This window comes from Acipenser ruthenus, unplaced genomic scaffold, assembly GCF_902713425.1.
Source record: "Acipenser ruthenus unplaced genomic scaffold, fAciRut3.2 maternal haplotype, whole genome shotgun sequence".
Classification (NCBI taxonomy): Eukaryota; Metazoa; Chordata; class Actinopteri; order Acipenseriformes; family Acipenseridae; genus Acipenser; species Acipenser ruthenus.
Genome location: NW_026708258.1, coordinates 1 through 68,358, shown reverse-complemented (window position 1 = coordinate 68,358; position 68,358 = coordinate 1). Strand labels below are relative to the sequence as shown.

Genomic DNA, 68,358 nt, shown 5'->3' with positions numbered 1-68,358 from the left:
CCACTTTGAAAAAACACCTTTTTAAGAACTAAATATGCCTTCAAAAACCAATCAATAAATCAATCAATCAATCAATCAATCAATCAATCAATCAATTAATTAATAAAAAGTGCCCACATATTGAGTTTGTTGTCGACGTTCACCCTGTGTGGAGTTGTGTCTGACTGGAGCTTTGTAAAGCAGATTTAACACATTGAAATGTGACATGAATACGGATCCCCGAATCCCCCCCGCATCGCGGCGGCTCGCTGCTCTCCTTGGCGGGGGTAGTTTGTTTTCCACGGGGTTCATTTATTCGTCTCAGCTTTTTCTGTTGTGAAGAAGAATGTTTTTTAGAAGCTGCTGTTGAGATGAGCTCAGCGGGTCCTGAGGGCGTCGATAAATCATTACGCAATCACCACTTCATACACAGAACGTATTTCACACTGTCTTCAAAAAGAGATTAAAAGATAAATCACAGACGAGCAGGTAAACTAACTCAAGCACCGAGGAGAAGCAGACTGAAGCAACGACACTGACCGGGAATATACACGAACTGACTCGATGAATAAAGCCTTTCTCTTGTAGTCGAAACGTTTGTCTTGAATTCATTAACCTTGTTTTGGCCTTTTTAAATGTATTCATGTTTAATAGTTTAATAGTCGACTTTACAAAAGGCAGCCGGTGAAAGTAAAGCAGACAGTATTTTGTCGGTAATATGATGCTTTTATGAAGTGTTAACTCTCTCACACGCACACTCTTTCACACGCACACTCTCTCACTCTGACACACACACGCTTACTCTCTCACACACACTGTCTCACACACACAGTCTCTCCGTCACACTCTCTCACTCTCTCACACTGACACACACATGCACAGTGTCCCTCACACACACTGTCTCACACGCACAGTCTCTCCGTCACACACACTCTCTCTCTCAAACACACACTGTCTCACACGCACAGTCTCTCCGTCACACACACTCTCTCTCACACACACGCACACTCTCTCTCTCACACACACTCTCTCTCACACGCACACACACACACTGTCTCACACGCACAGTCTCTCCGTCACACACACTCTCTCTCTCAAACACACACTGTCTCACACGCACAGTCTCTCCGTCACACACACTCTCTCTCACACACACGCACACTCTCTCTCTCACACACACTCTCTCTCACACGCACACACACACACTGTCTCACACGCACAGTCTCTCTCACGCACACTCTCTCTCTCACACGCACACACACACACACTGTCTCACACGCACACACTGTCTCACACACACACACTGTCTCACACGCACACTCTCTCTCACACGCACACTCTCCCTCACACACTCTCTCTCTCTCAAACACACACTGTCTCACACGCACAGTCTCTCCGTCACACACACTCTCTCTCACACACACGCACACTCTCTCTCTCACACACACTCTCTCTCACACGCACACACACACACTGTCTCACACGCACACTCTCTCTCTCACACGCACACACACACACTGTCTCACACGCACACACTGTCTCACACACACACACTGTCTCACACGCACACTCTCTCTCACACGCACACTCTCCCTCACACACTCTCTCTCTCTCAAACACACACTGTCTCACACGCACAGTCTCTCTCACACGCACACTTTCTCTCTCACACACGTACAGTCTCTCACACGCACACACGCACACTCTCCCTCACACACTCTCTCTCTCTCAAACACACACTGTCTCACACGCACAGTCTCTCACACGCACACTCTCTCTCTCACACACACGTACAGTCTCTCACACGCACACACACACACACACTGTCTCACAGCACAGTCTCCCTCACACACACACTCTCTCTCTCACACACACACACACACACTCTCTCTCTCACACGCACACACTCTCCTCCCGAGCAGTGAAGCAGCCTGCTCGTCTCTTCACTTCAGCGGATCCCGCAGCGCAGAGCAGAGAGCCGGCGAGCGGAGCTCCTCTTCAGCTGCTAGACCAACTCGCCGAGCCGACCGGAGCATCTGCAAAACAACCGGGGAAGAGACAGCGAGAGAGAGAGAGGGATTCTAGTGTCCATTCTAAAACATCAAATACAAACTAAATAAGCGTGTTTTAATAATAATAATAATAATAATAATAATAATATTTATTTGGAGACAAAACTAGGCAGAAGAAGAAGATACGAGATTTGTGGCAACACTGCGCTGACAGAACCGACCCGGACCGGACGGGACCGCACTATCCGAACCAGCTTCAGTGCGAAGTGGCGGTGCCAGGTGAGTGACTTCTAGCGCGGTTGTAACCTCTTCCTCAGGCACGGCGATGGGAAGCGCCCCGATAGCAGCTCGCTGTATTTCTGCTCTCTCGGAAGTCACTGCAGTGGGAGATTGGAAACAGTCCGATGAAATGGATTGATCTGCCGGGACAGCAGCCGGCGAGTCGCCGAGGAGACGAGCAGCGTGGATATCGATGTGCGCGGATCGTGTGGAGGGGAAATGCAGGGTGAACACGATCGAGACGCGGCTGCAGCCTCGGGAGACAGCATTCACTCGTGGGCTGTTTTTATTGTGTATCGTGTTCATTTAAAACGTTTTTATATTAAAACAAACAAACAAACAAACAAACAACAGGTGAGTAATTATAATATACTTCAATGAAAGAGTCAAACTCGATTATTCATGTCCTTGTGTGCAAAAACAAACCCATCGCTGTGAAGTGAAGAATGAACCGGACATCCATTCAGATCCGCAGCGTCTCAATGCTGTGCACAGTGTAATAACACAGGCTTGTAATATTTCATGTGTTCCTGTGCTCCTCCTCCTCGCCTCTCAGCACACAGCGAGGAGGAGTCAGATCCGCAGCGTCTCAATGCTGTGCACAGTGTAATAACACAGGCTTGTAATATTTCATGTGTTCCTGTGCTCCTCCTCCTCGCCTCTCAGCACACAGCGAGGAGGAGTCAGATCCGCAGCGTCTCAATGCTGTGCACAGTGTAATAACACAGGCTTGTAATATTTCATGTGTTCCTGCGCTCCTCCTCCTCGCCTCTCAGCACACAGCGAGGAGGAGTCAGATCCGCAGCGTCTCAATGCTGTGCACAGTGTAATAACACAGGCTTGTAATATTTCATGTGTTCCAGTGCTTCATTCATGTAACACCGTCACTGTGTGGAATCCTGTGGCACAGCTTTTGCTGCAGCACTGTGATTGTATTTATCGTACCTCTCTCTGACAGCAGTGAATCGTGGGAATGTCCGAGTCGAATCTGGAGGAGCTGGGCGGGTCGGACACGGCCCTGATGATCGTGCGGCCCCCCGATTACTGCGTAGAGGGGCCCAGCCTGCCCCTGGAGCACAGGGGGCCCCTGTCCTGCCTGGGCTGGTCCGCGCTGGTGGGGCTCCTCAACGCCGCTCTGCTCCTGCTGCACGTCGTGCTCGTGGGGGTCGTGTTCGGAGTCGTGCTGCTGCCCACCATCGTGGTCGTGTACTTCGGCTTCCAGTGCCACTCCAGGGTGAGTACCCAGCATGCATCAGAGAGTCAGCACACTGACCCTGTCTCTAATACCAGCACGCTGACCCTGTCTCTAATATCAGCACGCTGACCCTGTCTCTAATACCAGCACGCTGACCCTGTCTCTAATATCAGCACGCTGACCCTGTCTCTAATATCAGCACGCTGACCCTGTCTCTAATACCAGCACGCTGACCCTGTCTCTAATATCAGCACGCTGACCCTGTCTCTAATATCAGCACACTGACCCTGTCTCTAATACCAGCACGCTGACCCTGTCTCTAATATCAGCACGCTGACCCTGTCTCTAATATCAGCACGCTGACCCTGTCTCTAATATCAGCACGCTGACCCTGTCTCTAATATCAGCACGCTGACCCTGTCTCTAATATCAGCACGCTGACCCTGTCTCTAATATCAGCACGCTGACCCTGTCTCTAATATCAGCACGCTGACCCTGTCTCTAATATCAGCACGCTGACCCTGTCTCTAATATCAGCACGCTGACCCTGTCTCTAATATCAGCACGCTGACCCTGTCTCTAATATCAGCACGCTGACCCTGTCTCTAATATCAGCACGCTGACCCTGTCAAACACACAGTGTGTCCACGACAACTAGAACACACACACACACAGAGCGTGTCCACGACATGCCACTGGAGCAGACGTGCAGCTCCTGAGCTCAGGTGAGCGCGTCCCAACGCACAAACCATATCGAAAGAGAAAATGTCATTTAGAGAAAGTGACCCTTCAAAACAAAAAGGACAAGCTGGAGCAAGGATGAGCTGTCTGAATCAAAGAGAGAACGAACGAAAACACTCTTTATTCAAGATCTCTCTCTCTCTCTCCCTCTCCCTCTCCCTCTCCCTCTCTGTCTCAGTCTCTCTCTCTCCCCTCTCCCTCTCCCTCTCCCTCCCTCTCCCTCTCTCTCTCTCTCCCCTCCCTCTCCCTCTCCCTCCCCCTCTCTGTCTCCGTCTCTCTCCCTCTCTCTCTCTCTCTCTCCCTCCCCCTCCCCCCTCTCCCCTCTCCCTTCTCCCTCCCCCTCTCCCTCTCCCTCTCCCTCTCTCTCCCTCCCTCTCTCTCTCTTCCCTCTCCCTCTCCCTCTCCCTCTCTGTCTCAGTCTCTCTCTCTCCCCTCTCCCTCTCCCTCTCCCTCTCCCTCTCCCTCTCTCTTCCTCTCCCTCAGAGCTTGAAACCAGGTGCTACGCATTCAAACCAGCTCCGCTCAGAAGCATCACAATAAAAAATAAATAAAAAAGCCATTAACAAAAAAGAAACTCATTAGATGTTGATCGAGCTCCAGTAACAGCACAGTGTAATCAGCGAATAAGGACTGTGCTTTACCACACTGTGCTGTCACTGGGGGCCACGTTAACACTTTCTAAGAGCGCACACACACACTCTGTCTCTCACACACACGCACGCGCACGCACGCACGCACGCACGCACACACACTCTGTCTCTCACACACACGCACGCACACACACACACACGCACGCACACACACGCACGCACGCACACACACTCTGTCTCACACACACGCACACATGCACACACACACACGCACGCACACACACACACACACACACACACACACACACTCTGTCTCTCACACACACACACACGCACACACTGACACACACTCTGTCTCTCACGCACACACACACACACACACACACACACACACACACACACTCTGTCTCTCACGCACACACACTGACACACACTGACTCTCTAAATCGATTTTCCCTCCCTTTGTTCAGAACGGTGTGTGAAAGAAAACCACACACTATGCAGTGAAAGGAGATTAGAGAGATTACTGCATGAAAACAGAGTGATCTCGGCTGAGTGGCCACATGTGTGTGCCAATCTGAAAAACATTCAAATATTCACAGCTCTGAACACTCCCTTAGAAAAGGGGCAGTATCTTTGCTGTTTTCCCATGGCTGTGCTTCGCTTTCACCACAGTTTACCCTTAAACCTTCCTGTGCTTTAATCACACTTCACTTTGATCAGGGTGTGCTTTATAAGGGCTTCGGGCAGAGGCAGGGGCAGGGGCAGGGGCAGGGGCAGAGGCAGGGGCAGGGGCAGGGGCAGGGGCAGGGGCAGAGGCAGAGGCAGAGGCAGAGACAGAGGCAGGGGCAGAGGCAGCTCTTCAGAAAGCACTCACACACTCCTCAAAGTGCCTTCATGTTTTCTGCTGCCTATTTCAGTTTCCCTCAGTAAAACCACAGCAAAGTGTGATAAAGCAACATGAAAGCCTGGGAAAGCACAGGGAAGCATTGTAAAGCACAGAGAGGTCTGGTAAAGCATAGGGAAGCATTGTAAAGCACAGAGAGGTCTGGTAAAGCATAGGGAAGCATTGTAAAGCACAGAGAGGTCTGGTAAAGCATAGGGAAGCATTGTAAAGCACAGAGAGGTCTGGTAAAGCATAGGGAAGCATTGTAAAGCACAGAGAGGTCTGGTAAAGCATAGGGAAGCATTGTAAAGCACAGAGAGGTCTGGTAAAGCATAGGGAAGCATTGTAAAGCACAGAGAGGTCTGGTAAAGCATAGGGAAGCATTGTAAAGCACAGAGAGGTCTGGTAAAGCAGATTAAAAAAACAAACCATGGGAAACTATGGGAAATGCGCACAGGAAGCTGCTGAAGTAGCGTGGTAAACCTTTATAAGGAATATAATGAGAAAATGGGATTTATTTGAAGTCAGGACTCTCAAGAGACACATAAGAAGAGATTCGAGGGGGATGTTTATTAATCCATCAAGCCCTTTGGTACAAATGTGCATTCATGTGACAATGTGTTTTTATACTGACAGACCCTCTATAATAAATGCACTCAGTATAATATCTGCACTGCAAACTCTAGCAGCAGCTGCAGGCAGTGCAGACCTGGCACTGGGAATATCAATGGCAAAGCATTCAGAGTGTTTAACTCATTCTCTAGCAGCAGATCACATGCATTCACATCAGCTTTAAATGTACGTTTACAGGGGTGTGTTTCACAAGGTTCATTCGCAGTCATTGTGCAGTTTTCCTCAATGCAATCCCATAGCTTGCCGTGTTTCTTCATGTCTGTTGCGTGCCTCTCTGTGCCTCTCTGTGCCTCTCTGTGCTTCTCTGTGTCTCTCTGTGCCTCTCTATGTCTCTCTGTGCTTCTCTATGCCTCTCTGTGCCTCTCTGTGCTTCACTGTGCCTCTCTGTGCTTCTCTGTGCTTCTCTGTGCCTCTCTGTGCTTCACTGTGCCCTCTCTATGTCTCTCTGTGCTTCTCTGTGCCTCTCTGTGCTTCTCTGTGCTTCACTGTGCCTCTCTGTGCTTCTCTGTGCCTCTCTGTGCTTCTCTGTGCCTCTCTGTGCTTCTCTGTGCTTCACTGTGCCTCTCTATGTCTCTCTGTGCTTCTCTGTGCTTCTCTGTGCCTCTCTGTGCCTCTCTGTGCTTCACTGTGCCTCTCTGTCTCTCTGTGCTTCTCTGTGCCTCTCTGTGCTTCTCTGTGCTTCTCTGTGCCTCTCTGTGCCTCTCTGTGCTTCACTGTGTCTCTCTGTGCTTCTCTGTGCTTCTCTGTGCCTCTCTGTGACTCTCTGTGCGTCTCTGTGCCTCACGATGTCTCTCTGTGCCTCTCTGTGTCTCTCTGTGCTTCTCTGTGCCTCTCTGTGCTTCACTGTGCTTCTCTGTGCTTCACTGTGCCTCTCTGTGCTTCACTGTGCCTCTCTGTGTCTCTCTGTGCCTCTCTGTGACTCTCTGTGCGTCTCTGTGCTCACGATGTCTCTCTGTGCCTCTCTGTGTCTCTCTGTGCCTCTCTGTGCTTGCCTGTGCCTCTCTGTGCCTCTCTGTGCCTCTCTGTGCTTCACTGTGCCTCTCTGTGCCTCTCTGTGCCTCTCTGTGCCTCTCTGTGCTTCTCTGTGCCTCTCTGTGCGTCTCTGTGCTTCACTGTGCTGTTACTGTGGGCAGCGTTGAACTGCGCAGACTCTCCTTTGTTCATTTTCTCCAGGCAGCCATGATTCCTCGCCATGGTTCACTACTTCAATACAAACTGACTTTCATTTAGTTCCTCCCCAAACAGAGCTGCTGGTTCATTTGAATTCAGTCAATTAACTGAGCCCGTTGAGCTGGAACCAAAACTGTTTTCGTGTTTCTGTGTTTTCTTGTGGATATTAAACCGGTCCCTGAGCAAAGCTCTCTCCCCCTCCCTCTCCCTCCCCTCCCTCCCCCTCCCTCTCCCTCTCCCTCTCCCCCCTCTCCCTCTCCCTCTCCCTCTCCCCCCCTCTCCCTCTCCCTCTCCTCTCTCTCTCTCTCTCTCCCCCTCCCTCTCCCCCTCCCCCTCCCCCCCTCCCTCTCCCTCTCCCTCCCTCTCTCGTCCAATTGAATGTGTCTCTCTCTCTACCACTCTCCCTCTCCCCTCTATAACAATATTAATAATGTCCTTGCAATGACAGTAACCAAACACCGGGTGGCGGTGTGCTCTCAGTATAAAATCAGCTGTTTGTTATTGATGTTCTTTTATTGGACGCTTTCTTTATACATCAGTGTCTGGTTCTCCAGTGCTCTCCCTCTCCTCTCCCTCTCCCTCTCCCTCTCCCTCTCCCTCTCCCCTCTCCCTCTCCCTCTCCCTCTCTCTCCCTCTCTCTCTCGGTGTTCACAGCAGTACCAGGCAAATGCAGCTCATAGATTCTCACACTGAGCCACTCAAACCCACTGCCTTCCACACTGCAGCCCAGCTCTTTCTCTAACCACTGAGCCACTCAAACCCACTGCCTTCCACACTGCAGCCCAGCTCTCTAACCACTGAGCCACTCAAACCCGCTGCCTTCCACACTGCAGCCCAGCTCTTTCTCTAACCACTGAGCTCCCCAAGGCCTCTCATGCCTGGCCTTGTGGATAAATGGTTTCTTTGAAAGAGCTGAACAATGCTTTCCACACGTCAGCAGTTTATTGACATTTCTTTTGAAAAGTCAAATTCCTTCTGATCACAAGAGCCCGGCTTGTGGCAATGGAAATGCAGCCTTCCCTGCTGTGAGACACACCACAGTGTATACTGTGCCTTCCTCTCAGTACCTCTGCTAAGAGCTTCAGCTAGCGGGCCGGCTGGCTCTGACTCTCTCTCTCTCTCCTCTCCTCCCGCTGCAGGTCCTGCACTCTAGCGCCCCCTATTGCAGGCGCTTGCTGGATGACGGCTCCTCCTCGGCTCTCATCATCCTGGGCTTCGTCATCTTGTCTCCGCTCCTCGTGGTTGCCATGGTGATTTACTGTGGGCTGGCGCGCAGGCTCCGCCTCTTCCTGCTCTTCCAGCCCTGCGCACGCGCTCGGTACCGCGGGGGCACGTGGAGCGGGTTCCAAGTCCCGTGCTGCTGCTGGGGAGGGGGCAGCTCTGTCAAAGCCTGGGTGTGAGAGAGGCGTTCAGTCAGTGTCACTGGAGCTCAGCACAGCCCCATTCGATCACTGTCCCTCCAGCACAGGCTGTGTTCACATCACCGCAGTGCTGGAATCACACAGTGTAACACACAGCTATACAGAATGTTACACAGATAGATAGATAAGGTTCTAGATTTTAATAAGGCATGAAAAAGCATCATCCACACCCAGATAAAAGTTTACCCCACAGTAAATCTGCAGCTTCCCCCCATGCTTACCACACCTCTCTGTGCTTTACAATGCTTCCCTATGCTTTACCAGACCTCTCTGTGCTTTACAATGCTTCCCTATGCTTTACCAGACCTCTCTGTGCTTTACAATGCTTCCCTATGCTTTACCAGACCTCTCTGTGCTTTACAATGCTTCCCTATGCTTTACCAGACCTCTCTGTGCTTTACAATGCTTCCCTATGCTTTACCAGACCTCTCTGTGCTTTACAATGCTTCCCTATGCTTTACCATGCCTCTCTGTGCTTTACAATGCTTCCTTATGCTTTACCACACCTCTCTGTGCTTTACAATGCTTCCCTGTGCTTTACCAGACCTCTCTGTGCTTTACAATGCTTCCCTATGCTTTACCAGACCTCTCTGTGCTTTACAATGCTTCCCTATGCTTTACCAGACCTCTCTGTGCTTTACAATGCTTCCCTATGCTTTACCAGACCTCTCTGTGCTTTACAATGCTTCCATATGCTTTACCAGACCTCTCTGTGCTTTACAATGCTTCCCTATGCTTTACCAGACCTCTCTGTGCTTTACAATGCTTCCCTATGCTTTACCAGACCTCTCTGTGCTTTACAATGCTTCCCTGTGCTTTACCAGACCTCTCTGTGCTTTACAATGCTTCCCTATGCTTTACCAGACCTCTCTGTGCTTTACAATGCTTCCCTATGCTTTACCAGACCTCTCTGTGCTTTACAATGCTTCCCTATGCTTTACCAGACCTCTCTGTGCTTTACAATGCTTCCCTATGCTTTACCAGACCTCTCTGTGCTTTACAATGCTTCCCTATGCTTTACCAGACCTCTCTGTGCTTTACAATGCTTCCCTATGCTTTACCAGACCTCTCTGTGCTTTACAATGCTTCCCTATGCTTTACCAGACCTCTCTGTGCTTTACAATGCTTCCCTATGCTTTACCAGACCTCTCTGTTCTTTATTCCTCTGTGCTGTGCTTTTATTGTTAGATATTTTTCTAAGGGCGTTGGGAGGTCAGATAGGATATAGAATGCTGTTTCACTTTCAGTGTCATTGTGTGTAAACCCGTGTCTGTTACTGTGTGTGTGTGTCAAATACTCACAAAAAATGTATTTGCCAAAATAATTAAAAACAATTCCTAAGTAGTTTGTACGTCCTGTAAAATAAATAAACTTGAATTGTTGTTGACCGTTTTCTCATTTTATATTCCTTAGAGAGGGAGGAAAAAATCATTGTCGCAATGCAAGTTTGTCCTTGGCTCAGGCAAAGGAATGAATTTGAATGAGAGGGCAGAACACTGCAGAAGAGAGAGGAGAGGAGAGGAGAGAGGAGAGGGGAGAGAGGAGAGGAGAGAGAGGAGAGAGGAGAGGAGAGGAGAGACAGCAGAGAGGAGAGAGGAGAGGAGAGAGGAGAGGAGAGTGAAGAGGAGAGGAGAGAGGAGAGGAGAGAGGAGAGGAGAGGAGAGACAGCAGAGAGGAGAGAGGAGGAGAGGAGAGAGAGTATAGGAGAGAGGGGAGAGAAAGGAGATGAGAGAGGAGAGCAGTGTGGAGTAGTGGTTAGGGCTCTGGACTCTTAACCGGAGGGCCTTGAGCAAGGTACTTTACCTAGATTGCTCCAGTAAAAAAACGTATAAATGGGGAATTGTATGTAAAAATAATGTGATATCTTGTAACAATTGTAAGTCGCCCTGGATAAGGGCGTCTGCTAAGAAATAAATAAATAATAATAAAGGGGAGAGAAGAGTGGAGGAAAGAGAGGAGAGAGAAGGGGAGAGGAGAGAGAAGGGGAGAGGAGAGAGAAGGGGAGAGAAGAGAGAAGGGGAGAGGAGAGCGGAGGAAAGAGAGGAGAGAGAAGGGGAGAGGAGAGGAGAGAGAAGGGGAGAGGAGAGAGAAGGGGAGAGGAGAGCGGAGGAAAGAGAGGAGAGAGAAGGGGAGAGGAGAGGAGAGAGAAGGGGAGAGGAGAGAGAAGGGGAGAGGAGAGCGGAGGAAAGAGAGGGGAGAGAAGGGGAGAGGAGAGGAGAGAGAAGGGGAGAGGAGAGAGAAGGGGAGAGGAGAGCGGAGGAAAGAGGAGAGAGAAGGGGAGAGGAGAGAGAAGGGGAGAGGAGAGCGAAGAGGAGAGGAGAGGAGAGAGAAGGGGAGAGGAGAGGAGAGAGAAGGGGAGAGGAGAGAGAAGGGGAGAGGAGAGCGGAGGAAAGAGAGGAGAGGAGAGGAGAGAGAAGGGGAGAGGAGAGAGAAGGGGAGAGGAGAGAGAAGGGGAGAGGAGAGCGGAGGAAAGAGGAGAGAGAAGGGGAGAGGAGAGAGAAGGGGAGAGGAGAGCGAAGAGGAGAGGAGAGGAGAGAGAAGGGGAGAGGAGAGGAGAGAGAAGGGGAGAGGAGAGAGAAGAGAGGAGAGAAGGGGAGAGGAGAGAGGAGAGAGGAGAGGAGAGAGAGGAGAGAGAAGGGGAGAGGGGAGAGGAGAGGAGAGGAGAGGAGAGAGAAGGGGAGAGGGGAGAGGAGAGGAGAGAGAGAGGAGAGAGAAGGGGAGAGGAGAGAGGAGAGAGGAGAGGAGAGGAGAGAGAAGGGGAGAGGAGAGAGAAGGGGAGAGGAGAGAGAAGGGGAGAGGAGAGAGAAGGGGAGAGAAGAGCCAGCAGCAACCCTGTGGAGCGGCCCGTTGCCATGGTAACTGCTTCAGCAAGCTCATTTTAAAGGGCGGGGAGGTCATGTACTTTGCAAGCTTTCAGAAAGATCTTTGTAAAGAATTTGGAATTGAGACAACGTGATGGGTTTGGCAGCGTACGTGAACTTGGAGACCAAGAAAAAAAATGAAGAAAGAAAGGTGCTGAAGCCAGCTTCATGACAACCTCCAGTTACTTGTGATAGCGAGGCAGAGGCGTGCGATACACTGTTACTGTGGAGTCTGTCCCCTGTCGTTAACATGAGAGGAGGTTAAAACCACTCTATATATATATATAGAGAGAGAGAGACAGAGATTTCTACATGCAGAGACTGAAGTGTCTCTTCACCCCGCCACTCCATCACTCAGCAGCCACGGACAGCCAAACACAAATGGAATTTCAGTCACTTCACAATGTGGACAATTCTATCACAGCAAACCTTAACCCTTCACACACTGCGGAGCTGTGTACACCAACGCCACAGGCTGGCTTCCTGCCCTCACTTACACAGGACGTGCTCATCTCTCACTGCCTGCCCTGAGAAATGGGACCCATGGGAAATACACACTGCCACCTGCTGGACCTTTGAAAGAGTCTCCCACAGCAACAGCATGCTAAAGCATAGGGGAGCACTGTAAAGCACAGAGAGGTCTGGTAAAGCATAGGGAAGCATTGTAAAGCACAGAGAGGACTGGTAAAGCATAGGGAAGCATTGTAAAGCACAGAGAGGTCTGGTAAAGCATAGGGAAGCATTGTAAAGCACAGAGAGGTCTGGTAAAGCATAGGGGAGCACTGTAAAGCACAGAGAGGTCTGGTAAAGCATAGGGAAGCATTGTAAAGCACAGAGAGGACTGGTAAAGCATAGGGAAGCATTGTATGTCACAGAGAGGGATGGTAAAGCATAGGGAAGCATTGTAAAGCACAGAGAGGTCTGGTAAAGCATAGGGAAGCATTGTAAAGCACAGAGAGGTCTGGTAAAGCATAGGGAAGCATTGTAAAGCACAGAGAGGACTGGTAAAGCATAGGGAAGCATTGTAAAGCACAGAGAGGTCTGGTAAAGCATAGGGAAGCATTGTAAAGCACAGAGAGGTCTGGTAAAGCATAGGGGAGCACTGTAAAGCACAGAGAGGTCTGGTAAAGCATAGGGAAACATTGTAAAGCACAGAGAGGACTGGTAAAGCATAGGGAAGCATTGTATGTCACAGAGAGGGATGGTAAAGCATAGGGAAGCATTGTAAAGCACAGAGAGGTCTGGTAAAGCATAGGGAAGCATTGTAAAGCACAGAGAGGTCTGGTAAAGCATAGGGAAGCATTGTAAAGCACAAAGAGGTCTGGTAAAGCATAGGGGAGCACTGTAAAGCACAGAGAGGTCTGGTAAAGCATAGGGGAGCACTGTAAAGCACAGAGAGGTGTGGTAAAGCATAGGGAAGCATTGTAAAGCACAGAGAGGTCTGGTAAAGCATAGGGAAGCATTGCAAAGCACAGAGAGGTCTGGTAAAGCATAGGGAAGCATTGTAAAGCACAGAGAGCTCTGGTAAAGCATAGGGAAGCATTGTAAAGCACAGAGAGGTCTGGTAAAGCATAGGGAAGCATTGTAAAGCACAGAGAGGTCTGGTAAAGCATAGGGAAGCATTGTAAAGCACAGAGAGGTCTGGTAAAGCATAGGGAAGCATTGTAAAGCACAGAGAGGTCTGGTAAAGCAGATTAAAAAGCATACCATGATAAACTGGTAAATTCAGTGTATAACTGTGGGTAAAGCATGGGGGGCTTAAGCTGCAAATGCCCCCCCTTCACAATGCTTTTAGGATGTCTCTCTGTCTCTGCAGTCCCCACTGAATCTGTCTCTATTAGCACGGAGAGTGTGAGGGAGGGAGGGGGGGAGACATGAGAGTCTCTTAACCTTTCCCCAGAAGCACACTCTGTTTAATCGTCTCTCTCTCTCTCTCTCGTAACCTTTCACAGAGAGAGCGTGGGGACTGTTAGCAGACACAGAAACGCTTTTCACATCCTCTCACCCCCTCTCTCGCTCAGAGTCTCGTGACCTTTCACTGTGAGAGCCAGCGGCGCCTTGAGAATGCAGCCTGCCTCCCTCCCTGTCAATAAACCCCTCCCCTCTTCTCTGAGACACGAAGGGTGCAGTGCAGCACGCGGCCCCCAGGTGGCGCTGCAGCCCACTGCTCTGAGAGACACTCCAGAAACTGCCAACATTTTTCATTTTGTAACAAACACTATGAGTGGAGGTTCAGTAACAAGTCCTGCTTTGAACCAGCGGCTTCGGCAGATCATTGCGGAACAAACCTCTCATTTCTGACACATTTCAAAATGAATAAATAAAGAACGAAATAACTCAAACTCCCAGCATGGTGGGCGGTCAGTCCCTCAGCCTGGATGATAAAGAAGCTTCACGGGGCTGGCTGCTGTGTCGTGGTTCGGAGGGGAGGAATGCTTTTCAGTTTTCAATCTCCAGCACGTCCTCCCCCAGGCTGTGCGCAGCTTGATAACAGAGCCTCCCCCTCCCTCCTGGTAAAGGAATGTGCAGTTCCACTCTCCACTTCGGTTTAGTCTGAGCTTCATTTCAAAGTGTTCGCTGTCTCTCTCTCTCTCTCAGCAAGTTCACAGGGGATCCCTCCTGTTATCAACAGAGATTGTTTTTCAAACAAAGAATTCTGTTTACTGATCTATCTTTTCAGTCTGTGCCCCTCCCTCTCCTTCCTTCAGAGAGATGAAGAAAGGTATACAAACCAGACACAAATAGATTTAAACAAAACAACACGATCAAAACGAACCCATGGGAAAGTGTGCTGGCTGCTGACAAGCGATTGAAAGCGTGCCAGACCAGCGAGCTGATTGAAGCATCGCCAGACCAGCGAGCCGATTGAAGCATCGCCAGGCCAGCGAGCAGATTCCTTTATCAGCTACCGTGCAACACCCAAAACACACAGGGAGGGGAAGCAGGGCACAGGAGAGTACAATCCACACCGTGCAACACCCAAAACACACAGGGAGGGGAAGCAGGGCACAGGAGAGTACAGCACACACCGTGCAACACCCAAAACACACAGGGAGGGGAAGCAGGGCACAGGAGAGTACAATCCACACCGTGCAACACCCAAAACACACAGGGAGGGGAAGCAGGGCACAGGAGAGTACAGCACACACCGTGCAACACCCAAAACACACAGGGAGGGGAAGCAGGGCACAGGAGAGTACAGCACACACCGTGCAACACCCAAAACACACAGGGAGGGGAAGCAGGGCACAGGAGAGTACAATCCACACCGTGCAACACCCAAAACACACAGGGAGGGGAAGCAGGGCACAGGAGAGTACAGCACACACCGTGCAACACCCAAAACACACAGGGAGGGGAAGCAGGGCACAGGAGAGTACAGCACACACCGTGCAACACCCAAAACACACAGGGAGGGGAAGCAGGGCACAGGAGAGTACAATCCACACCGTGCAACACCCAAAACACACAGGGAGGGGAAGCAGGGCACAGGAGAGTACAGCACACACCGTGCAACACCCAAAACACACAGGGAGGGGAAGCAGGGCACAGGAGAGTACAATCCACACCGCGCAACACCCAAAACACACAGGGAGGGGAAGCAGGGCACGGGAGAGTACAGCACACACCGTGCAACACCCAAAACACACAGGGAGGGGAAGCAGGGCACAGGAGAGTACAGCACACACCGTGCAACACCCAAAACACACAGGGAGGGGAAGCAGGGCACAGGAGAGTACAGCACACACCGTGCAACACCCAAAACACACAGGGAGGGGAAGCAGGGCACAGGAGAGTACAATCCACACCGTGCAACACCCAAAACACACAGGGAGGGGAAGCAGGGCACAGGAGAGTACAGCACACACCGTGCAACACCCAAAACACACAGGGAGGGGAAGCAGGGCACAGGAGAGTACAATCCACACCGTGCAACACCCAAAACACACAGGGAGGGGAAGCAGGGCACAGGAGAGTACAGCACACACCGTGCAACACCCAAAACACACAGGGAGGGGAAGCAGGGCACGGGAGAGTACAGCACACACCCAGTCCTGCACACGGCCCCTTACTGCACTAACACAGTGATTTGCATTTCCCCCATACTTTTCCCATGGCTGTACGACACATTTACCTCTGGGAGGAAGAGACAGAGAGAGAGAGAGAGAGAGAGAGAGACGTGCAGGGAGGCTCAGACTCAGGGAGCTGGAACCTGACAATTTCCTCTGGAATGTAAACAGCTGGATCTGCACAGATGCATAGATTTAAAAACAATACAACAAAACAAAGGGCCTCAATGAGCAGCCTCTCTGTGTGTTTGCACAGAAGACTTTCAGCACCTGAGGCAGTGAGGTTACAGGGCTCTTAGTTCAGGATGTGTGAAAGGGCAGCGGTACGGGCAGTGAGGTTATAGGGCTCTTAGTTCAGGATGTGTGAAAGGGCAGCGGTACGGGCAGTGAGGTTACAGGGCTCTTAGTTCAGGATGTGTGAAAGGGCAGCGGTATGGGCAGTGAGGTTATAGGGCTCTTAGTTCAGGATGTGTGAAAGGGCAGCGGTACGGGCAGTGAGGTTATAGGGCTCTTAGTTCAGGACGTGTGAAAGGGCAGCGGTACGGGCAGTGAGGTTATAGGGCTCTTAGTTCAGGATGTGTGAAAGGGCAGCGGTACGGGCAGTGAGGTTATAGGGCTCTTAGTTCAGGATGTGTGAAAGGGCAGCGGTACGGGCAGTGAGGTTATAGGGCTCTTAGTTCAGGATGTGTGAAAGGGCAGCGGTACGGGCAGTGAGGTTATAGGGCTCTTAGTTCAGGATGTGTGAAAGGGCAGCGGTACGGGCAGTGAGGTTATAGGGCTCTTAGTTCAGGATGTGTGAAAGGGCAGCGGTACGGGCAGTGAGGTTATAGGGCTCTTAGTTCAGGATGTGTGAAAGGGCAGCGGTACGGGCAGTGAGGTTATAGGGCTCTTAGTTCAGGATGTGTGAAAGGGCAGCGGTACGGGCAGTGAGGTTATAGGGCTCTTAGTTCAGGATGTGTGAAAGGGCAGCGGTATGGGCAGTGAGGTTATAGGGCTCTTAGTTCAGGATGTGTGAAAGGGCAGCGGTACGGGCAGTGAGGTTATAGGGCTCTTAGTTCAGGATGTGTGAAAGGGCAGCGGTACGGGCAGTGAGGTTATAGGGCTCTTAGTTCAGGATGTGTGAAAGGGCAACGGTACGGGCAGTGAGGTTATAGGGCTCTTAGTTCAGGATGTGTGAAAGGGCAGCGGTACGGGCAGTGAGGTTATAGGGCTCTTAGTTCAGGATGTGTGAAAGGGCAGCGGTACGGGCAGTGAGGTTATAGGGCTCTTAGTTCAGGATGTGTGAAAGGGCAGCGGTACGGGCAGTGAGGTTATAGGGCTCTTAGTTCAGGATGTGTGAAAGGGCAGCGGTACGGGCAGAGAGGTTATAGGGCTCTTAGTTCAGGATGTGTGAAAGGGCAGCGGTATGGGCAGTGAGGTTATAGGGCTCTTAGTTCAGGATGTGTGAAAGGGCAGCGGTATGGGCAGTGAGGTTATAGGGCTCTTAGTTCAGGATGTGTGAAAGGGCAGCGGTACGGGCAGTGAGGTTATAGGGCTCTTAGTTCAGGATGTGTGAAAGGGCAGCGGTACGGGCAGTGAGGTTACAGGGCTCTTAGTTCAGGATGTGTGAAAGGGCAGCGGTACGGGCAGTGAGGTTATAGGGCTCTTAGTTCAGGATGTGTGAAAGGGCAGCGGTACGGGCAGTGAGGTTATAGGGCTCTTAGTTCAGGATGTGTGAAAGGGCAGCGGTACGGGCAGTGAGGTTATAGGGCTCTTAGTTCAGGATGTGTGAAAGGGCAGCGGTACGGGCAGTGAGGTTATAGGGCTCTTAGTTCAGGATGTGTGAAAGGGCAGCGGTACGGGCAGTGAGGTTATAGGGCTCTTAGTTCAGGATGTGTGAAAGGGCAGCGGTACGGGCAGTGAGGTTATAGGGCTCTTAGTTCAGGATGTGTGAAAGGGCAGCGGTACGGGCAGTGAGGTTATAGGGCTCTTAGTTCAGGATGTGTGAAAGGGCAGCGGTACGGGCAGTGAGGTTATAGGGCTCTTAGTTCAGGATGTGTGAAAGGGCAGCGGTACGGGCAGTGAGGTTATAGGGCTCTTAGTTCAGGATGTGTGAAAGGGCAGCGGTACGGGCAGTGAGGTTATAGGGCTCTTAGTTCAGGATGTGTGAAAGGGCAGCGGTACGGGCAGTGAGGTTATAGGGCTCTTAGTTCAGGATGTGTGAAAGGGCAGCGGTACGGGCAGTGAGGTTATAGGGCTCTTAGTTCAGGATGTGTGAAAGGGCAGCGGTACGGGCAGTGAGGTTATAGGGCTCTTAGTTCAGGATGAGTGAAAGGGCAGCGGTACGGGCAGTGAGGTTATAGGGCTCTTAGTTCAGGATGTGTGAAAGGGCAGCGGTACGGGCAGTGAGGTTATAGGGCTCTTAGTTCAGGATGTGTGAAAGGGCAGCGGTACGGGCAGTGAGGTTATAGGGCTCTTAGTTCAGGATGTGTGAAAGGGCAGCGGTACGGGCAGTGAGGTTATAGGGCTCTTAGTTCAGGATGTGTGAAAGGGCAGCGGTACGGGCAGTGAGGTTATAGGGCTCTTAGTTCAGGATGTGTGAAAGGGCAGCGGTACGGGCAGTGAGGTTACAGGGCTCTTAGTTCAGGATGTGTGAAAGGGCAGCGGTACGGGCAGTGAGGTTACAGGGCTCTTAGTTCAGGATGTGTGAAAGGGCAGCGGTACGGGCAGTGAGGTTACAGGGCTCTTAGTTCAGGATGTGTGAAAGGGCAGCGGTACGGGCAGTGAGGTTACAGGGCTCTTAGTTCAGGATGTGTGAAAGGGCAGCGGTACGGGCAGTGAGGTTATAGGGCTCTTAGTTCAGGATGTGTGAAAGGGCAGCGGTACGGGCAGTGAGGTTATAGGGCTCTTAGTTCAGGATGTGTGAAAGGGCAGCGGTACGGGCAGTGAGGTTATAGGGCTCTTAGTTCAGGATGTGTGAAAGGGCAGCGGTACGGGCAGTGAGGTTATAGGGCTCTTAGTTCAGGATGTGTGAAAGGGCAGCGGTACGGGCAGTGAGGTTATAGGGCTCTTAGTTCAGGATGTGTGAAAGGGCAGCGGTACGGGCAGTGAGGTTATAGGGCTCTTAGTTCAGGATGTGTGAAAGGGCAGCGGTACGGGCAGTGAGGTTATAGGGCTCTTAGTTCAGGATGTGTGAAAGGGCAGCGGTACGGGCAGTGAGGTTATAGGGCTCTTAGTTCAGGACGTGTGAAAGGGCAGCGGTACGGGCAGTGAGGTTATAGGGCTCTTAGTTCAGGACGTGTGAAAGGGCAGCGGTGCGGGCAGTGAGGTTATAGGGCTCTTAGTTCAGGACGTGTGAAAGGGCAGCGGTACGGGCAGTGAGGTTATAGGGCTCTTAGTTCAGGACGTGTGAAAGGGCAGCGGTACGGGCAGTGAGGTTATAGGGCTCTTAGTTCAGGACGTGTGAAAGGGCAGCGGTACGGGCAGTGAGGTTATAGGGCTCTTAGTTCAGGATGTGTGAAAGGGCAGCGGTACGGGCAGTGAGGTTATAGGGCTCTTAGTTCAGGATGAGTGAAAGGGCAGCGGTACGGGCAGTGAGGTTATAGGGCTCTTAGTTCAGGATGTGTGAAAGGGCAGCGGTACGGGCAGTGAGGTTATAGGGCTCTTAGTTCAGGATGTGTGAAAGGGCAGCGGTACGGGCAGTGAGGTTATAGGGCTCTTAGTTCAGGATGTGTGAAAGGGCAGCGGTACGGGCAGTGAGGTTATAGGGCTCTTAGTTCAGGATGTGTGAAAGGGCAGCGGTACGGGCAGTGAGGTTATAGGGCTCTTAGTTCAGGATGTGTGAAAGGGCAGCGGTACGGGCAGTGAGGTTATAGAGCTCTTAGTTCAGGATGTGTGAAAGGGCAGCGGTACGGGCAGTGAGGTTATAGGGCTCTTAGTTCAGGATGTGTGAAAGGGCAGCGGTACGGGCAGTGAGGTTATAGGGCTCTTAGTTCAGGATGTGTGAAAGGGCAGCGGTACGGGCAGTGAGGTTATAGGGCTCTTAGTTCAGGATGTGTGAAAGGGCAGCGGTACGGGCAGTGAGGTTATAGGGCTCTTAGTTCAGGATGTGTGAAAGGGCAGCGGTACGGGCAGTGAGGTTATAGGGCTCTTAGTTCAGGATGTGTGAAAGGGCAGCGGTACGGGCAGTGAGGTTATAGGGCTCTTAGTTCAGGATGTGTGAAAGGGCAGCGGTACGGGCAGTGAGGTTATAGGGCTCTTAGTTCAGGATGTGTGAAAGGGCAGCGGTACGGGCAGTGAGGTTATAGGGCTCTTAGTTCAGGATGTGTGAAAGGGCAGCGGTACGGGCAGTGAGGTTATAGGGCTCTTAGTTCAGGATGTGTGAAAGGGCAGCGGTACGGGCAGTGAGGTTATAGGGCTCTTAGTTCAGGATGTGTGAAAGGGCAACGGTACGGGCAGTGAGGTTATAGGGCTCTTAGTTCAGGATGTGTGAAAGGGCAGCGGTACGGGCAGTGAGGTTATAGGGCTCTTAGTTCAGGATGTGTGAAAGGGCAGCGGTACGGGCAGTGAGGTTATAGGGCTCTTAGTTCAGGATGTGTGAAAGGGCAGCGGTACGGGCAGTGAGGTTATAGGGCTCTTAGTTCAGGATGTGTGAAAGGGCAGCGGTACGGGCAGTGAGGTTATAGGGCTCTTAGTTCAGGATGTGTGAAAGGGCAGCGGTACGGGCAGTGAGGTTATAGGGCTCTTAGTTCAGGATGTGTGAAAGGGCAGCGGTACGGGCAGTGAGGTTATAGGGCTCTTGGTTCAGGATGTGTGAAAGGGCAGCGGTACGGGCAGTGAGGTTATAGGGCTCTTGGTTCAGGATGTGTGAAAGGGCAGCGGTACGGGCAGTGAGGTTATAGGGCTCTTAGTTCAGGATGTGTGAAAGGGCAGCGGTACGGGCAGTGAGGTTATAGGGCTCTTAGTTCAGGATGAGTGAAAGGGCAGCGGTACGGGCAGTGAGGTTATAGGGCTCTTAGTTCAGGATGTGTGAAAGGGCAGCGGTACGGGCAGTGAGGTTATAGGGCTCTTAGTTCAGGACGTGTGAAAGGGCAGCGGTACGGGCAGTGAGGTTATAGGGCTCTTAGTTCAGGACGTGTGAAAGGGCAGCGGTACGGGCAGTGAGGTTATAGGGCTCTTAGTTCAGGATGTGTGAAAGGGCAGCGGTACGGGCAGTGAGGTTATAGGGCTCTTAGTTCAGGATGTGTGAAAGGGCAGCGGTACGGGCAGTGAGGTTATAGGGCTCTTAGTTCAGGATGTGTGAAAGGGCAGCGGTACGGGCAGTGAGGTTATAGGGCTCTTAGTTCAGGATGTGTGAAAGGGCAGCGGTACGGGCAGTGAGGTTATAGGGCTCTTAGTTCAGGATGTGTGAAAGGGCAGCGGTACGGGCAGTGAGGTTATAGGGCTCTTAGTTCAGGATGTGTGAAAGGGCAGCGGTACGGGCAGTGAGGTTATAGGGCTCTTAGTTCAGGATGTGTGAAAGGGCAGCGGTACGGGCAGTGAGGTTATAGGGCTCTTAGTTCAGGATGAGTGAAAGGGCAGCGGTATGGGCAGTGAGGTTATAGGGCTCTTAGTTCAGATTCTACACCACAAACCTCTCAGAGCTGCGGCTCAAACTGTATGATTATACTTGTGAAGCGTTCTGCGTTTAGCATGACTCTCTCTCTCTCTCCCCTCTCCCCTCGTCTCCCCTCTCTTCCCCCTCACCTCTCTCTTTGTAATTGATCCCTTCTTGTTTTGGACTGTCAGTCAGTCCCCCTGAGCTGCAGTCTGTCATCATTGTTGTTCCTGGGACCTGTCCGAACGTGCCCCCCCCCCTTAGTCTGAGTGACAGGAGAATAATCTCAGCCTGGGGGAGGAATAGGGTCCTCCACACTTTCACTGTGTCACATCTGCCCTGCACGCTCTCACACAGAGACACACAGAGACACACAGAGACACTCTCACACATTCTGAGACATGCACACACACACACACACACATTCTGAGACACACACACACACACACACACACAGACACTCTCACACACACAGACAATCGGACCCTAATTGTTTAACTGTGAGTTTCAATTGAGGCCCAGCAGATTTGTCTCCCGCTCTCCTGAGGGATTGCATTCCCTGCTAATGATCTGCGTGGGTCGAGCTCAGTGAACCCCACCCTCTCCAGCCATGCTGAGTCTGAGCTCATGAATTCTTAACTGGTCACCCGAGCCCGGCTCAGCAGCAGCTCTGACTGACTCGATACCTGAGAGACCAGGGCAGCTGTGTGAGGAGATCCAGCATTGCACAGCTCTGACACAGCCAGCCTTCAGCACACAGCCAGGGCGCGCTGTCACACAGAGCAGCACCGGAGCCGCTAGCATTGCACAGCTCCAACACAGCCAGCCTTCAGCACACAGCCAGGGCATTGACAGGCTGAAAACAGACTCATCTGGGGGTGTCGCTCTGTGTGTGTCAGTGTGTGTGTGTGCGTGTCACTGTGTGTGTCGCTCTGTGTGTGTGTGTGTGTCACTGTGTGTGTCAGTGTGTGTGTGTGTGTGTCACTGTGTGTGTCGCTCTGTGTGTGTGTGTCACTGTGTGTGTCGCTCTGTGTGTGTGCGTGTGTGTGTCTGTGTCACTGTGTGCGCGAGTGTCAGTGTGTGAGCCTCACCATGCTAGAGCTGTGAGAGCGAGGCCCTCCTTGTTATGTTTGGATCCTGAGTTCATTTATCTTGGGATCTGGACACAGGAATGTTTCACTTGTTCTGGTGTGGAAGTGTGCGGGTGCAGGGCTGCTCCCTGCTCTGTGCCCAGGTAGGAGGGGGGGCAGGCGAGCTGTGCCAGAGGGGAGGCTGTGCCGGGGGGGCTGTACCGGGGGGGGCTGTGCCGGGGGGGGCTGTACCGGGGGGGGCTGTGCCGGGGGGGGCTGTGCCGGGGGGGGGGCTGTGCCGGGGGGGGCTGTACCGGGGGGAGGGCTGTACTGGGGAGGGCTGTACTGGGGGGAGGGCTGTGCCGGGGGGGCTGGCGGCTCCAGCAGCTCTCTTGTAAACAGTAGGTTTCCAGCTGCCTCCTCCACACAGACCTGACTCTCACATCAAACAAGCGTCACACACTGAACACACAGACTCAGCCAAGTGCCCTTATACAGTAAAGCAGAGGAACATTTACTTCATAGAGAAGCCTGGCGAGCGAGAGAGCACAGCTGAACGAGGCTGCATCCTTATAAGAGTGTCCTGCACTAACAGCACAGCACAACACTGTGACAGCATGGGGAAGCACAGCACAGTGTAATACAGCACTGTGACAGCATGGGGAAGCACAGCACAGTGTAATACAGCACTGTGACAGCGTGGGGAAGCACAGCACAGTGTAATACAGCACTGTGACAGCGTGGGGAAGCACAGCACAGTGTAATACAGCACTGTGACAGCGTGGGGAAGCACAGCACAGTGTAATACAGCACTGTGACAGCGTGGGGAAGCACAGCACAGTGTAATACAGCACAGTGACAGCGTGGGGAAGCACAGCACAGTGTAATACAGCACTGTGACAGCGTGGGGAAGCACAGCACAGTGTAATACAGCACTGTGACAGCGTGGGGAAGCACAGCACAGTGTAATACAGCACTGTGACAGCGTGGGGAAGCACAGCACAGTGTAATACAGCACTGTGACAGCGTGGGGAAGCACAGCACAGTGTAATACAGCACTGTGACAGCGTGGGGAAGCACAGCACAGTGTAATACAGCACTGTGACAGCGTGGGGAAGCACAGCACAGTGTAATACAGCACTGTGACAGCGTGGGGAAGCACAGCACAGTGTAATACAGCACTGTGACAGCGTGGGGAAGCACAGCACAGTGTAATACAGCACTGTGACAGTGTGGGGAAGCACAGCACAGTGTAAACAAAAAGCACAGTAAAGTACACACAAAAAGCATAGCAAACTACGGTAGATGCAGAGCTAGAGCAGGGGGGAGTGTGGCAAAGTGGTTTGCAGAGCGCAGGTGTCGCGGTGATGCAGTGCTCAAGACAAGAACAAACAACAAGGCACGGGCGGAACGGCGCTTTCATTGTAATCCAAAGTGTGATGACAACAGCAAACAATATCGGAGGTCTGGCAACACACAACGATGTGTAATGAACAGCTAAACAACACGGGGCTCCGTCTGTCATCCTCTCTGTCACGGGGACAAACTGCAAAACCACTGAGAACTCACCTGAAAACACTCCTCTCTCAGCTCTGTCATTACCAGCACCTTCATAATAATGAGCGCTAGTCTACACACTCCTCTCTCAGCTCTGTCATTACCAGCACCTTCATAATAATGAGCGCTAGTCTACACACTCCTCTCTCAGCTCTGTCATTACCAGCACCTTCATAATAATGAGCGCTAGTCTACACACTCCTCTCTCAGCTCTGTCATTACCAGCACCTTCATAATAATGAGCGCTAGTCCACACACTCCTCTCTCAGCTCTGTCATTACCAGCACCTTCATAATAATGAGCGCTAGTCTACACACTCCTCTCTCAGCTCTGTATGAAATCTTTGGAAAGTAAAGAGGTTCCAGTTCTTCGGAGGCAGAGTGCCTGTGGAGCTGTTGGGTTGCATGGGGGGTGATTTCAGAAGTGGGATATCCTGCTTGCGTTGTCTCAGGACAGTCAACAGGAAGTGTCCTGAGAAGAGACAGCGGGACAATAGCACTTAGGAAGCGGTCAGAGCACAGAGATCGCTGTGGAAACAATGGGGAATTATTTCAGCTCCAATCCGCTGGCACAAACTGATTTTAATGTGCGCTCAATAGCCCAGTCCCTGCCAGCACAGAGAGGTGTGGTAAAGCATTACAATGCTTCCCTATGCTTTACCAGACCTCTCTGTGCTTTACAATGCTTCCCTATGCTTTACCAGACCTCTCTGTGCTTTACAATGCTTCCCTATGCTTTACCAGACCTCTCTGTGCTTTACAATGCTTCCCTATGCTTTACCAGACCTCTCTGTGCTTTACAATGCTTCCCTATGCTTTACCAGACCTCTCTGTGCTTTACAATGCTTCCCTATGCTTTACCAGACCTCTCTGTGCTTTACAATGCTTCCCTATGCTTTACCAGACCTCTCTGTGCTTTACAATGCTTCCCTATGCTTTACCAGACCTCTCTGTGCTTTACAATGCTTCCCTATGCTTTACCAGACCTCTCTGTGCTTTATTACACTGTGGGAAGCTTTCATAAGGGCCATGCCAGGTAGCTTACTCTGCTGTGAATCATCTTTAATTACGTGAATAACACGACAGATACAGGCGTTCATGGAAATGTTTTATTAGTTCATTGAGTTTTACAGTCACCCCGGGCGACTGGAAGAGATGCTGCACCCCTGTCCTGTCCTGGCCTGTCCTGTCCCACACTGACTGGGAGAGATGCTGCACCCCTGTCCTGTCCTGGCCTGTCCTGTCCCACACTGACTGGGAGAGATGCTGCACCCCTGTCCTGTCCTGGCCTGTCCTGTCCCACACTGACTGGGAGAGATGCTGCACCCCTGTCCTGTCCTGGCCTGTCCTGTCCCACACTGACTGGGAGAGATGCTGCACCCCTGTCCTGTCCTGGCCTGTCCCACACTGACTGGGAGAGATGCTGCACCCCTGTCCTGTCCTGGCCTGTCCTGTCCCACACTGACTGGGAGAGATGCTGCACCCCTGTCCTGTCCTGGCCTGTCCCACACTGACTGGGAGAGATGCTGCACCCCTGTCCTGTCCTGGCCTGTCCTGTCCCACACTGACTGGGAGAGATGCTGCACCCCTGTCCTGTCCTGGCCTGTCCCACACTGACTGGGAGAGATGCTGCACCCCTGCCCTGTCCTGTCCCACACTGACTGGGAGAGATGCTGCACCCCTGCCCTGTCCTGTCCCACACTGACTGGGAGAGATGCTGCACCCCTGTCCTGTCCTGTCCCACACTGACTGGCTGCATCCCGAGCTGCGGAATGAAAGTCATGGAATATTCCGGAGCGGAAGGCTGCAGTCTGATTGACGGGTAATGATTTCTAGTGACACAGTCAGTGTGTAAGGGAGGGGAGAGCTGGGAGAGGCACTGCGCTATTTCAGACACAGCCAGGCAGGCTGGATCACGTTCACCCTGGCAGACACGCTGACCAGCCAGGCTGGGTCCCCGAGAGGAGCAACACGCTCACAGAAGCCAGGAGAGAAACTCCCTGTGCCCCTGCCAAGCCCTGCCCTGCCCTGGCACACAGCCAGCATGCTCCACAGAAATGAGAAACCCAACCATGGGGCAAATCACAACAGACACTGACAGCTCCTCCTGCAGCTCCTGCTGCTGTGTGGTGAAGCATAGGAAGGCATTGTAAAGCACAGAGAGGTCTGGTAAAGCATAGGGAAGCATTGTAAAGCACAGAGAGGTCTGGTAAAGCATAGGGAAGCATTGTAAAGCACAGAGAGGTCTGGTAAAGCATAGGGAAGCATTGTAAAGCACAGAGAGGTCTGGTAAAGCATAGGGAAGCATTGTAAAGCACAGAGAGGTCTGGTAAAGCATAGGGGAGCATTGTAAAGCACAGAGAGGTCTGGTAAAGCATAGGGAAGCATTGTAAAGCACAGAGAGGTCTGGTAAAGCATAGGGAAGCATTGTAAAGCACAGAGAGGTCTGGTAAAGCATCGGGAAGCATTGTAAAGCACAGAGAGGTCTGGTAAAGCATAGGGAAGCATTGTAAAGCACAGGGAGGTCTGGTAAAGCATAGGGAAGCATTGTAAAGCACAGAGAGGTCTGGTAAAGCATAGGGAAGCATTGTAAAGCACAGAGAGGTCTGGTAAAGCATAGGGAAGCATTGTAAAGCACAGAGAGGTCTGGTAAAGCATAGGGAAGCATTGTAAAGCACAGAGAGGTCTGGTAAAGCATAGGGAAGCATTGTAAAGCACAGAGAGGTCTGGTAAAGCATAGGGAAGCATTGTAAAGCACAGAGAGGTCTGGTAAAGCATAGGGAAGCATTGTAAAGCACAGAGAGGTCTGGTAAAGCATAGGGAAGCATTGTAAAGCACAGAGAGGTCTGGTAAAGCATAGGGAAGCATTGTAAAGCACAGATAGGTCTGGTAAAGCATAGGGAAGCATTGTAAAGCACAGAGAGGTCTGGTAAAGCATAGGGAAGCATTGTAAAGCACAGAGAGGTCTGGTAAAGCATAGGGAAGCATTGTAAAGCACAGAGAGGTGTGGTAAAGCATAGGGAAGCATTGTAAAGCACAGAGAGGTCTGGTAAAGCATAGGGACGCATTGTAAAGCACAGAGAGGTGTGGTGAAGCAGATTAATAAACATGTTAAACTGGTAAATGCACAGCATGGGGGGAAGCTGCTTTCATGGAGTCTGCTGCTGTTCATGAGGATTTGGTTCACAGGGAGCACAGTGTATTTCTTTATTCCCTTCTTTTTCCATCACTCCCTTCCTCCCTGTCAGTCTCAGTCTCTTGCTCTATTAGCACAGCGCTGAGCTGTATTTTCCTCTTAGTTCAGTTGGCACTGAAAGCCCTGTTTAATCAACCCTGCGTCTCTCCCTCTCTCTCAGGGTTTACAGCTCCTGGGATCTCCTTAATCAACCCTGCGTCTCTCCCTCTCTCTCAGAGTTTACAGCTCCTGTGATCTCCTTAATCAACCCTGCGTCTCTCCCTCTCTCTCAGGGTTTACAGCTCCTGGGATCTCCTTAATCAACCCTGCGTCTCTCCCTCTCTCTCAGAGTTTACAGCTCCTGTGATCTCCTTAATCAACCCTGCGTCTCTCCCTCTCTCTCAGGGTTTACAGCTCCTGGGATCTCCTTAATCAACCCTGCGTCTCTCCCTCTCTCTCAGAGTTTACAGCTCCTGGGATCTCCTTAATCAACCCTGCGTCTCTCCCTCTCTCTCAGGGTTTACTGCTGGACTATACAGCTAACCCTGCTCACTGTGACTGGACTATACAGCTAACCCTGCTCTCTGTGACTGCTGGACTATACAGTTAACCCTGCTCACTGTGACTGGACTATACAGCTAACCCTGCTCACTGTGACTGCTGGACTATACAGCTAACCCTGCTCACTGTGACTGGACTATACAGCTAACCCTGCTCACTGTGACTGGACTATACAGCTAACCCTGCTCACTGTGACTGCTGGACTATACAGCTAACCCTGCTCACTGTGACTGCTGGACTATACAGCTAACCCTGCTCACTGTGACTGGACTGTACAGCTAACCCTGCTCACTGTGACTGGACTATACAGCTAACCCTGCTCACTGTGACTGCTGGACTATACAGCTAACCCTGCTCACTGTGACTGGACTATACAGCTAACCCTGCTCACTGTGACTGGACTATACAGCTAACCCTGCTCACTGTGACTGGACTATACAGCTAACCCTGCTCACTGTGACTGCTGGACTATACAGCTAACCCTGCTCACTGTGACTGGACTATACAGCTAACCCTGCTCACTGTCACTGGACTATACAGCTAACCCTGCTCACTGTGACTGCTGGACTATACAGCTAACCCTGCTCACTGTGACTGGACTATACAGCTAACCCTGCTTACTGTGACTGGACTGTACAGCTAACCCTGCTCACTGTGACTGGACTATACAGCTAACCCTGCTCACTGTGACTGGACTATACAGCTAACCCTGCTCACTGTGACTGGACTATACAGCTAACCCTGCTCACTGTGACTGGACTATACAGCTAACCCTGCTCTCTGTGACTGGACTATACAGCTAACCCTGCTCACTGTGACTGGACTATACAGCTAACCCTGCTCACTGTGACTGCTGGACTATACAGCTAACCCTGCTCACTGTGACTGGACTATACAGCTAACCCTGCTCACTGTGACTGGACTATACAGCTAACCCTGCTCACTGTGACTGGACTATACAGCTAACCCTGCTCACTGTGACTGCTGGACTATACAGCTAACCCTGCTCACTGTGACTGGACTATACAGCTAACCCTGCTCACTGTGACTGGACTATACAGCTAACCCTGCTCACTGTGACTGCTGGACTATACAGCTAACCCTGCTCACTGTGACTGGACTATACAGCTAACCCTGCTCACTGTGACTGGACTATACAGCTAACCCTGCTCACTGTGACTGGACTATACAGCTAACCCTGCTCTCTGTGACTGCTGGACTATACAGCTAACCCTGCTCACTGTGACTGGACTATACAGCTAACCCTGCTCACTGTGACTGGACTATACAGCTAACCCTGCTCACTGTGACTGGACTATACAGCTAACCCTGCTCACTGTGACTGGACTATACAGCTAACCCTGCTCACTGTGACTGGACTATACAGCTAACCCTGCTCACTGTGACTGGACTGTACAGCTAACCCTGCTCACTGTCACTGCTAGACTATACAGCTAACCCTGCTCACTGTCACTGGACTATACAGCTAACCCTGCTCACTGTCACTGGACTATACAGCTAACCCTGCTCACTGTGACTGGACTGTACAGCTAACCATGCTCACTGTGACTGGACTATACAGCTTGGTAATATTTTAAAAGTTTTGTATTATAATTATTTTGTAAGACACGTGTCAAAAACTATCAATAACAAAATACATACACCAACAATATGTTTCCAGATCCCAAGTTCAGTCTTAACAAAAAACCACAACACGGCAAACCTCCCTTTAATAGATGACTTAATCCAGCAGATGTTTAACTTTCCACTGCAGTCTACTTCTGTATTCATTAAGGAAGTGTGATGTCAACACGCGGCTCTGTGCAGACCGGCCCACACCCCCACTCGCCTGAGAGCTGACAAGTGCACGTCTCCCTGGAGCGCGTCCAGCCGTGACGCCTCTCCTGCCTGCAAGCGGAGAAGAGAGAGACCAGGGCTGTGGAGCGAGGTTCGGGAAAGTCGTGCAGGGAGCGAGACTGTGGATTAATCACACACACACACACACACACACACTCTGACACGTGGACCGGGTCCTGCGCTGCACACATTTCTGAACCGGGATCAGGAGCCGCACGTTTGCAAGCAGGTGACCGAAAGGCGCAACTGGAGCCTCGACTCCTCTTTCTTGAAGGCAGACCGTAGCGACCTGGCAGCAGGAGAGTATCCCGAGAGGCGGACCTGTTGCTCCGGGCTGGCAGTATGATCACACCGGCACTGTACTGTGATCGCCTCCTCGGATGACCGCTGCCCTGCTCGTCCTCGTTCGTGCACCTTGCTGACTTCAGGAATCCGGGCATTTCTTTCACAGAAGAACGAGGCGGCGCGCCGCTCACTCAATAATAAAACTAACAATAACATATATAGCAAGCCGGAACACCATGGCGCCTCCGCGCTGCGGGGTTGCGCTCCTTCTTCTCGTCCTCTGCGGCTGTTTCCTTGCTCTGCTGCAGCCGGCAGCCTCGCCGGTCTCGGAGAGCGGACGGAGTTTACCTGCGGCCGGTGAGTACAGCGGAACGGGCGAGTCTCTGGGCGTAGCGCCGTGCACACGGCTTCCGATCCTGCTGTGAAGTAATCACTGCGCTGCGGACTGTGTCGGGTCGTGTTTAAGAAAAGCTCTCTGTGCAGAGCCCCAGCGGTCGTGTTGTCGTTGTTGTTATCGTGTAGCTGTGCCGGTGTCCCGTGGTGTGGTTCTGGTCGTGCTAATCGGGATAGCAGACGGAGGAAATGCGTCCTGGAAACACGTCCCGTTGGGCTGGGCGGCCGCTCCCTGTAGCCCTGGTCCCGGGACCCCCGCGTCTCAGTCTACAGCAATATCAATGAAAACCAGCAGGGAGACAGCTGGGAGTCACTGTAGGGATACTGCTGTACAGTGAGACGCAGGGGTCCCAGGATCAGAGCGAGGAACCACTGCCCACCAGTGCAATCTGTCTCTCTATCTATCTCTCTATCAGTCTGTCTATCTCTCTATCCATCTATCTGTCTGTCTAATACACTCACACACACACTCACACGCACAGACACACACAGACACACTCTCTCACACACACACAGACAGACACACACACAGACACACACACTGACACACTCACACACACACAGACAGACACACACACACACTGACACACTCACACACACACAGACAGACACACACACAGACAGACACACTCACACACACTGACACACACACACACACACTCTCACACACACACACACACACTCACAGACACACACTCACACACAGACAGACACACAGACACACTCTCACACACACACACACTCACAGACACAGACACACACTCACACACACACACACACACTCACAGACACACACTCACACACAGACAGACACACAGACACACTCTCACACACACACACACTCACAGACACAGACACACACTCACAGACACAGACACACACACTGACACACACTCTCACACAGACACACACTCACACACACTCTGACACACACACACACACACTCTCACACACACACACACACACTCACAGACACACACTCACACACAGACAGACACACAGACACACTCTCACACACACACACACACTCACAGACACAGACACACACACACACACACACACACACTCACAGACACACACTCACACACAGACAGACACACAGACACACTCTCACACACACACACACTCACAGACACAGACACACACTCACAGACACAGACACACACACTGACACACACTCTCACACAGACACACACTCACACACTCTCACACACACACTCAGACACAGACACTCACACACACACACTGACACACACTCACTCACACACACACACACACTCGCGAGGCCCCTCATCTCAGAGTTACTCTCTTTTATTTCATTGTTATTCTGTTGTACATTTTTTAAATCCCATTCCACTTCCAAAGACGGGACGTGAGTCGCAAAATATTCATCTGGGAATGTGACCTTCCGGGGCTCGACATTTCAATAACAATAGCGTGTAATTATCCCGGGTTTAAAAGGCATGTCGTGTGCAGACAGGCTCAAAGAATTGAATCTATTCAGTCTTGAACAAAGAAGACTGCGCGGCGATCTGATTCAAGCATTCAAAATCCTAAAAGGTATCGACAATGTCGACCCAGGGGACTTTTTCAGCCTGAAAAAAGAAACAAGGACCAGGGTCACAAATGGAGATTAGATAAAGGGGCATTCAGAACAGAAAATAGGAGGCGCTTTTTTACACAGAGTATTGTGAGGGTCTGGAACCAACTCCCCAGTAATGTTGTTGAAGCCGACACCCTGGGATCCTTCAAGAAGCTGCTTGATGAGATTCTGGGATCAGTCAGCTACTAACAACCAAACGAGCAAGATGGGCTGAATGGCCTCCTCTCGTTTGTAAACTTTCTTATGTTCTTATGTTCTAATTCCTCTGTGAATGTGACCTTCCGGGGCTCGACATTTCAATAACAGTAGCGTGTAATTCCTCTGTGAATGTGACCTTCCGGGGCTCGACATTTCAATAACAATAGCGCGTAATTCCTCTGTGAATGTGACCGCCCGGGGCTTGACATTTCAATAACAGTAGCGTGTATTGACAAGCAGCGACACACTCGTGTTTCTGTCGCATCGTGTGAAGGAAGGAATCGTGCGTGTGCTGAATCACTGGGATCCTTCGACAGGAACCGACTACAAGAAAGGGGACGCGCTCAGACTGGCCTGTCGTTAGTAACATTTCTGATCTGTCAGATTCGAGAGACGTTATTCCAGGGATCGAAGGAAGACTCCCATTGCAGAGCAGTGTGGTCCACTTTAATCAGACTCCCCTGAGCTTGTTACCGTCACACTGGGGCTCATCAAGCTGCTCTGTGATTTGCGCTGACAGCATTATCACTGCGCCCCTTCAAGAGATTAACACGCTCTCTGATCAGCATTATCACTGCGCCCCTTCAAGAGTTTAACATGCTCTCTGATCCACGCTGACAGCATTATCACTCCCTGGTTTAGAGGGCAAACCACGCCCCCTCCTCTCTAAACCGGGGAGAGGGGAGATTTCAAACCACGCCCCCTCCTCTCTAAACCGGGGAGAGGGGAGATTTCAAACCACGCCCCCTCCTCTCTAAACCAGGGAGAGGGGAGATTTCAAACCACGCCCCCTCCTCTCTAAACCGGGGAGAGGGGAGATTTCAAACCACGCCCCCTCCTCTCTAAACCGGGGAGAGGGGAGATTTCAAACCACGCCCCCTCCTCTCTAAACCAGGGAGAGGTGTTTGGAATTCTCTCTCTCTCTCGCATCTGAAGCCACGTTGCAGTAAACCGCAGTAACAGGGCCTCCTCTTATCTCTGCCTCAATACTAATAATGAAACACATTTCTATGGCATTCTTTCATGGGGGAAGATTGCTTTCCCATTCCGGGCAGTGAATCGTATGAGGAAAGAGACTCCCACTGATCTCCCCCGCCCCCCCCGTTTCACACTCGCTTTCACTTTCTATCACACTTTGAGACAGCGACGCCCCTCCCCCTCCCCCCCCCGATCAGGAGCTTCACTGAAAACACAAGAACCCAAAGGGACTCCTGCACTGTTAGCACTGACTGACTCCCCTCTCCAGTCCCCCTGTGTGTTCACAGTGCAGTCTCCCCTCTCCAGTCCCCCTGTGTGTTCACAGTGCAGTCTCCCCTCTCCAGTCCCCCTGTGTGTTCACAGTGCAGTCTCCCCTCTCCAGTCCCCCTGTGTGTTCACAGTGCAGTCTCCTCTCTCCAGTACCCCTGTGTGTTCACAGTGCAGTCTCCCCTCTCCAGTCCCCCTGTGTGTTCACAGTGCAGTCTCCCCTCTCCAGTCCCCCTGTGTGTTCACAGTGCAGTCTCCCCTCTCCAGTCCCCCTGTGTGTTCACAGTGCAGTCTCCCCTCTCCAGTCCCCCTGTGTGTTCACAGTGCAGTCTCCCCTCTCCAGTCCCCCTGTGTGGTCACAGTGCAGTCTCCCCTCTCCAGTCCCCCTGTGTGTTCACAGTGCAGTCTCCCCTCTCCAGTCCCCCTGTGTGTTCACAGTGCAGTCTCCCCTCTCCAGTCCCCCTGTGTGTTCACAGTGCAGTCTCCCCTCTCCAGTCCCCCTGTGTGTTCACAGTGCAGTCTCCCCTCTCCAGTCCCCTGTGTGTTCACAGTGCAGTCTCCCCTCTCCAGTCCCCCTGTGTGTTCACAGTGCAGTCTCCCCTCTCCAGTCCCCCTGTGTGTTCACAGTGCAGTCTCGCCTCTCCAGTCCCCCTGTGTGTTCACAGTGCAGTCTCACCTCTCTGTCTCTCTCTCCTCAGACTCCTCTGTTTCGGGGTGCTGCGAGGGGGACCTCCTGTTCCTGGTCGACTCCTCGGGCAGTGTCTCCTCTTACGAGTTCTCGAAGGTGCGTGAGTTCCTGGGGTCCCTGCTGCGTCCCTTCTCCATTGGGCCAGAGGAGGTGCAGGTCAGTGTTCTGCAGGTCAGCACCCAGCCCACCCCGGAGTTTGGCTTCTCTGCTCACAGTTCCGGCGAGAGCCTGCAGGAGGCGCTGGCAGGCATGAGGCAGCTGCACGGAGACACCAACACGGGCGCGGCGCTGGGCTGGGCGCGAGAGCGGGCGTTCGGGCGCGGGACGGGGGCACGGGAGGGCGTGCCACGGGTGCTGGTCTGGGTCACCGATGGTGTGTCCTCAGACTCTGTGCTCCAGCCAATGAGGGAGCTGCGAGAGGAGGGCGTGGCCGTGCTGATCGTCTCCACGGGACACGGGAACTACCCCGAGCTCTCCGCCGCAGCCTCACCCCCCACAGACCGGCACCTTCACTTCGTGGACGTGGACGCATTCGATGTGATCACTGAGGAGCTGAGAGGGGCCATCATCGGTGAGACGCACGCACACACACGCACGCTCACACGCACACAGTGACTCGCAGGGAACAGACTGCTGAGAGACTGCAGAGTCTGTCTGTCGGTGTTGAGTGAGTTGAGAGCTGCAGTAGGGAGAGCTGGGGCAGAGCAATACTGCCATCGTGTGGTGATTGGCGGTATTGACTGCTGCTTTAAAGACCCAGTTTTCACTTCATGCGATTGAAGGGGTTCAGTAATCTCACTATTATTATTATTATTATTATTATTATTATTATTATTATTATTATTATTAACGCTGCTGGTTTAGGAAGCCATCCCCACAAATACACATTTCTAGTCGCAGTCATGCAAGCACTGCTGAAGTTACTGCAGCAAACCTACAGAAATATTTAGTGTTTATATTTCTCCTAAATAAGAGTAGATGTATTGAAAAGCTGATCCTCTGTCCTCTCTCCAGATATAATCCGTGCTCAGCGCTTGTCCGCAGTGGAAGTGACCTCTCGCAGCGCCCGGCTGCTCTGGCCCGCTCTGCTGTCCGCTGGTTCTGGGTTCTATGTGCTGCGGTTCGGCCCGTCCCAGCTGGACCCGGCTCAGCACCGGAACGTGACCCTGCCTGGCTCCGCCCGCAGTGCCCCCCTGACCGGCCTGCACCCCCAAACCAGCTACACAGCGACCCTGACCCCCGAGTCCAACCTGCAGTACACTGCACCCCTCACTGTGAGCTTCAGCACCCTGCCAGGTGAGTCTGCGCCGCCCTCTCTCTCACTGTGAGCTTTAGCACCCTGCCAGGTGAGTCTGCGCCGCCCTCTCTCTCTCTGTGAGCTTCAGCGTCCTGCCAGGTGAGTCTGCGTCGCCCTCTCTCTCACTGTGAGCTTCAGCACCCTGCCAGGTGAGTCTGCGTCGCCCTCTCTCTCTCTGTGAGCTTCAGCACCCTGCCAGGTGAGTCTGCGTCGCCCTCTCTCTCTCTGTGAGCTTCAGCATCCTGCCAGGTGAGTCTGCGTTGCCCTCTCTCTCTCTGTGAGCTTCAGCGTCCTGCCAGGTGAGTCTGCGTCGCCCTCTCTCTCTCTGTGAGCTTCAGCACCCTGCCAGGTGAGTCTGCGTCGCCCTCTCTCTCTCTGTGAGCTTCAGCACCCTGCCAGGTGAGTCTGCGCCGCCCTCTCTCTCTCTCTCTGTGAGCTTCAGCGTCCTGCCAGGTGAGTCTGCGTCGCCCTCTCTCTCTCTGTGAGCTTCAGCATCCTGCCAGGTGAGTCTGCGCCGCCCTCTCTCTCTCTGTGAGCTTCAGCACCCTGCCAGGTGAGTCTGCGCCGCCCTCTCTCTCTCTGTGAGCTTCAGCACCCTGCCAGGTGAGTCTGCGTCGCCCTCTCTCTCTCTGTGAGCTTCAGCGTCCTGCCAGGTGAGTCTGCGTCGCCCTCTCTCTGTGAGCTTCAGCACCCTGCCAGGTGAGTCTGCGCTGCCCTCTCTCTCTCTGTGAGCTTCAGCGTCCTGCCAGGTGAGTCTGCGTCACCCTCTCTCTCTCTGTGAGCTTCAGCACCCTGCCAGGTGAGTCTGCGCCGCCCTCTCTCTCTCTGTGAGCTTCAGCGTCCTGCCAGGTGAGTCTGCGTCGCCCTCTCTCTCTCTGGTTGCTTCAGCACCCTGCCAGGTGAGTCTGCGCCGCCCTCTCTCTCTCTGTGAGCTTCAGCGTCCTGCCAGGTGAGTCTGCGTCGCCCTCTCTCTCTCTGGTTGCTTCAGCGTCCTGCCAGGTGAGTCTGCGTCGCCCTCTCTCTCTCTGGTTGCTTTAGCACCCTGCCAGGTGAGTCTGCGTCGCCCTCTCTCTCTCTGTGAGCTTCAGCACCCTGCCAGGTGAGTCTGCGTCGCCCTCTCTCTCTCTGTGAGCTTTAGCACCCTGCCAGGTGAGTCTGCGCCGCCCTCTCTCTCTCTGTGAGCTTCAGCGTCCTGCCAGGTGAGTCTGCGTCACCCTCTCTCTCTCTGTGAGCTTCAGCACCCTGCCAGGTGAGTCTGCGCCGCCCTCTCTCTCTCTGTGAGCTTCAGCGTCCTGCCAGGTGAGTCTGCGTCGCCCTCTCTCTCTCTGGTTGCTTCAGCGTCCTGCCAGGTGAGTCTGCGTCGCCCTCTCTCTCTCTGGTTGCTTTAGCACCCTGCCAGGTGAGTCTGCGTCGCCCTCTCTCTCTCTGTGAGCTTCAGCACCCTGCCAGGTGAGTCTGCGTCGCCCTCTCTCTCTCTGTGAGCTTTAGCACCCTGCCAGGTGAGTCTGCGTCGCCCTCTCTCTCTCTGTGAGCTTTAGCACCCTGCCAGGTGAGTCTGCGTCGCCCTCTCTCTCTCTGGTTGCTTCAGCGTCCTGCCAGGTGAGTCTGCGTCGCCCTCTCTCTCTCTGGTTGCTTTAGCACCCTGCCAGGTGAGTCTGCGTCGCCCTCTCTCTCTCTGTGAGCTTTAGCACCCTGCCAGGTGAGTCTGCGTCGCCCTCTCTCTCTCTGTGAGCTTCAGCGTCCTGCCAGGTGAGTCTGCGCCGCCCTCTCTCTCTCTGTGAGCTTCAGCACCCTGCCAGGTGAGTCTGCGTCGCCCTCTCTCTCTCTGTGAGCTTCAGCACCCTGCCAGGTGAGTCTGCGTCGCCCTCTCTCTCTCTGTGAGCTTTAGCACCCTGCCAGGTGAGTCTGCGCCGCCCTCTCTCTCTCTGTGAGCTTCAGCGTCCTGCCAGGTGAGTCTGCGTCACCCTCTCTCTCTCTGTGAGCTTCAGCACCCTGCCAGGTGAGTCTGCGCCGCCCTCTCTCTCTCTGTGAGCTTCAGCGTCCTGCCAGGTGAGTCTGCGTCGCCCTCTCTCTCTCTGGTTGCTTCAGCGTCCTGCCAGGTGAGTCTGCGTCGCCCTCTCTCTCTCTGGTTGCTTTAGCACCCTGCCAGGTGAGTCTGCGTCGCCCTCTCTCTCTCTGTGAGCTTCAGCACCCTGCCAGGTGAGTCTGCGTCGCCCTCTCTCTCTCTGTGAGCTTTAGCACCCTGCCAGGTGAGTCTGCGTCGCCCTCTCTCTCTCTGTGAGCTTTAGCACCCTGCCAGGTGAGTCTGCGTCGCCCTCTCTCTCTCTGGTTGCTTCAGCGTCCTGCCAGGTGAGTCTGCGTCGCCCTCTCTCTCTCTGGTTGCTTTAGCACCCTGCCAGGTGAGTCTGCGTCGCCCTCTCTCTCTCTGTGAGCTTTAGCACCCTGCCAGGTGAGTCTGCGTCGCCCTCTCTCTCTCTGTGAGCTTCAGCGTCCTGCCAGGTGAGTCTGCGCCGCCCTCTCTCTCTCTGTGAGCTTCAGCACCCTGCCAGGTGAGTCTGCGTCGCCCTCTCTCTCTCTGTGAGCTTCAGCATCCTGCCAGGTGAGTCTGCGCCGCCCTCTCTCTCTCTGTGAGCTTCAGCGTCCTGCCAGGTGAGTCTGCGCCGCCCTCTCTCTCTCTCTTTGTTGAAGTGCATTCTGTTTTGCTTAATCAGTTGGCAGCACATCTATTTTATCAAACAATGAGCAGGACCAGAGAGTTTAGCTTACAGAAGTTCATGTTTCACGCCCTCTCCCTGTTCTCTCCCCCTCAGAGGAGCCCCTCAGCCCAGCTCGAATCCTGATCTCAGACTCCTGCCCCACCAGTGTGCGAGTGAGCTGGGGTCCAGTGCTGCCCGACTCGGTGGAGGAGTTCCAGGTTTTGTTCGGCCCGCTGCCCAGCGGAGAGGCCCGCTCCGTCACAGTGAGCCGGAACCAGAACTCCACGCTGCTGCAGAACCTGCGGCCCAACACCACCTACCTGGTGACAGTGACCGCGCAGTACCACTCGGGCAGGCAGAGGGCGCTGTCAGCCAAGGCGTGCACACTGGAGGGTGAGCAGCACAGAGACACACGCAGGCAGACAGACACACTCACTCCCAGTCTGTCTCTGTTACAATGAGCAGCACAGAGACACACGCAGGCAGACAGACACACTCACTCCCAGTCTGTCTCTGTTACAATGAGCAGCACAGAGACACACGCAGGCAGACAGACACACTCACTCCCAGTCTGTCTCTGTTACAATGAGCAGCACAGAGACACACGCAGGCAGACAGACACCCTAAACTAGGACAGTCTCTCTCTCTCTCCCCCTCCCCCTCTCTCTGGACAGTGAGTGACACAGGCAGATACAGACTCAGCTCACTAAACTAGGTAGATATATATTCATGTAATAAACCATTAACAACTGGGAGTTCAATCACACACACCTGAGCTTGTTACCTGTACACTGGGACTCATGAAGCTCATAGTAAAACCCGGAATGGGTGACACTGCTGTGCAATAGGAGTCTTACTGATCTGTTCTGTCTCCCAACAGCCTCCCTGCCACAGGGCAACGCTTCCTGACAGGACAGAATATCACGAGGAGAGAGAGAGAGAGAGGAGAGGAGCAACCTGAGACAATACCCTGGAGACACAGAGAGACAAGGACCAGGGGAACACTAACCTCACCGCCACTGTGTACTCCTTTCCAGCTATCCTGAACTGGGATTCGAACCAGCAGCCTTCCACACTGCAGTCCATAACAGCACCCCTAACCACTGAGCTACTCAAACCCGCAGCCTTCCACACTGCAGTCCAGCTCACTAACCACTGAGCCACTCAAACCCGCTGCCTTCCACACTGCAGCCCAGCTCTCTAACCACTGAGCCACTCAAACCCGCAGCCTTCCACACTGCAGCCCAGCTCTCTAACCACTGAGCCACTCAAACCCGCTGCCTTCCACACTGCAGCCCAGCTCTCTAACCACTGAGCTACTCAAACCCACTGCCTTCCACACTGCAGCCCAGCTCTCTAACCACTGAGCCACTCAAACCCGCTGCCTTCCACACTGCAGCCCAGCTCTCTCACCACTGAGCTACTCAAACCCGCTGCCTTCCACACTGCAGCCCAGCTCTCTAACCACTGAGCCTCTCAAACCCACTGCCTTCCACACTGCAGCCCAGCTCTCTAACCACTGAGCCACTCAAACCCGCAGCCTTCCACACTGCAGCCCAGCTCTCTAACCACTGAGCCACTCAAACCCGCTGCCTTCCACACTGCAGCCCAGCTCTCTAACCACTGAGCCACTCAGGGAGAGGGGTCTGGTTAACTCTCTGTATTAATTCAATCTCACCAGCCTGGAAACACACCCACAAGCAAACACTTCATATTATAAGCTAATAAATGAATATACAAACACACACATTACTAAGTCTTTCTCAACAAAAGCTATTTATTTTTTGCTGTAAAATAAGTCTATATAAACTGTAATAAAGTCAGTGCAAGCCTGTGTGGATTCGTTTGTTTTGAACACTGGAACTACTCAAACAAACTGAATAAATGGCAGATGTTTCAGCGCGGAGACTCCTGATTGAAGCGCTTGTCACTCATCAGGTGTCTTGCTGCTGCTTCCAGACATCCTGGCTGCTCCGCCCCAGAGCCTCAGGGCTGTCTGACTTGCACGGCTTTGTGAGTCCCCTCTAGCCCGTGCAGCTGCTCCCCCTCACTGCCAGGGGGCGCTGTGGCTCCGGTGCTGGGAGGCTGCCAGCAGCTCCTGCCTGTAGTGCTGCAGGGCGGGCTGGTCGAGGCCCCTCACGAGCTCGTTGTTCTTGCGAGCTTCGTAATGGAACTGCGGCCCCTTCATAGCGTACCTGTGGACCAGAGGGGGGCAGCACTGAGACAGGAACACGGCACTGAAGAGAATCAGAGGGGGGCGGCACTGAAGAGAATCAGAGGGGGGCAGCACTGAGACAGGAACACGGCACTGAAGAGAATCAGAGGGGGGCAGCACTGAGACAGGAACACCGCACTGAAGAGAATCAGAGGGGGGCAGCACTGAGACAGGAACACGGCACTGAAGAGAATCAGAGGGGGGCAGCACTGAGACAGGAACACGGCATTGAAGAGAATCAGAGGGGGGCAGCACTGAGACAGGAACACGGCACTGAAGAGAATCAGAGGGGGGCAGCACTGAGACAGGAACACGGCACTGAAGAGAATCAGAGGGGGGCAGCACTGAGACAGGAACACGGCACTGAAGAAAATCAGAGGGGGGCAGCACTGAGACAGGAACACCGCACTGAAGAGAATCAGAGGGGGGCAGCACTGAGACAGGAACACGGCACTGAAGAGAATCAGAGGGGGGCAGCACTGAGACAGGAACACCGCACTGAAGAGAATCAGAGGGGGGCAGCACTGAGACAGGAACACGGCACTGAAGAGAATCAGAGGGGGGCAGCACTGAGACAGGAACACGGCACTGAAGAGAATCAGAGGGGGGCAGCACTGAGACAGGAACACCGCACTGAAGAGAATCAGAGGGGGGCAGCACTGAGACAGGAACACGGCACTGAAGAGAATCAGAGGGGGGCAGCACTGAGACAGGAACACGGCACTGAAGAGAATCAGAGGGGGGCAGCACTGAGACAGGAACACCGCACTGAAGAGAATCAGAGGGGGGCAGCACTGAGACAGGAACACGGCACTGAAGAGAATCAGAGGGGGGCAGCACTGAGACAGGAACACGGCACTGAAGAGAATCAGAGGGGGGCAGCACTGAGACAGGAACACGGCACTGAAGAAAATCAGAGGGGGGCAGCACTGAGACAGGAACACCGCACTGAAGAGAATCAGAGGGGGGCAGCACTGAGACAGGAACACGGCACTGAAGAGAATCAGAGGGGGGCAGCACTGAGACAGGAACACGGCACTGAAGAGAATCAGAGGGGGGCAGCACTGAGACAGGAACACGGCACTGAAGAGAATCAGAGGGGGGCAGCACTGAGACAGGAACACCGCACTGAAGAGAATCAGAGGGGGGCAGCACTGAGACAGGAACACGGCACTGAAGAGAATCAGAGGGGGGCAGCACTGAGACAGGAACACGGCACTGAAGAGAATCAGAGGGGGGCAGCACTGAGACAGGAACACCGCACTGAAGAGAATCAGAGGGGGGCAGCACTGAGACAGGAACACGGCACTGAAGAGAATCAGAGGGGGGCAGCACTGAGACAGGAACACGGCACTGAAGAGAATCAGGGGGGGGCAGCTTTCTCTCTCTCTCTCACCACTGCTCTCTGGGCCCCCTGGTCCTCTCCAGCTCCTGCTGTCTCTTCAGCTGCAGTAGCAGGTCCTCCTCCACATGGAGGCGCTCTAGCCGGAGGCGGGACAGCTCCTGCTGATACGGGGACTGCTCCAGCAGCGAGTGATGCGCTTCCTGCTGGGACCATAGGAACCTGAGGAGAGGAGAGGAGGAGAGGAGGGGAGAGGAGGATCGCAGTGCTGAGTAACACACAATCAAACCCATTATAATGTCTTTCAGCCTTGTGACCCATTCCAGAGACCCACAAGCACTGTGTATGTGATCAGTGCAGTGTGTATATATACAGTGATCAGTGCAGTGTGTATATATACAGTGATCAGTGCAGTGTGTATATATACAGTGATCAGTGCAGTGTGTATATATCCAGTGATCAGGGCAGTGTGTATATATACAGTGATCAGGGCAGTGTGTATATACACAGTGATCAGTGCAGTGTGTATACAGAGTGCAGTGTGTTCCCCTACCTCTCTCCCAGCTCCAGTGCCCCTGGCGCAGTGTGCAGGGCAGGGGGAGCCAGGCTGTAGGGGCTCCATGGTTGCCGGTCCCCCCAGCGAGAGGGCCTCCTGGGGGGCCGAGGGGAATGGGAGCGCGAGTGGTGACAGCGCTTCCTCTTGGGCTGGGGTGACAGCGAGCGCGCTCGGGGATCTCGGGGGTCCCCCCTGCAGCTGCGGGGAGGGGGTGCCCTGGACCGGGGCCTCCGCATCCTGACCGGGGGGTCAGGGGGCAGCAGGGAGCGTACCCCGATAACATGGGGGGAGCCCAGAGAGAAGGGCAGGTCCAGTGCGGAGCCCCAGGACAGGCTGGGGTAGAGTCTGCTGATGAGCTCACTGCCCAGCCTGCCTGCTGGGGACACAGCCCTGTCTGCCCCTGCACCCCCCGGGCCCTGCAGCGCTGGGTACTGGGGGGCTCCCCGCGGGCTGTCAACCAGGTGCTCTGGGTTCAAGAACCAGTCCATTGAGGCATGCTCCCTGCAGGGGGTGCGGTCCAGAGTGCTGGTTGTCATGTCAGAGCCCCCAGCCCCCTCTGTCCTCGAACCCAGGTCCAGACTGGAAGCCAGGCTCCGCACCTGCATCTTCAGCTCACGCAGGCTGCGCTCCAGCTCGTCGATGTCAGGACTCCCCCTGCTGACTGGAGGCTGCGCTGCGTCTGCGAAGGCAAGTGGAGCAGTGTGTGTGAAGAGTGCTGCTGCCTCACAAGAACAACGAGAAGGACTCTCCCTTCACAGAGGCGCTCCGTGTGCACATGCAGGGAGCACGGCCCTGTGACAATGCATCCAAACACTTCATACATTCAGGGACTCCACAGTCACACACTATCTCAAACAGAATGCAGTGGAGGTGGGTGCACTTACCATCCCATCGGCTCCGATCGGGGGGGCTGCCCAGGCTGTCCGGAGGGGCGCAGGCAGACAGGTGACGAGTGGTGCTGGTTCTCTGAGAGCTGCTCAGGTAGCCCTTCATCTTCACCCTGCGCTGGACAGACAGCAGGGTTAGAGACTCCCACTCGCCATGCTGCACCCAGTCCTGGCTCCTCATCATTTCAATCCTAGACTTCATTGAGGGGTTCACAGCCCCGGGACGGGGTGCAGCAGCAGGGTTAGGGTGAGCTGCTGACCCTGCTCAAACTCCTGGCTCCTCATCATTTCAATCCTAGACTTCATTGAGGGGTTCAGAGCCCCGGGACGGGGTGCAGCAGCAGGGTTAGTGTGAGCTGCTGACCCTGCTCAAACTCCTGACTCCTCATCATTTCAATCCTAGACTTCATTGAGGGGTTCAGAGCCCCGGGACGGGGTGCAGCAGCTGGGTTAGTGTGAGCTGCTGACCCTGCTCAAACTCCTGGCTCCTCATCATTTCAATCCTAGACTTCATTGAGGGGTTCAGAGCCCCGGGACGGGGTGCAGCAGCAGGGTTTGTGTGAGCTGCTGCTGACTCTGTATATAACGCGCCTCTGTAACGATGTATTGCGTAACCCCATAATACTGCCCAGGCAATGTGAACACAGCAACACGTTTCCCTGGAGCTCAAATAAACACACGGAAGCCTCTATATTTGAAGAGGCTACATCACAAACAGCAGTGTGTCGCACCCAGAACTCGATGCAAATTAAATACATCTCTAAGCGAAATAAGAACCGCAAATTCATAACATTAACAGCACTGAGATAATAAAGAACACAATGTATTTACATCCACAGCTAATCAGCAAATGAACCAGCGTGCCGTGTTTCTACTGACCGCGGATCCTGGCTACAGGTTAACCGGGCAGCGTCGTCTGATGTCGCCCTGAAGCGGGTCTCTCAGACGCTTCGCTTTGTTTATCCTATGAAGGCACGGCGTCTGGTATCAAAGAGTTTTACCCGATGTTGGCTTTGTGTCCGTGGAGGACCAACTCTCCGCCCGATCTGCTCCCAGCCATGTCCCGTCCCGCTCCACTGAGCCACCGCCAAGCTGCCAGCTGCTTCCTTAGCAACGCGACGCCGGGTTGCCAGGGCGGCGGCCAGGTAACGGGATCAAAGAGCTGTGAAGCCGAGACCACCTGTCTCCGCGCCGGGGGGGGTTTGGGGTTGTCTGACCCGTCACTCCTCACCAGCTGGAATAGTTTAACATGGGGCTCGGAATATACATTTCTGTTACGTTTTCCCCCCACAGCCAAAGTCGAATAAAATAGTCGTGCCAGTTGTCACCGCAGTCCGACATGAGCCAGGCTGTTTCGCTGTGCGTCGTGTTTAGTGCATGATGAGCATGACTAATGCATACCAGGAGAGGGACCTGCAGGGCACGGCAAACACCTCCCAGTGTAATGCAAGCTATTTATTTCATCTACTGCGTCTGTAAATGAGCCAAAGATTACTAATAATACATTTAAAATAGACAGTCCGACGCCTTATTGCTGTGCGTGTAATTCTGCAAGCGGTAGGCTAGGACTTTTTTGTCCCTCAGTCCTTGCCGTAGTTCAGATTTCTCCAATCAGCTTGGATCCTTGGAAGGTGGGTGCGGCTTAGTCAATGACACGCCAACAAAGCGACCAATCAGATGAGAGCCGATAGTGCTGTAGCCAATCAAGGAGCGGTATCCGTTCGGCCGCCCCGCCTGTTGCAGCTCGCACATGCGCAGCGGCCCCTCAGCACTCGTGTCTGTGTTCCTGTGTCAGTGCTGCCCGGTTCCGAGTCGCATCTTCGTTTCATCAGATCCGAACCTCTGATCCAGTAAAGCATGTCGTGGCTGTTTGGCTTGAATAAAGGGCAGGCGAGCCCGCCGCCTGATCTGCCCCTGCCCCCGCCGCCGGTCGGGGGGGAAGGAGGGGAAGGAGGGGATAAACCCAAGGACAAATGGAGCAACTTCGACCCCACGGGGCTGGAGCGGGCTGCCAAGGCGGCTCGGGACCTCGACCAGTCACGTAAGCGTTTCAAAATAATAATGATACTGTACAGAGTGAATATAACGAGCCCCCCGCTCCACAGCGAGCCCCCCGCTCCACAGCGAGCCCCCCCGCTCCACAGCGAGCCCCCCCGCTCCACAGCGAGCCCCCCCGCTCCACAGCGAGCCTGCATGCGGGTCAGTTTGTACTGGGGTAGCGGTTAGGGCTCTGGACTCTTGACCGGAGGGTCGTGGGTTCAATCCCAGGTGGGGGACACTGCTGCTGTACCCTTGAGCAAGGTACTTCACCTAGATTGCTCCAGTAAAAACCCAACTGTATAAATGGGTAATTGTATGTAAAAATAATGTGATATCTTGTAACAATTGTAAGTTGCCCTGGATAAGGGCGTCTGCTAAGAAATAAATAATAATAATAATAATAATAATAATAATAATAATAATAATAATAATAATAATAATAAAACGTGTGATACTCACAGCGTGACCAGGCCGGTTCACTCTGTTCAGTCGATCAATGAAGAATGACTGAATTAAACTGCACCTCTACATTCAGTGTGGTCTCCTCGGGCAGTAAGGACGAGACGTGTCTCCCGTGACGCTCCGCTCTGCTCTCCAGGGCAGTGGAGTTCGTGTCTCCCGTGACGCTCCGCTCCGCTCTCCAGGGCAGTGGAGTTCGTGTCTCCCGTGACGCTCCGCTCTCCAGGGCAGTGGAGTTCGTGTCTCCCGTGACGCTCCGCTCTCCAGGGCAGTGGAGTTCGTGTCTCCCGTGACGCTCCGCTCCGCTCTCCAGGGCAGTGGAGTTCGTGTCTCCCGTGACGCTCCGCTCCGCTCTCCAGGGCAGTGGAGTTCGTGTCTCCCGTGACGCTCCGCTCCGCTCTCCAGGGCAGTGGAGTTCGTGTCTCCCGTGACGCTCTGCTCCGCTCTCCAGGGCAGTGGAGTTCGTGTCTCCCGTGACGCTCCGCTCTCCAGGGCAGTGGAGTTCGTGTCTCCCGTGACGCTCTGCTCCGCTCTCCAGGGCAGTGCAGTTCGTGTCTCCCGTGACGCTCCGCTCCGCTCTCCAGGGCAGTGGAGTTCGTGTCTCCCGTGACGCTCCGCTCCGCTCTCCAGGGCAGTGGAGTTCGTGTCTCCCGTGACGCTCCGCTCCGCTCTCCAGGGCAGTGGAGTTCGTGTCTCCCGTGACGCTCCGCTCCGCTCTCCAGGGCAGTGGAGTTCGTGTCTCCCGTGACGCTCCGCTCCGCTCTCCAGGGCAGTGGAGTTCGTGTCTCCCGTGACGCTCCGCTCTCCAGGGCAGTGGAGTTCGTGTCTCCCGTGACGCTCTGCTCCGGTCTCCAGGGCAGTGGAGTTCGTGTCTCCCGTGACGCTCCGCTCTCCAGGGCAGTGGAGTTCGTGTCTCCCGTGACGCTCCGCTCCGCTCTCCAGGGCAGTGGAGTTCGTGTCTCCCGTGACGCTCCGCTCCGCTCTCCAGGGCAGTGGAGTTCGTGTCTCCCGTGACGCTCCGCTCCGCTCTCCAGGGCAGTGGAGTTCGTGTCTCCCGTGACGCTCCGCTCCGCTCTCCAGGGCAGTGGAGTTCGTGTCTCCCGTGACGCTCCGCTCTCCAGGGCAGTGGAGTTCGTGTCTCCCGTGACGCTCCGCTCCGCTCTCCAGGGCAGTGTGAGATGTGATTCTTCTATCTCCTGCAGAGAAAGTGCCCTGATTCATGGATACTCAGTGAACCAGTGACCCCTGGTTGTCTCTCAGTGATACTGCAGCCGCTGTGCAGTGTTGTGTTTTGGGATGGTGTTGCACTGTGTTACTGTACTGAGGTGTGTGTGTCTGCCTCACTGTCACCCCCTGCAGGCCATGCCAAGGAAGCGCTGGATCTGGCCCGCATGCACGAGCAAACTCTGCAGATTGAGCAGCAGGGCAAAATGAAGGTGAGTGTGTGTGTGTGTGTGTGTGTCAGTGTGTGTGTGTTTCAGTGTGATTGTGTGTGTGTGTGTCAGTGTGATTGTGTGTGTGTCAGTGTGATTGTGTGTGTGTGTGTGATGGACAGACTCACAGACTCGCCTCGGTCTCTTTGATCTCCAGGAGTACGAGGCGGCGCTGGAGCAGCTGAAAGGAGAGCAGATCCGAATCCAGGGCGAGGAGAGACGGAAAACACTGGGGGAGGAAACCAAGCAGCACCAAGCAGTGAGGAGAGAGGGGAGGGGAGGGATGGAGAGATGGAGGGGAGGGGAGGGATGCAGAGATGGAGGGGAGGGATGGAGGGGAGGGAGGGATGCAGAGATGGATAGAGAGGGTCTTCATTTCCAGTGTTGTTGAAATGTTCACTCCTCAGTTGTTTGTTCAGTGCTGCTGTGTGTCATGTGACTGCACCGAGAGCCTCTCATTGTAACTGCTGTGCTCTTCCTCTCCACCAGAGGGCACAGTACCAGGACAAGCTGGCTCGGCAGCGCTATGAAGACCAGCTCCGGCAGCAGGTGAGACTGGGAGAGGGACCAGGGCAGCACAACACGCCCGCTCTGCTGGTGCACAGGGCTTTACATTGTTTCATATTGTTTCCGTAGCAACTGCTGAACGATGAGAATCTTCGGAAACAGGAAGAGTCCGTCCAGAAACAGGAAGCCATGCGGAAAGGTACAGGAAGTTTCAGCTGCTGGTCACTGGTTGTGTGTGTGTGTGTGTGTGTGTGCGTGCGTGCGTACGTACGTGCGTGCGCATGCGTGTGCGTGTGTGCGTGCGTCTCCATTGTCTACAGGAAGACGTCTGAAACCCAGTTTGTGCTGCTTATATTATCGCTGATCATTTCAGTTCAGTAAATAATCAGGCTGAAGACGTTCTCCATGCTCTGCCCATCGCTCAACGCTTGTGTTTCCATAGCGACGATCCAGCACGAGATGGAGCTGCGGCACAAGAACGAGATGCTGCGGATCGAGGCAGAGTCAAAGGCGAAGGCGAAGGTGGAGCGCGAGAACGCTGACATCATCCGCGAGCAGATCAGACTGAAGGCAGCCGAGCACAGGCAGACCGTGCTGGAGTCTATCCGGTGAGGAGAGGGAGGGAGAGAGGGAGGGTGTGAGAGAGGGAGGGTGAGAGAGAGAGTGTGTGTGAGAGAGAGAGGGTGAGAGAGAGAGAGTGTGTGAGAGAGAGGGTGTGTGAGAGAGAGAGGGTGTGTGAGAGGGGGAGTGTGTGTGTGAGAGAGAGAGTGTGAGAGAGAGGGGGTGAGAGAGAGAGGGTGTGTGAGAGGGGGAGGGAAGGTGAGTGTTTGATTTTGAGTGGAAGAGGGTGTGTTGGGTAATGTTTGAATATAAAATACACCAGGAATACGTACTTTCTCCCCATCATTCAGTCTTGTGTTGATTTGAAGCCGTCTCTCTCTCTGTTCCTCAGGACGGCGGGCACTGTGTTTGGAGAGGGATTCAGAGCCTTCGTATCTGACTGGGATAAAGTCACGGCCACGGTGAGACTAGATGGCAGCGCTGTACTGCACTAGACTGTAACTCGCTCTGCCAGGAGTGACTCTGTTCAGTGGAGAGGACTGCTGTTATGGGGTGTTTGGATTGGCTGAGAGTGGCTTCATGAGTGTTATACTGTACAGTACTGATACCCTCCCCTCTCCCCCCAGGTCGCGGGGCTCACCCTGCTGGCAGTCGGGGTGTACTCTGCCCGCAATGCCACGGCGGTGGCGGGGCGCTACATTGAGGCGCGGCTCGGGAAACCCTCGCTGGTGCGCGAGACTTCCAGGATCACCGTGGGGGAGGCCATCAAACACCCCATCAAGGTGAGGGGCTGGGGGCAGAGAGACAGGAAATCACTGACGAGAAGACGACACGATTCAGAGAGACAGGAAATCACTGACGAGAAGACAACACGATTCAGAGAGACAGGAAATCACTGACGAGAAGACGACACGATTCAGAGAGACAGGAAATCACTGACGAGAAGACGACACGATTCAGAGAGACAGGAAATCACTGACGAGAAGACGACACGATTCAGAGAGACAGGAAATCACTGACGAGAAGACGACACGATTCAGAGAGACAGGAAATCACTGACTAGAAGACGACACGTTTCAGAGTTCCCCTCTTCAGGGTTCGGAGTGTCCCCCAGTCCCTGTGCCTTCGTAACTCTGCATTGGAAGCTGTCATTTAAAGAAGTTCACTTATCTCGTGCAAGCTGCGCTCTCCTGGAGTTCTTCTTTCAACTGTTTCTGTCTCTGTCTCTCACAGATGGGCCGGCGCCTCGCCAGCAAGCCTCAGGACGCCCTGGAAGGAGTGGTGCTGAATGTGAGTACAGCGTGCTTCACCCAGCACCGTTTAATACAGCATGCTTCACACAGCACCGTTTAATACAGCGTGCTTCACACAGCACCGTTTAATACAGCGTGCTTCACCCAGCACCGTTTAATACAGGGCGCTTCACCCAGCACCGTTTAATACAGCGTGATTCACCCAGCACCGTTTAATACAGCGTGATTCACCCAGCACCGTTTAATACAGCGTGCTTCACCCAGCACCGTTTAATACAGCGTGCTTCACCCAGCACCGTTTAATACAGCGTGCTTCACACAGCACCGTTTAATACAGCGTGCTTCACCCAGCACCGTTTAATACAGCGTGCTTCATCCAGCACCGTTTAATACAGCGTGCTTCACACAGCACCGTTTAATACAGCGTGCTTCACACAGCACCGTTTAATACAGCGTGCTTCACCCAGCACCGTTTAATACAGCGTGCTTCACACAGCACTAAAGGAACGGCATGCAGTTTCTTGTATTTAGAGAGGGACTCATGTTTCCCATGTTGCTTTGCAGCCCATGCTGGAGGAGCGGGTGCGAGACATCGCCATAGCGACGCGGAACACTCAGCTGAACCGCGGGCTGTACCGGAACATTCTGATGTACGGACCTCCGGGCACCGGCAAAACCCTGTTTGCAAAGGTGGGTCTAATAGAGACACAATTGAACACTTGTACTGTAACACGCCTGGGGCCCATTTACAAACTCCTCTCTCTCTCGCTCTCTCAGAAATTGGCAATGCACTCTGGGATGGACTACGCCATCATGACTGGTGGAGATGTCGCCCCCATGGGGAGAGATGGCGTCACTGCGATGCACAAAGTGTTCGACTGGGCCAGCAGCAGCAGAAGAGGGTGATTACAGAGGGCTGACTGCTCCTAACAGACTAACAGACTAGCCATTACATAGTGCTGACTGCTCCTAACAGACTAGCCATTACAGAGTGCTGACTGCTCCTAACAGACTAGCCATTACAGAGGGCTGACTGCTCCTAACAGACTAGCCATTACAGAGGGCTGACTGCTCCTAACAGACTAGCCATTACAGAGGGCTGACTGCTCCTAACAGACTAGCCATTACAGAGGGCTGACTGCTCCTAACAGACTAGCCATTACAGAGTGCTGACTGCTCCTAACAGACTAGCCATTACAGAGTGCTGACTGCTCCTAACAGACTAGCCATTACAGAGTGCTGACTGCTCCTAACAGACAAACAGACTAGCCATTACAGAGTGCTGACTGCTCCTAACAGACTAGCCATTACAGAGTGCTGACTGCTCCTAACAGACTAGCCATTACAGAGGGCTGACTGCTCCTAACAGACTAGCCATTACAGAGTGCTGACTGCTCCTAACAGACTAGCCATTACAGAGTGCTGACTGCTCCTAACAGACTAGCCATTACAGAGTGCTGACTGCTCCTAACAGACTAGCCATTACAGAGTGCTGACTGCTCCTAACAGACTAGCCATTACAGTGGGCTGACTGCTCCTAACAGACTAGCCATTACAGAGTGCTGACTGCTCCTAACAGACTAGCCATTACAGAGTGCTGACTGCTCCTAACAGACTAGCCATTACAGAGGGCTGACTGCTCCTAACAGACTAGCCATTACAGAGTGCTGACTGCTCCTAACAGACTAACAGACTAGCCATTACAGAGGGCTGACTGCTCCTAACAGACTAGCCATTACAGAGGGCTGACTGCTCCTAACAGACTAGCCATTACAGAGTGCTGACTGCTCCTAACAGACTAGCCATTACAGAGTGCTGACTGCTCCTAACAGACTAGCCATTACAGAGTGCTGACTGCTCCTAACAGACTAGCCATTACAGAGGGCTGACTGCTCCTAACAGATTAGCCATTACAGAGTGCTGACTGCTCCTAACAGACTAGCCATTACAGAGTGCTGACTGCTCCTAACAGATTAGCCATTACAGAGGGCTGATTGCTCCTAACAGACTAGCCATTACAGAGTGCTGACTGCTCCTAACAGACTAGCCATTACAGAGTGCTGACTGCTCCTAACAGACTAGCCATTACAGAGTGCTGACTGCTCCTAACAGACTAGCCATTACAGAGTGCTGACTGCTCCTAACAGACTAGCCATTACAGAGTGCTGACTGCTCCTAACAGATTAGCCATTACAGAGTGCTGACTGCTCCTAACAGACTAGCCATTACAGAGTGCTGACTGCTCCTAACAGACTAGCCATTACAGAGTGCTGACTGCTCCTAACAGACTAGCCATTACAGAGTGCTGACTGCTCCTAACAGACTAGCCATTACACAATAGTGTCCAGCATTGATTACTGATTATTTCATCACAATAGCTGTTGAAAAGTGAATGTTTAAACGTTGTGTTTGCAGCCTCCTCCTGTTTGTAGATGAAGCCGATGCATTCCTTCGGAAGAGGGCCACAGTGAGTGCATTTAACATTGTTACATTATCACTGCTTTACTGTCCTGCCTTCTCCTTCAATGCTGTGTCACTGCTTTACTGTCCTGCCTTCTCCTTCAATGCTGTATCACTGCTTTACTGTCCCGCCTTCTCCTTCAATGCTGTGTCACTGCTTTACTGTCCTGCCTTCTCCTTCAATGCTGTGTCACTGCTTTACTGTCCTGCCTTCTCCTTCAATGCTGTGTCACTGCTTTACTGTCCTGCCTTCTCCTTCAATGCTGTGTCACTGCTTTACTGTCCTGCCTCCTCCTTCAATGCTGTGTCACTGCTTTACTGTCCTGCCTTCTCCTTCAATGCTGTGTCACTGCTTTACTGTCCTGCCTTCTCCTTCAATGCTGTGTCACTGCTTTACTGTCCTGCCTTCTCCTTCAATGCTGTGTCACTGCTTTACTGTCCTGCCTCCTCCTTCAATGCTGTGTCACTGCTTTACTGTCCTGCCTTCTCCTTCAATGCTGTGTCACTGCTTTACTGTCCTGCCTTCTCCTTCAATGCTGTGTCACTGCTTTACTGTCCTGCCTCCTCCTTCAATGCTGTGTCACTGCTTTACTGTCCTGCCTTCTCCTTCAATGCTGTGTCACTGCTTTACTGTCCTGCCTTCTCCTTCAATGCTGTGTCACTGCTTTACTGTCCTGCCTTCTCCTTCAATGCTGTGTCACTGCTTTACTGTCCTGCCTTCTCCTTCAATGCTGTGTCACTGCTTTACTGTCCTGCCTTCTCCTTCAATGCTGTGTCACTGCTTTACTGTCCTGCCTTCTCCTTCAATGCTGTGTCACTGCTTTACTGTCCTGCCTCCTCCTTCAATGCTGTGTCACTGCTTTACTGTCCTGCCTTCTCCTTCAATGCTGTGTCACTGCTTTACTGTCCTGCCTTCTCCTTCAATGCTGTGTCACTGCTTTACTGTCCTGCCTCCTCCTTCAATGCTGTGTCACTGCTTTACTGTCCTGCCTTCTCCTTCAATGCTGTGTCACTGCTTTACTGTCCTGCCTTCTCCTTCAATGCTGTGTCACTGCTTTACTGTCCTGCCTTCTCCTTCAATGCTGTGTCACTGCTTTACTGTCCTGCCTTCTCCTTCAATGCTGTGTCACTGCTTTACTGTCCTGCCTTCTCCTTCAATGCTGTGTCACTGCTTTACTGTCCTGCCTCCTCCTTCAATGCTGTGTCACTGCTTTACTGTCCTGCCTTCTCCTTCAATGCTGTGTCACTGCTTTACTGTCCTGCCTTCTCCTTCAATGCTGTGTCACTGCTTTACTGTCCTGCCTTCTCCTTCAATGCTGTGTCACTGCTTTACTGTCCTGCCTTCTCCTTCAATGCTGTGTCACTGCTTTACTGTCCTGCCTTCTCCTTCAATGCTGTGTCACTGCTTTACTGTCCTGCCTTCTCCTTCTCCTCCGTCTCGCTCACTCTCTCAGCCTGTGTCTGTGTGTTCTTGTGTTCCAGGAGAAGATCAGTGAGGACCTGCGCGCCACTCTCAACGCATTCCTGTACCGGACCGGCGAGCAGAGCAACAAGTGGGTACCGCCAGACACGGGTTCAAATACAGAGGCACCGGGAGACACGGGTTCAAATACAGAGGCACTGGGAGACACGGGTTCAAATACAGAGGCACCGGGAGACACGGGTTCAAATACAGAGGCACCGGCAGACACGGGTTCAAATACAGAGGCACCGGGAGACACGGGTTCAAATACAGAGGCACCGGCAGACACGGGTTCAAATACAGAGGCACCGGGAGACACCGGTTCAAATACAGAGGCACCGGGAGACACCGGTTCAAATGGAAAGGGGTCTCCCAGTCCCTGTCTCCCAGCAGGTTTCACAGCTGTTGGTTTTGCCTCCTCAGTCTTTACTGATTCAGAAAGTCTCTCTTATTAACCTCTCTGTTGTTTGCAGTGTGACAGCAGAGGGGAAACGGAAGTGTTGTGCACAGTCACTCATGCAGAAAGAGCTCCTCTCTCACACTCTCTCTCCCCTCCTGTGTGCTGTTCAGTTGATTCCCCCGCAGTGTGACAGAGTTCTCTCCCGGGAGAGCGGGGGTGGGGGGCTTTGTTCTGTAAATGAGGATTAATCTCCCGTCATCCATCAGCACCTGGATTCAGAGGGATCAGCGTTCCTGAAACCAGGCGCTGGAATCAACTGTCAGCTTAACAGAGATTAATACCAGCAGACAGTGTTCTAGCTGCTGAAGCACGAAGTGCAGTTACTGAGTTAAATAAGCCCTTGCTGATGGCTCCTCTCTCTGCAGGTTCATGCTGGTCCTGGCCAGTAACCAGCCCGAGCAGTTTGACTGGGCGATCAACGACCGCGTCGACGAGATTGTGAACTTCGCTCTGCCGGGGCTCGAGGAGAGGGAGCGGCTGGTGAGGCTGTACTTCGACAAATACGTGCTGAAGCCAGCGAGCGAGGGCAAGCAGTGAGTACAGCCCGCACTCACACTCACACCAGCGAGCGAGGGCAAGCAGCGAGTACAGCCCGCACTCACACTCACACCAGCGAGCGAGGGCAAGCAGTGAGTACAGCCCGCACTCACACTCACACCAGCGAGCGAGGGCAAGCAGCGAGTACAGCCCGCACTCACACTCACACCAGCGAGGGAGGGCAAGCAGCGAGTACAGCCCGCACTCACACTCACACCAGCGAGGGAGGGCAAGCAGTGAGTACAGCCCGCACTCACACTCACACCAGCGAGCGAGGGCAAGCAGCGAGTACAGCCCGCACTCACACTCACACCAGCGAGGGAGGGCAAGCAGCGAGTACAGCCCGCACTCACACTCACACCAGCGAGCGAGGGCAAGCACTGAGTACAGCCCGCACTCACACTCACACTCACACCAGCGAGCGAGGGCAAGCAGTGAGTACAGCCCGCACTCACACTCACACCAGCGACCGAGGGCAAGCAGTGAGTACAGCCCGCACTCACACTCACACTCACACCAGCGAGGGAGGGCAAGCAGTGAGTACAGCCCGCACTCACACTCACACCAGCGAGGGAGGGCAAGCACTGAGTACAGCCCGCACTCACACTCACACTTACACCAGCGAGGGAGGGCAAGCAGTGAGTACAGCCCGCACTCACACTCACACTCACACCAGCGAGGGAGGGCAAGCACTGAGTACAGCCCGCACTCACACTCACACCAACAAGCGAGGGCAAGCAGTGAGTACAGCCCGCACTCACACTCACACCAGCGAGGGAGGGCAAGCACTGAGTACAGACCGCACTTGCACTCACACTCACACCAGCGAGGGAGGGCAAGCACTGAGTACAGCCCGCACTCACACTCACACTCACACCAACAAGCGAGGGCAAGCAGTGAGTACAGCCCGCACTCACACTCACACCAGCGAGGGAGGGCAAGCAGTGAGTACAGCCCACACTCACACTCACACCAACAAGCGAGGGCAAGCAGCGAGTACAGCCCACACTCACACTCACACTCACACCAACAAGCGAGGGCAAGCAGTGAGTACAGCCCGCACTCACACTCACACCAGCGAGGGAAGGCAAGCAGTGAGTACAGCCCGCACTAACACTCACACCCACACCAGCGAGGGAGGGCAAGCAGTGAGTACAGCCCGCACTCACACTCACACTCACACCAACAAGCGAGGGCAAGCACTGAGTACAGCCCGCACTCACACTCTCATTCACACAGTAACACTGATGTCATACACTCACACTCTGTAACTCCTAACAGATCCTCACTCTCTCCCCAGGCGGTTGAAGGTGGCTCAGTTTGATTATGGGTTGAAGTGCTCGCAGATCGCTGAGCTGACGGAGGGCATGTCGGGACGAGAGATCTCCAAGCTGGGCGTGGCCTGGCAGGTGAGCACCCCGCCTGGGTCTGTCTGTCTGTCTGTCTGTCTGCCCTCTGATGGGTTACACAGTGTGTGTGTGTGTGTGTGTCCTCTGATGGTTACACAGTGTGTGTGTGTGTGTCTCACTTTGCTGTAGAAGTGAGGACATTATTTGTAGACACACCTTCTTTTTTTGCTGTTCTCTAAGAAGTGTGAATTTTGAACCCTCTCCCCCCAGGCTGCTGCCTATGCCTCGGAGGAGGGGGTGCTGACGGAGGAGATGATTGACGCTCGAGTCTCTGATTCCATCCGGCAGCACCAGCAGAAGATGCAGTGGCTGAAGAATGAGAAGCCAGAGGGGGGCATGAAGGGGTTAAACCCGCGGCAGTAATCAACGACTGGGGGTCTGTGTGAAGGAATCTTTGTGACTCTAAACCCAAACCCAGAGTGCAGTCCTGCACCCTCCACTGAGCCCAGATCACCAGCGTTTCAAAGAGGCACCAAACTGGTTTTAATCTGCAGCTGTTTGCAGACAATTCACCCTCGAGCTTCTGAACAATTCAGACTGGATTTTGGATTCCTGCGTCCCAAAGTGATCTTTAACATCTGTTGATTTTTCTTGTTATTATTTGTCCTGAATTATAAAATGTAACTGTTTTACAACCCTGGCAAACTACCAATAGTTATATGTGAATGCTCTCTGGGTATCTAATGTTTTCAGGGTTTTTTCTGAACAAGCGGTGTGTGTGTGAGAGCGAGTCTCGTCGTCTCGCGCCACCCCCTGTGATTGTGTCTGGTGTGGGGTGCAGATCATGTGCCCCTTTGTGATGTGTCTGGTGTGGGGTGCAGATCATGTGCCCCCTGGCCTCGCTGCGGGGTTTTAGGGGAGGGTACGTGGGGGTAATAGAACTCTGTCACTCATCACTGTTTACATGAATGCCTTAACAAGAAAAAGAATAATATGTAAAGACTGGACTCATAGAAAAAACAAACAAACTGTGATTCCATTAAAGATGAAACGCTGTCCTAACACGAGCGTGTCCGCAGTCACTTTCCATTAAAGATGAAACGCTGTCCTAACAGAAGCGTGTCCGCAGTCACTTTCCATTAAAGATGAACCGCTGTCCCAACGGGAGCGTGTCCGCAGTCACTTTCCATTAAAGATGAAACGCTGTCCCAACGGGAGCGTGTCCACAGTCACTTTCCATTAAAGATGAAACGCTGTCCCAATGGGAGCGTGTCCGCAGTCACTTTCCATTAAAGATGAAACGCTGTCCTAACGGGAGCGTGTCCACAGTCACTTTCCATTAAAGATGAAACGCTGTCCCAACGGGAGCGTGTCCACAGTCACTTTCCATTAAAGATGAAACGCTGTCCCAATGGGAGCGTGTCCGCAGTCACTTTCCATTAAAGATGAAACGCTGTCCTAACGGGAGCGTGTCCACAGTCACTTTCCATTAAAGATGAAACGCTGTCCCAACGGGAGCGTGTCCACAGTCACTTTCCGTTAAAGATGAAGATGAAAAAAGGTCTTATTTATACAATTGTAAATCAGACATGTTGTGAAGAACTTGCCCTTTCTAGCACCCCCAGGGCAGAATCGAATGCTTACAGGGATGGGAATGAGACTCCTGCTGCACAGCAGTGCCACCCACTCCAGGTTTTACTAGCAGCTTGATTAGACACAGTGAATAGGTAACAAGCTCAGGTGTGTCTTATTAAACTATGGATGAGACTGCTGTGCAGCGGGAGTCTGTACCTGCAGCCCCCTTATCTGTAGCTTGGGTTAGTTAGACTGTGCAGAGAGTTTGTCTGCTTGATGTCCTGCACAGAGACTCCTGTGCTTGCGTACACGACTCTTCAGCGTGGAACATGGCAAACAAGTGATCCTACCGTGGAGGTGTGAAGAGGTCTCGACTCCTCGATGGATATTCTGGGTGAGAGGGGGGTCCTTATCATGCAGCTGGAGAGAACTGGTGAATGAACATAAGAAAATGTACACATGAGAGGAGGCAATTCGCGTGGAGGTGGTAGCGGTGAGCCGAGTCTAAAAATAATTGGATATTCTAAATTTAAAAAAAAGAGGGATGTGTCACTGCAGACGAGTGACAGGGAGAGCTGCTTTCTGGAGGAATGGGGTTGGAAAGGTAGATGGGCTGGTTAAGTAGACAGGATTGAATACAGAAAGACACACAGAGAAGACAGAATGAAGAGCAGTAGATGACTCAGACCTGAAGCTGCCATGTGCTGCATCAATATGTTTCGATGGGTCTCACAGCTCCCTGCCACATGGTGAAGCAAACCTAACCAGCAGAGAGCACCTGGATGACAAGCCCCTGGTGCTCTCTCAGGTATAGACCATGCTAGTCACAGGGAAGGTAATGAACCCACGGATCGTGAGTGAGACAGTAACTGACTTTGCTTTTACCTTCGTGAGGCTAATGTTCTGTTTCTACACGTGCAGCACAGCATCTGCAACCTGCTGCCAGGTCTCACTCGCCTGCTGCCAGGTCTCACTCGCCTGCTGCCAGGTCTCACTCGCCTGCTGCCAGGTCTCTCTCGTCTGCTGCCAGGTCTCTCTCGCCTGCTGCCAGGTCTCTCTCACCTGCTGCCAGGTCTCTCTCACCTGCTGCCAGGTCTCTCTCGTCTGCTGCCAGGTCTCTCTCGTCTGCTGCCAGGTCTCACTCGCCTGCTGCCAGGTCTCACTCGCCTGCTGCCAGGTCTCTCTCGTCTGCTGCCAGGTCTCACTCTCCTGCTGCCAGGTCTCACTCACCTGCTGCCAGGTCTCTCTCGTCTGCTGCCAGGTCTCACTCGCCTGCTGCCAGGTCTCACTCGCCTGCTGCCAGGTCTCACTCGCCTGCTGCCAGGTCTCTCTCGTCTGCTGCCAGGTCTCTCTCACCTGCTGCCAGGTCTCACTCACCTGCTGCCAGGTCTCACTCACCTGCTGCCAGGTCTCTCTCGCCTGCTGCCAGGTCTCTCTCGTCTGCTGCCAGGTCTCACTCACCTGCTGCCAGGTCTCTCTCACCTGCTGCCAGGTCTCTCTCGTCTGCTGCCAGGTCTCACTCACCTGCTGCCAGGTCTCTCTCTCCTGCTGCCAGGTCTCTCTCTCCTGCTGCCAGGTCTCTCTCGTCTGCTGCCAGGTCTCTCTCTCCTGCTGCCAGGTCTCTCTCGTCTGCTGCCAGGTCTCTCTCGTCTGCTGCCAGGTCTCTCTCTCCTGCTGCCAGGTCTCTCTCTCCTGCTGCCAGGTCTCTCTCGTCTGCTGCCAGGTCTCACTCGCCTGCTGCCAGGTCTCTCTCTCCTGCTGCCAGGTCTCTCTCGTCTGCTGCCAGGTCTCTCGTCTGCTGCCAGGTCTCTCTCGTCTGCTGCCAGGTCTCTCTCTCCTGCTGCCAGGTCTCTCTCTCCTGCTGCCAGGTCTCTCTCGTCTGCTGCCAGGTCTCACTCACCTGCTGCCAGGTCTCACTCACCTGCTGCCAGGTCTCTGTCGTCTGCTGCCAGGTCTCTCTCACCTGCTGCCAGGTCTCACTCACCTGCTGCCAGGTCTCACTCACCTGCTGCCAGGTCTCACTCACCTGCTGCAAGGTCTCACTCACCTGCTGCCAGGTCTCACTCTCCTGCTGCCAGGTCTCTCTCTCCTGCTGCCAGGTCTCTCTCACCTGCTGCCAGGTCTCTCTCACCTGCTGCCAGGTCTCTCTCTCCTGCTGCCAGGTCTCTCTCACCTGCTGCCAGGTCTCTCTCACCTGCCGAAGACTGCAGGAAGACCCCCGGCGTTTCAGAAATTCAAAAAGCAAGCGCCACTCCCAGTCACGCTGTCCAGGTAGATGTGGGTGTGGAAACCCCAGTGCAGTGCCCCTCACTGTGTGTGTGGTTCAGGTAACATTCAGTTTGTGAGTCCCTTGAGCCTGCGCCGAGTGAAGAGGGAGTGCAGAGAGATGGGAGGGGGTCTGTTTGTAAATGTGACATCGTAATTCATTGAAATACAAACATGCATGTGAATGCACAGAGGGGTTTGCATAGTAATCAGTGGGGTGATTCAGGGTGTTGTTTGCAGGAGCTCTGCTGTCAGTAACGCGAGTCGACCTCTTTGTCCTGAAATTACAGCTGCTGTGTGTCCATGTGTGCAGGATCAATCACAGTGTTGTGCTTTAAAGAAGAACACAAGTCTCTCTCTTTTTTTTTAGTTTTTTATAATGTATTGTAACATTCAAATACAAATAGTTCAAAACAAGGATTAAACACCAGGACCCGTGTTTCAAACCCGGGACGCTGTCTCTGGAGTCGGAGGCCTGAGAATATGTGATGCGTTCGAGACACAAGACTCGCCTCACTGCTGAAATATTCTGCATGTCTTCTATTTGTCTCACTCAAAACACAATACTTACTGGCTACAGATGTTCTGATCAAACTACAGGCTAAATACAGTGCCACGAAGCCACATACTCCCACTGTCTGCCCACAGTGGGGTGGGTCTGGGGCCAGTAAATAAGAGGGGGAGTGGCAGGTACGCTACCATCCACACCGATAGCAAGGGGGGGTCAACACCCCCTCTCAATTCTTCTAATGTATAAATTCATATTTTAAACATATAAATCAACGAGATAAAGAAGACACATGAAATGGATTTAAAGAGAAAGGAGCAGGAGGCTGACATTCCGGTTTCACATTGTCAAGTGGAATCTGAGGGTTTGAATTACGCAGCAAAACGCATCTCTCACCTCCCCCTCAGGAAGGGGAGGAGACAGGGGCTCCGAGCTCCGGACCAGGTCCCTTTCCTCTCTCATCTCCCCCTCAGGAAGGGGAGGAGACAGGGGCTCTGAGCTCCGGACCAGGACCCTTTCCTCTCTCATCTCCCCCTCAGGAAGGGGAGGAGACAGGGGCTCCGAGCTCCGGACCAGGACCCTTTCCTCTCTCGTCTCCCCCTCAGGAAGGGAGGAGACAGGGGCTCCGAGCTCCGGACCAGGACCCTTTCCTCTCTCACCTCCCCCTCTGGAAGGGGAGGAGACAGGGGCTCCGAGCTCCGGACCAGGACCCTTTCCTCTCTCGTCTCCCCCTCAGGAAGGGAGGAGACAGGGGCTCCGAGCTCCGGACCAGGACCCTTTCCTCTCTCATCTCCCCCTCAGGAAGGGGAGGAGACAGGGGCTCTGAGCTCCAGACCAGGACCCTTTCCTCTCTCGTCTCCCCCTCAGGAAGGGGAGGAGACAGGGGCTCTGAGCTCCGGACCAGGTCCCTTTCCTCTCTCATCTCCCCCTCAGGAAGGGGAGGAGACAGGGGCTCCGAGCTCCGGACCAGGACCCTTTCCTCTCTCACCTCCCCCTCTGGAAGGGGAGGAGACAGGGGCTCCGAGCTCCGGACCAGGACCCTTTCCTCTCTCGTCTCCCCCTCAGGAAGGGGAGGAGACAGGGGCTCCGAGCTCCAGACCAGGACCCTTTCCTCTCTCACCTCCCCCTCAGGAAGGGGAGGAGACAGGGGCTCCGAGCTCCGGACCAGGACCCTTTCCTCTCTCGTCTCCCCCTCAGGAAGGGGAGGAGACAGGGGCTCTGAGCTCCGGACCAGGACCCTTTCCTCTCTCGTCTCCCCCTCAGGAAGGGGAGGAGACAGGGGCTCTGAGCTCCGGACCAGGACCCTTTCCTCTCTCACCTCCCCCTCAGGAAGGGGAGGAGACAGGGGCTCTGAGCTCCGGACCAGGTCCCTTTCCTCTCTCGTCTCCCCCTCAGGAAGGGGAGGAGACAGGGGCTCTGAGCTCCGGACCAGGTCCCTTTCCTCTCTCGTCTCCCCCTCAGGAAGGGGAGGAGACAGGGGCTCTGAGCTCCAGACCAGGTCCCTTTCCTCTCTCGTCTCCCCCTCAGGAAGGGGAGGAGACAGGGGCTCTGAGCTCCGGACCAGGTCCCTTTCCTCTCTCACCTCCCCCTCAGGAAGGGGAGGAGACAGGGGCTCTGAGCTCCGGACCAGGTCCCTTTCCTCTCTCGTCTCCCCCTCAGGAAGGGGAGGAGACAGGGGCTCTGAGCTCCAGACCAGGTCCCTTTCCTCTCTCGTCTCCCCCTCAGGAAGGGGAGGAGACAGGGGCTCTGAGCTCCGGACCAGGTCCCTTTCCTCTCTCGTCTCCCCCTCAGGAAGGGGAGGAGACAGGGGCTCTGAGCACACTGGCTGGAGTCAGATGAGATAGGTGCTGCCCCCTCTAGGTGGTTCTAGACTAAGACATGACAGAATGATCTTACAGACCAGGTCCATGTATTTCTTCGAGTTGGTTTTGCTTGGTCGTGCGGGTCGGGTTCTGACGTGCACAGTGCAATCGCTGGGCTGCCAGGGTCCCTGACCCTCCTCGCCTTCTCTTGTGCTTGGATTTAAACTTTGTATTTTTTCATTTTCTTCATTATGTTTTGCAGAGTAAATCAGAACAAGTAGCAGAGGTATGCAGAAAGAAACTAGCTCTGAAGAACGTTATCTTGCCAGTTTCCCCTGAAAGGAGGACTCTTTGAGCTGGCTGGTAACTGCACCCCTCTCCCCTGCTCAGTCCAGGTTCTGGGCTCTATGCGATTGTTACACTGCTGGAGCAGACGACACGAGACAGGGGGACACAAGGGGGGGCATCAGAAACACACCATTCCGGAGGTCAACCAGGGGTTAACCCATTTTTCTTTTTTCTGCCCACCCCCCTAACAACAAAAAGATCTAAATTCCTGAACACAGTCCCGCTCCGAGCACCCCATCCCAGATCCACACACATTCCCCATTCCCATCCCGCCCCCCCCCCCCCACAAAAAAGAAGAAGGGTTTGCTTGAGTTTTTCAGTTGGAAAGGACCGTCGAGAGCGAGCGCTGGTGAAGGCTCTGCTCAGAGGTGGCGAGGGCTCGGGTGTCCGTTGTGGTACAGCTTCTGTTTGATGTGCACCATGTTCCCGCTGGAGTCCTCGAACGGGCGCAGCGCCGCGGGGCGCCTCAGAGCCCGCAGGTTACAGAACCGGGGCAGCCAGGACCAGGAGGGGGAGTCTGCAGGGGGGGAGAGGGGAGGGGCGGGGGAGAGAGGGGGAGGGAGAGAGAGGGGGAGGGAGAGGGAGGCAGTGAGTGACAAGAAACAAGAGAGAGAGGTATGGAGATGGAGAGAGTGTGAAGGGAGGGAGAGGGAGAGAGGTATGGAGATGGAGAGAGTGTGAAGGGAGGGAGAGGGAGAGAGGTATGGAGATGGAGAGAGTGTGAAGGGAGGGAGAGGGAGAGAAAGAGGTACAGAGATGGAGTGAGTGTGAAGGGAGGGAGAGGGAGAGAGGTACGGAGATGGAGAGAGTGTGAAGGGAGGGAGAGGGAGAGGGGTACGGAGATGGAGAGAGTGTGAAGGGAGGGAGAGGGAGAGAGAGAGAGAGAAAAGGAATTATTGTTTATTGCCACGTTGATTTGAAGAAATTGGAATTGGTGTGAAGAATGAAACGTGCTCCTGCAGTTCTCAGCAGCTCTTGTGCTGTTAAGCGCTGGTGCAATGCAGATCCAGGGGTCTCCACCAGCATGCTTTTATCATTGGAATCCCATCAGTTTAATTAAACCGTGATGAAGCGGTTCCAATGGCCCCAGCGCTGCTGATGTAGCCGGGCGGAGAGCATAGCCAGTTTCTCTGAATTTCACATGAACTCAGCGCAGATCTATTGCATGCAGGGGGCCAGTCAGTGGGGGGGTATGTTTTTCAGATTGAATCTAGTAAGTAACACACATGCTGAGAAATCAGACAGTCATGTAAAAAAGCACAGCCTTAATGCAGCCGCGTCGTTACCCTGCAGAGCTGCAACATGGTCCCATTTCCTGTGCTCAGAGCACATGCCAGTCCCACGTGTTGGCAGCGAGGATTTCTAATGCCAGGGGTCCCAGCTGGCAGGCTGGACGGGGTTTGAGAGTCTCTGCAGAGACTGGAGAAAGAGTCTGGAGCCACGGCACTGTGACTATCCGAGGAACTGAAACAGACCCCCACACTAACACACAGACACTAACACACACACATACAGACACTGACACAGAGACACTAACACACACACATACACAGACACTAACACACAGACAGACAGAGAGACACACACACACAGAGACACTAACACACAGACACAGACACTAACACAGAGACACTAACACGCAGACACTAACACACACACTAACACAGAGACACTAACACACAGACACATAGACACTAACACACAGACACTAACACACACACAGACAGACACTAACACAGAGACACTAACACACACACATACACAGACACTAACACACATACACTAACACACACACAGACAGACAGACAGACATACACTAACACACAGACACTAACACACACACATACAGACACTAACACAGAGACACTAACACACACACATACACAGACACTAACACACAGACAGACAGAGAGACACACACACACAGAGACACTAACACACAGACACAGACACTAACACAAACACACACACACACTGACACACAGGCACAGACACACACACATTAACACACACAGCCACACTAACTCTCACACACACACAGCCACACTAACTCACACACACACACACACACACACACACCCTGCACACTATTAATAATGAACACTCCTCTTTGTGCAGCTCTCTCAGAGACAGTCCAGTGATTGGTAGGGGAGGCTGAGCAGCTGGTATCCAGGCTAGTTAATTAAACACTAATGAATCAGCGCTGAAGACGACAATCTGATGCATTTGCAGCAGGGCTGTGAGAGTCACAGAGGAGTCCAGCTTCTTCAAACGCACAGAGGTGCTGAATGCCCCTCACTTCATCTTGAATGTTAGAAACGTTTGTCGGGATGGGAGAGCAGTGGCAGCCCTGCAGACAGCTGCCTGGGTTCGTTTGGGGAATCCCAGAAGATGAAATGAGAGCAGGCTGCAGGAACGTGTTGGGATCAGGGAGCGGTTTCTTATTTGAGAGATCTACATGCATTAGAGGTCAGCACGGGTGACCCACGCAGCGAGCGCCAGTACAGCTCAATAATAAGACCTGCGGAGACTCTTCTGAGGAACTGAATCACAAACAAAACAGCACGACGACAGGGCGCTGCAGAGCGGCTAACGTGCGCCAAGCGACATCCGAACGGAGGCGCACGTGTGCCACTAGAAACGCCTAGAGGTCAAAACTATAAAACATTAAAGCAAACTAGACGTTTCCACAGCCCAGTCCAGTTCAAAGACTGCTGTCCGGGTCACGCGGCTCCTCTGTGCATGTTTGTACGCTCGCTTTCTTCATCCAAACCCTCGGCCGCACTGCTCCTGTCCAGCTGTGGTAACGTGCTTGTATCTGATCTGCACTGTTTAATGCCCTGTGATGGAATACCAGCCTTTACCAAGCAGTGTGATACACTGATGAGAGCAGGATACCTGTCACTCACTCTGTGGATTTGAAGCTTCCACTTTTCAGCTGCTCAAGCTGGTTCAAGATATTGAATAATTGTTTGCTCCCCAAACCCAGCTTTGTTGCACCAGTGGTAAGGCAGAGCTGCAAGAATCCTTTCAACAAACAACATTCCTATTGCACCTGAAGAGACTTGAGAACCCCAGCTCCCCCTCTCCCCTCTCCCCTCTCCCCTCGCCCCTGTACCCTCTCCCCAGGCCCCTGTACCCTGTACCCTCTCCCCAGGCCCCTCTCCCCTTCCCTCTCCCCAGGCCCCTCTCCCCTTCCCTCTCCCCTCTCCCCAGGCCCCTCTCCCCTTCCCTCTCCCCTCTCCCCTCGCCCCTGTACCCTGTACCCTGTACCCTCTCCCCAGGCCCCTCTCCCCTTCCCTTGTACCCTCTTCCCAGGCCCCTGTACCCTCTCCCCAGGCACCTCTCCCCTCTCCCCTCTCTCCCCATGCCCCTCTCCCCTCTCCCCTCTCCCAGGCCCCTGTACCCTCTCCCCTCTCCCCTCTCCCCGGCCCCTCTTCCCTCTCCCAGGCCCCTCTCCCCTTCCCTCTCCCCTCTCCCAGGCCCTTGTACCCTCTTCCCAGGCCCCTGTACCCTCTCCCAGGCCCCTCTCTCCCCTCTCCCCTCTCCCCTCTCCCAGGCCCCTCTCCCTTCTCCCCTCTCCCAGGCCCTTGTACCCTCTTCCCAGGCCCCTGTACCCTCTCCCAGGCCCCTCTCCCCTCTCCCCTCTCCCCTCTCTCAGGCCCCTCTCCCCTCTCCCCTCTCCCAGGCCCCTGTACTCACCGTAGCGCCGGCTGGCTCGCCACGCCCTCACAGCGCAGTGCAGAGCTCCATCCAGCCACACCAGCAGCCAGCTGATACAGAACCCCAGCAGCAGCCCCAGCATCAGGTCGATCTCCTGCTTAGTGACGCTGTCGCTCACAAAGTAATTCTCAGAGGAGTCCACCAGCGACTGGTCTCCATCGTAGGGGATCACATAGTGCACATGGTGCCTGCCGGGGAGAGGGGGAGGAGAGAGGAGAGGAGGCGCAGTGTGAAAGAAAGAGGGAGTGAAGGAATAAGAAGGTGAGGTTCAGGGGAGAGGGAGAGAAGAGTTTCTAATTTATAACATGAATAACCTTCACAGCATTTCATTATCTTCTATATATATTTATAATAGGAAATCTGGACAGGCGTGTTTTCCCTGCCTGCTTTGGGAATTGTTTTTTGATTCCTAGCTTCTAGTATAGAATTCAAATGAAAGTGCAGTTAGAAAGCATTTTGACAGGTTTACAAACAACTTTGTCCAAATACCCAAATCACTTGCAATACATGAAGAAACCATGGAGGTCATGAAACCAACGCGCGTGCGTTTCAAAATCGGTCTTACTTCTGGGGATCACTGATTCGGCCCCTACTAAATGCTCCAGGAACAGCCACACTTTGAAAAGCAGCTGTTGAGAATAATATTTCTATCGACCTGCAGGGGCCTGAATAAAAACACAGTGCATTCAGTGAGTGAGTGCAGTGTGAGTGCAGTGTGAGTGCAGTGTGAGTGACTCTGTGTTTGTGAGTGCAGTGTGTGTAAGCTGTGTGTGCGACTCTGTGTTTGTGAGTGCAGTGTGTGTGCAGTGTGAGTGACTCTGTGTTTGTGAGTGCAGTGTGTGTAAGCTGTGTGTGTGACTCTGTGTTTGTGAGTGCAGTGTGTGTAAGCTGTGTGTGTGACTCTGTGTTTGTGAGTGCAGTGTGTGTAAGCTGTGTGAGTGACTCTGTGTTTGTGAGTGCAGTGTGTGTAAGCTGTGTGTGTGACTGTGTTTGTGAGTGCAGTGTGTGTAAGCTGTGTGTGTGACTCTGTGTTTGTGAGTGCAGTGTGAGTGCAGTGTGAGTGACTCTGTGTTTGTGAGTGCAGTGTGTGTAAGCTGTGTGTGCGACTCTGTGTTTGTGAGTGCAGTGTGTGTAAGCTGTGTGTGCGACTCTGTGTTTGTGAGTGCAGTGTGTGTAAGCTGTGTGTGTGACTCTGTGTTTGTGAGTGCAGTGTGTGTAAGCTGTGTGTGCGACTCTGTGTTTGTGAGTGCAGTGTGTGTGCAGTGTGAGTGACTCTGTGTTTGTGAGTGCAGTGTGTGTAAGCTGTGTGTGTGACTCTGTGTTTGTGAGTGCAGTGTGTGTAAGCTGTGTGTGTGACTCTGTGTTTGTGAGTGCAGTGTGTGTAAGCTGTGTGTGCGACTGTGTTTGTGAGTGCAGTGTGTGTAAGCTGTGTGTGCGACTCTGTTTGTGAGTGCAGTGTGTGTGCAGTGTGAGTGACTCTGTGTTTGTGAGTGCAGTGTGAGTGCAGTGTGAGTGACTCTGTGTTTGTGAGTGCAGTGTGTGTGCAGTGTGAGTGACTCTGTGTTTGTGAGTGCAGTGTGTGTAAGCTGTGTGTGTGACTGTGTTTGTGAGTGCAGTGTGAGTGCAGTGTGAGTGACTCTGTGTTTGTGAGTGCAGTGTGTGTAAGCTGTGTGTGTGACTCTGTGTTTGTGAGTGCAGTGTGTGTAAGCTGTGTGTGTGACTCTGTGTTTGTGAGTGCAGTGTGTGTAAGCTGTGTGTGTGACTCTGTGTTTGTGAGTGCAGTGTGTGTAAGTTGTGTGTGTGACTGTTTGTGAGTGCAGTGTGTGTAAGCTGTGTGTGTGACTCTGTGTTTGTGAGTGCAGTGTGTGTAAGCTGTGTGTGTGACTCTGTGTTTGTGAGTGCAGTGTGTGTAAGTTGTGTGTGTGACTGTTTGTGAGTGCAGTGTGTGTAAGCTGTGTGTGTGACTCTGTTTGTGAGTGCAGTGTGTGTAAGCTGTGTGTGTGACTCTGTGTGTGTGAGTGCAGTGTGTGTAAGCTGTGTGTGTGACTCTGCAGTTATTGGTCCACTATGAAAGGCGCTATATAAAACTAAAGATATTATTATATTGTATTAGTGACCCACACTACCTGCAGGTGAGTGCAGAGGCAGGGCTGCTGCCCAGGCTCGGGGTTCTGGGACCATGGCTTGCAAATACTTGTTAGATGACCTTTTATACTTCATATTCATATATACAGTATGTATATGTCTGTATATACATTCACTATCACCAGTATACATGCGTGTACATGTATAATACATACACGTGCATGCATGCATGTATGTGTTTATATATACACACACACACAGAGAACGAATTACATAAACATATCATATGTTCAGAACACATGCACTGGAAATACACATACAGGACAGTGTTTATGCATCTGTGTTACTCATGCAGCTGTTTCTAATTAGGCAGGCATGCATGCAGCTTAGAGATTGTAAAATGTATAGACTGGCTACAGTCCTAAATACAAAATGATATTCACAATCCATCTGTTACTCGAAAAATGCCATATTACATATGCATCTATATAATGT

At 53.3% G+C, this 68,358-nt stretch overlaps 5 protein-coding genes across 7 annotated transcripts; 3 read left to right on the top strand and 2 right to left on the bottom strand.

Moving 5' to 3' along the window:
- Nucleotides 1-1,733: 1,733 nt before the first annotated feature.
- On the top strand, nt 1,734-10,288 carry LOC131730439 (transmembrane protein 88-like). 2 transcript variants are annotated; one of them, XM_059020501.1, is made up of 3 exons: nt 1,734-2,270; nt 3,232-3,504; nt 8,625-10,288. In XM_059020501.1, the coding sequence occupies exons 2-3, from the start codon at nt 3,244-3,246 to the stop codon at nt 8,883-8,885; spliced, it is 522 nt and encodes a 173-aa protein (XP_058876484.1). In that variant the 5' UTR covers nt 1,734-2,270; nt 3,232-3,243; the 3' UTR covers nt 8,886-10,288. The 2 variants fall into 2 exon arrangements, with proteins under 2 accessions (XP_058876484.1, XP_058876483.1); XM_059020500.1 differs by having other exon boundaries at nt 1,735-2,270; nt 3,229-3,504.
- A 19,323-nt stretch (nt 10,289-29,611) lies between these two features.
- Nucleotides 29,612-39,870, top strand: LOC117411669 (von Willebrand factor A domain-containing protein 1). Its single transcript, XM_059020496.1, has 5 exons — nt 29,612-30,273; nt 34,054-34,614; nt 35,058-35,339; nt 38,151-38,429; nt 38,917-39,870. Exons 1-5 carry the CDS (start codon nt 30,153-30,155, stop codon nt 38,943-38,945), a joined length of 1,272 nt encoding a protein of 423 aa, XP_058876479.1. The 5' UTR covers nt 29,612-30,152; the 3' UTR covers nt 38,946-39,870.
- Nucleotides 39,871-40,021: 151 nt separating this feature from the next.
- Nucleotides 40,022-44,670, bottom strand: LOC131730438 (uncharacterized). 2 transcript variants are annotated; one of them, XM_059020499.1, is made up of 5 exons: nt 44,038-44,670; nt 43,034-43,154; nt 42,147-42,828; nt 41,648-41,815; nt 40,022-40,231 (listed from the first exon to the last, which is right to left on the bottom strand). In XM_059020499.1, the coding sequence occupies exons 2-5, from the start codon at nt 43,140-43,142 to the stop codon at nt 40,084-40,086; spliced, it is 1,107 nt and encodes a 368-aa protein (XP_058876482.1). In that variant the 5' UTR covers nt 43,143-43,154; nt 44,038-44,670; the 3' UTR covers nt 40,022-40,083. The 2 variants fall into 2 exon arrangements, with proteins under 2 accessions (XP_058876482.1, XP_058876480.1); XM_059020497.1 differs by having other exon boundaries at nt 43,034-43,149; nt 44,038-44,668.
- Nucleotides 44,671-44,775: 105 nt separating this feature from the next.
- On the top strand, nt 44,776-56,621 carry LOC117411668 (ATPase family AAA domain-containing protein 3-A). Its single transcript, XM_059020495.1, has 16 exons — nt 44,776-45,077; nt 46,895-46,971; nt 47,126-47,227; nt 47,458-47,517; nt 47,605-47,674; nt 47,918-48,083; nt 48,428-48,497; nt 48,663-48,818; nt 49,270-49,326; nt 49,854-49,979; nt 50,067-50,191; nt 51,705-51,756; nt 53,232-53,302; nt 54,037-54,204; nt 55,509-55,617; nt 55,828-56,621. The coding sequence occupies exons 1-16, from the start codon at nt 44,894-44,896 to the stop codon at nt 55,978-55,980; spliced, it is 1,746 nt and encodes a 581-aa protein (XP_058876478.1). The 5' UTR covers nt 44,776-44,893; the 3' UTR covers nt 55,981-56,621.
- A 5,721-nt stretch (nt 56,622-62,342) lies between these two features.
- Nucleotides 62,343-65,994, bottom strand: LOC131730441 (transmembrane protein 240-like; the record flags this gene model as incomplete). The annotated part of the gene is made up of 2 exons (XM_059020503.1): nt 62,343-62,572; nt 65,758-65,994. Coding segments are annotated over 2 exons (392 nt in total), but the record flags the coding sequence as incomplete, so codon positions are not given.
- Between the last annotated feature and the right edge of the window lie 2,364 nt (nt 65,995-68,358).

Bases quoted from the DNA above. Each gene is read 5' to 3' on its own strand.
- LOC131730439 (XM_059020501.1), top strand. From the start codon at position 3,244: ATGTCCGAGTCGAATCTGGAGGAGCTGGGCGGGTCGGACACGGCCCTG. The intron at 3,505-8,624 runs GTGAGTACCCAG...CTCCCGCTGCAG, and splicing joins GCTTCCAGTGCCACTCCAGG to GTCCTGCACTCTAGCGCCCC.
- LOC117411669 (XM_059020496.1), top strand. From the start codon at position 30,153: ATGGCGCCTCCGCGCTGCGGGGTTGCGCTCCTTCTTCTCGTCCTCTGC. The intron at 30,274-34,053 runs GTGAGTACAGCG...CTCTCTCCTCAG, and splicing joins ACGGAGTTTACCTGCGGCCG to ACTCCTCTGTTTCGGGGTGC. The intron at 34,615-35,057 runs GTGAGACGCACG...TCCTCTCTCCAG, and splicing joins GCTGAGAGGGGCCATCATCG to ATATAATCCGTGCTCAGCGC.
- LOC131730438 (XM_059020497.1), bottom strand. From the start codon at position 44,096: ATGGCTGGGAGCAGATCGGGCGGAGAGTTGGTCCTCCACGGACACAAA. The intron at 43,150-44,037 runs GTAAAACTCTTT...TGTCCAGCGCAG, and splicing joins GGACACAAAGCCAACATCGG to GGTGAAGATGAAGGGCTACC. The intron at 41,816-42,146 runs GTAGGGGAACAC...TCCTCTCCTCAG, and splicing joins GCACTGGAGCTGGGAGAGAG to GTTCCTATGGTCCCAGCAGG.
- LOC117411668 (XM_059020495.1), top strand. From the start codon at position 44,894: ATGTCGTGGCTGTTTGGCTTGAATAAAGGGCAGGCGAGCCCGCCGCCT. The intron at 48,819-49,269 runs GTGAGGGGCTGG...TGTCTCTCACAG, and splicing joins CCATCAAACACCCCATCAAG to ATGGGCCGGCGCCTCGCCAG. The intron at 53,303-54,036 runs GTGGGTACCGCC...CTCTCTCTGCAG, and splicing joins ACCGGCGAGCAGAGCAACAA to GTTCATGCTGGTCCTGGCCA.